General features: G+C 35.2%; 1 pseudogene; it reads left to right on the top strand.

Annotated features, from left to right (window-relative positions):
• Positions 1-66,140: 66,140 nt before the first annotated feature.
• Positions 66,141-66,998, top strand: LOC119545168 (annotated as a pseudogene).
• Positions 66,999-72,089: the final 5,091 nt, after the last annotated feature.

The raw sequence follows: 72,089 nt of genomic DNA, 5'->3' as shown, positions 1-72,089 counted from the left end.
TAATAATGTGAGAAAATTGACTATATAAAGTTGTATGTAGTATAATAGCAATCAAATAGATAACTATATACATACAAAAAAACAAATAAATATGTGTATTAACACTGATTCTCTCCAGACTGTGGGAATGCAAGTCATTTATTGTTTATTTTAACCAATTTTCTAATTTCTGCACTTTTAAAATAATATGTAAAGTAAATGAACAGGAATGAATGAATAAAAATAACATTAAGGAAGAAAAACTTTTTCTAAAAGAGACTAGAGCAGAAATTGCAGCATTTTGAGAGGGATGTTTATAGCAAAAAATTTTTAATTAAAATATATATTATATATAGAGAAAGGGAATTTTGGGCATTTTATTTTAAAAAATTCAGAAAATCTCTCATCCATTTATTTTCTTGGAAAAATTATTTACAGGCAAACATTTTCTAGCCAACTAAATGATATATACTGAAATTATTTTCTATTGAAGAAGATCTGTTTAAAGGTGTTTGACAGGAAACACTACAATCTGTTAAACAGAGAGTTAATTTCCAAGTAATTAATATAAATTTGGTTACAAATTTTAATACAAATACCAAAAATATTCCATAAAAAGTGTTAACTCAAAAATAGTCATGTAATTTTAATCATTAGAGTTATACCCACAGATATCAGAGATGGTGTGTTTGTTGACACTAGTCTGTGGTAAATATCACCAACTGGTACAGCCATAGCTTTTGAATTAGTCTGATAGTCTTCCTATCAACATCTTCTCAAAAAAACAGTTCAGAAATATACTACTAATCAATCAGAGTTTTCATGTAATACCTTTTTATCAAAACAATGATATATTATACATCCAACTCCATTTTAGGAGCACAGTGTAGTATGAGAGATTTTGAGCAAGAGGAAATTGCAATCATTTGGCAAAGCCATTCTGCCAGTATACGGTTTCCACAAGTTTGATAGGGGCCATTGGTCAGAGAGTATGAAAGAGATTTGAGAAGTAAAAGTATGTTAAACCCATAGTGAAAAGATACCACCACAAAGCAGAGTATTCCAAATTGCTCCTGGGTGTTAGGATTCCAGTATGCAGAATTTTAAAGGCCCTTGTATCAAAGTCTTGTATCCATGCATTCGTCTAAGACCTGGGGCTTCCGTGGCTCAGGACTGCTGTTGTAAAATTGGGGTTGAATGAAGGCAGTGACCCTCCTTAGTCTAGAATAGGCTGCTCCCAAGCTCCACTAAAATTGCTTGCACTGGTCCCATGAAGGGGTCAAGAAAGAGGAAGTTCTAAAGAACAAAGGAGAAGCTCCAACTAAGCCTTTGAGGCTTAGTATTTTAGAATCAAAACAAATGTGAGCTTAAAAAATGAAAGGAAAAAAAAAAGCAACACAAAATTATAACAGAATTAAAATAAAAAATGAATTTAAGCCGAAAACAAAACAAAACACTTAGCTCAGTGATTTAAACAAAGTAAGGAATAAATTAGTGGCAATTTACTTGCTTTTATTAAAATCAACAGGACATGTTACTTGATTTCTTACTAAAATCTTAAAAAATATACATATATTAGAAAAATAAATGATCTTATATGTCTCTGTTTCTGTCTCATTTATTATCTATGATATCTTATTTAAATTGTTTCCTACTTAAAATTTCAAAGGGGAAGATAGGTTTTAAAATTATTTAAATATAGCATAAAAGTCTATATTTAAAAATTAACCACATTAACCATATTATCATTTAAAAAAACTATAATTTAAACCGATAAGATATTGTAAAAATCCATAATACTGATAAAACTAACCATTTGAATTTGATTGGGATACTTTTTTTTAATTGAGAATTGGATTTTAATAAATATACTATAAATAAAATATCCATAAAATGTCTACTTTTTCATTTACATAGAAATAAGTTCTCTACTTTAATATTTCCCATTTAATTATACCATGCTTGCAAAAAGTAAACTTTTATATTTGAAAGGAAATCATTTTAATATATGTGGATTTGAAACTAAGTATATTTACATTTATGCATTTCAAATTGCATTCTTTTAATATAAAATGGAATAAATTATCAGGCATGTTTGCACTAGCAGTAGGTTTGTATAGGTATCTTCTTCGATTGTAAATCATTTGTTCTTCCAGATGACCAATTTATTTTGAGCAGGTGTTGGCAAACCAAAGCCTGTAGTCCAAATCAGGAATGCCTGTCTTGTGTTTTGTTTTGCTGTTTTATTATGTTTTCGCTGTTTTGGGGCATTGTACACTATAACCGTCTTTGTCTCCTGTTTTCATTCTTCACCTGTTTTTAGAAAAGAAGTTTTGCTGATGCACAGTCACATTCACTTGTCTATGTATTTCTCTGGCTGCTTTCACACTACTACAGAGACTTTGAATAGTTGGAACAGAGACTAGAGGGGCTGCAAAAATGAAAATATTTACTCTCTAGCCCTTTACAGAAAAGCTTGCTGACACCTGATTTGCCAAGAAAGTTCAACCAACTGTAATATTTTCAATGTATACTTATTTTATTTTATTTTTGGTATGCCCTGAAAGTTGTTACAGTGTGGAGAATTGTTACTTTCCCTTTTTAAAAATTTTACTATGCTTTCTCAGTTTATTTGCACTCCCCTTTTACTCCACCTTTTCTTTGCTTCTCCCTACTTTTTTCTCCTATATCTTGCTCCATTTTAGGGACACAGAATGAGATGAGAATATTAGCAAACACAGATGGTAATCAATCAGCAAAATTATTGTGCCAATGTATCTCTTTCCATGGTTCCAAAAGAGGCCCTGAGCCAGCATGAGTGGCTATGAACAGCGTGGAGCCAGAAAGCATATACCTGCCTCTAGCATTTCTGTCTTAAGTTTCAACTATTCCCTCTCTTTGTATTATAGTAATAGTATCTCTTCACTGTTTGAAGTCAGTAAGAATAAGGACTATAGAAATTCAGCATAAACGGTCTTTGTTCTCTGCATCTACTGATTTTATTTACTTAACTCTTCTTCATTTGAAGAATATTGAGCTAGGAAATACTGCTGTTTTCCTCTTCATTTGCCTAGGTCTTGGGCATGTATTTTGTATATCATACAAAGATAATCAATGTACAGGCTAATATTTTATAGATTTGAATTGCATATCCACTTATTAACTACTTATGCTCCTGGACCTCAGTTTTCTTATATGTAAAATGAAGATATTAATAGTACCTATCACAATTGTTGTGAGGATTGAAAGACAGAGTCCTGCTGGGATGTCACAGACATGCTTAGAGCCATCTCCCAGCCCTCACCTATCCTTCCTCCTTTTCTGTTGGGTGAAGATGTTTCAAAGTTTCTATTCTGCAGACTGGAGTAGAAGCTAGGCATAATGTTAGGGCCTAATCTTCGTTGAACAGAACTGGAACAAGTGGTTACAAATGCTTATCAGGGTGGGAACTCCTAGTGGCAGGGCCCCCTCCCCCTGGGGTATATAAATTCTCAGCTCTCAGGCAGCACAGACATCTCTCATCTCCTTCATGAAGCAGGGCATGCAGATCTGCCATCCAAGGATCCCGACACAAGCAGTTGGTCTCTCAGGGGACTGGCCATGATAGGCTCTCTTCCCCTCTCATTTGGACCCTTTGTGCTGTGTAAGTAATAAAGCAGTCACTTGCTGAAAGTCTGCTTTGCCTGAGCCTCTGTTCCCTTGATGTACCATGTAGCAACTCACTCCATAAGTACTATAAATGAGACATAAAGCATTATAAACGTGCTTAGAACAGAGTTGGGCACATGTAAAGCACTCAGTGCATGTTGACTATTGTTAAATGAGGAAATGAAACCACCCCCTTAATTGAGTCTTCCTTTTCTAGAATTAATTGAGGATTTCTTAAGAAGCCAAACAAAGCAGCAACCCCCCAAACTTTTTAGACAATAATAAACATTATTCCCTGCATTTATACAATTTGATTGTATAAATCAGGACCCATTTCAAGGTTTCAGATATTACGAGTATCCTAAATATGAGAAAATGTCTCAGACTTGGATCCACAATTGTTCCTGTCTTTCAGACAATAGAACCATTAGCCATGATGGTCTAACCGCTGATTGCATATTTTCCATTGGAAAAATCTTTGTAGAGACAGTATTTCACAGAAAAGCCTGGAAATTGCTTGAACTGGAAGGATTTTTGGAAGAAATAAGTAATTCAAAGGATTATAATGGTGAACATGTCCTGTGGTTAGGCAGCAGAGATAAAAGGATCTCCTTTGACCCCATGACAATGGTTATTGATTATCTTGTGATGAAAATGAACAAACTCTATTTCCTAGATGCTTTAAATACATGTTTCCAAGTTATATTTGGCTTTAATAGGTGTCTGTGTGTGTATGTATGTGTACATGTCAATTTTATAAGTCCAATAACACCATAGCAATTATATCCTCTGAATTTTTCAATTTTTTGTTGCAGTTCGGCAATGAATTAGTTTATAAAATACTAGCAATATCAGCAGCAAAATTTTTTAGCTGGCTGATATGATATTAGATTATATCCAATTCATTCAATATTTTAATATTTGGACATAATTTGGGCATAATCAGCTTCCCAAAAGACTGTACTTTACACTTAGTCATGTTTTTAATCAACTACACCAACAATACTCTCTTTATACTCCTTCAAGCTTGTATGATCATGTGACAATTTCCAATAATTCCAGAAACAGCTTATATTTTCTTCCAAAGGTACAAGTGATCTTCAAATCTTCTAGTTTAAATAACTCTCTATTTTAGATTAATAGAATGATTGATAATGCTGGAATGGAGTGTATGTACATCTGAGAGGAATGACTGTTTTGTTGTCATGGTTTCAAACAAAATGATAGGACAGATGACACTTCAGGCACTTTGATGAAGTATTTCTGGAAATTATTAAACCTTTAATTTAGGGCCTTTAGTTTCCTATGGATAAAAAGATATCTGCAATAATCAGGAAGAAAGATTGTAGTCTTTCTATAACTCAAAAAGCAAAAGATATAATGAACATAACTCTGTGGTTTATGAATCAAATTTATATTTATATGTGCTGCTCATATGAGAATCCGTAGCTATTTATGAATTAAGAACTGCAGAAATGAATTGGAAATATTGCTACTGAATTAATAATAAATGGATATATTACCATTATCCATACACTCATTCAACAAATATGCATTAAGAGACATATATGTGTGTATATGTATGTATGTAAGTGTATACATATATATTACACACACACACATAGAAACACAAAGAACCTAAAAGCCAACTTTTTCCTATAGGACCGTCATTGTATTCTATAGGGCTGTACAAAATGGCACATGTATTTACTGATGAATCAATTCAATAGGATAACAATCCTCAATAACCTATGTTCTATAAAGGCAGAAATTAATGAACAAGAAAATAAATATAAAATTACCAAGATTAACAGGTGTTATGTACCTCGAAAGTGATAATATGAGAAACATTGTCAGGAAAGATTAAATTATAAAAGTTATCAAAGGAAAGCTTTACTACAACAGCAAGGCCTGAGTTTGAGAAAGAATCAGCCAAATGAAGAGCCTGGGGATTAAGCATTAAAAGTAGAGGGAAGCATAGGTTAAGAGAACACTGAATCAGAAAAAAGTTTAACATTGAAATTATCAAAGACCAGCACAGACAGAGAAGAGAGAAGGGAAAAAGACCTCAAAATAAGATTGCTGATGTATCTAGTGACTGGGTCATACAGGACTTTGGAAGGTATATTTAGCAGTTTTGATTTTATTTTTAATGCAATGCGGAGTCACTGGTAACTTTTAAACAAAAGCATGGTGGCTTAAATAATTGACTCTGGGTATTGTGTAATGAGAGCTTGAAGCAGAATAAGAATAAAGAAAAAGTGGGAATAACAGTTAAGAAACTATGGAACCAATCCACAGGAGGGAAGACAGTGGCTTTGCTGTGATAATGGCAATAGAACTAGAAATAGACATACTCAAGTAAAATTTAAGGACAAAAAATGACAGGAGTTAATGAAGGATTAGATGGATTGTGATAAACAATTTTTTGATATGACATAATACAGAATAGCTATGTCTTAACAAAAACATTTTATAGAAAACAATGTATTATGGGTCTGATTAAAAATGAATTTTGTTAAGAGCTAAAGAAATCACATTTTATTCAAGGGTGTAAAACACAGATGTCTAGTCTGGGATGGTAATGTGAATCTGACTAATAATTTTTATTTTTAAGATTTCAGAATAGTTCAGAATTCATGCCTTTTATTTGATGAGGCAATTTCAAATATTTTGTCTATGAGTGGATGTTTAAGGCTTGGAATGGAAAGACTAATTAACCATGCAAATAATTGTTTTTATTGTCTCTATATGATTTCTAATGATAAGAAACCAATTGCTTTTGTAAATAATGATTAATATTTGTATAATATATGTATATATTAGTAAGCAATTGCATGATTATTATAAAAATGGAATATATGTACAAAGAGTTGAAGAATAAAATCAAAGCATTTAAAATTCTATCATTCAGAGATAGCCATTGCTGATATTCTATGTAACTTCCAAGTATTTTTCTATGCATACACACATGGGGAAAGCACATGAACACATTGAAAGCAGAGTGGCTACATGGAAAACAAGGGTAACAGTAAGGCAAAACTGAATATGAGTAACAGTTTAGCCACTTTTCAGTTGTATGTCCCTGAGATTGTTACTTAAACAACCTGACTCTCCTCTAAAATTAATGAAATAATATAATATCAGAATGGCATGATTATTATATGACCTCATATATATAAATAAACCTCACATGCAATGCCTGACCTTTTGGTGATCAATAAGAAAGCAATGTATCTCATTTGAAAAAATAATGACTTTCCATTTGCCCTAAAGTGGTAGAACAGATTACCTAAAATATGTTCTTGCTATAAAACAACTAAGTATATTTGTTAATATTAAAATAAATCATTTAAAAATGGCACTGCTGAGTTTTTCAAGATAGTGAGAGATTCAAACTCCAGTAAATAAAAAGCATTTGTTTTCATAACAGTGAAGCAAGGTCTTCCCCAGTGTAAAGTGCGAAGCTGAAACTGATACCACCACATAAATACAGCATCGTAAAAAAGATACACCTTTTGTAACTATGGTAAATAGAAAAAGGAAAAAAGTTTAATCCTTTCATTGGCACAGAAATACACAGAACCTTGCCTCCATTAGCTTAGACTCTGGGGAAAACAAACAAACAAAGAACAACAACAGAATGAAACTAAAGTAATCTAAACTAAAACAAAGGAAAAGATGAAAAATCCCCTTAATAACCTAAAAGCATCAATCTGTTTTCATACCTATACGTGGAGGTTCACATGGAAAAGCCTTTAGATTTCCAAGAATGGGTAGGCAGAAAAGTGAAGCCAGAAAACCATGAGTGCTGAAGAGAAGGTATAAATTCTAGAAACAGCGAAGATCTGAAAACTCGGTATAACCACCACATTCTGTAGTCCTTGAAGTATGCATGCATAGAGCAAAGTCAAAGCTATTCAACTAAAGACAAAAGAAAAGAAGTATGACCAGAGTTTCAGCCAAAGAAACCTAGAATTTTTGTTGATGAGAAGCCAAAATAAATGTACTGCTTAAAACAAAGGGGAAAAAATACTCATCAGAGAAAAAGAAAAAATCCAGAATCTCCACAGCTTACCACATATAATGTGCAGGATGCAATCAAAAATACCATTGTTTTAGATTCCTGGCTGCTAAAACGAATACAATAAAATGGGAATTTATTGGTTCAAGATTTCAGAGGCTAGAAAAGCATGCTTCCTCACAGGGTCATTATCTTCTGGCTGACCAACAATCTTGGCAGTTCCTTAGCTTTCCCATCCCATGGCAATGTACGTTGTGGCATCTGCTCTCTCTTCCAAGTTCTGGTAACTTCCAGTTTGTGGCTGTTCACCATGGCTTCTCTCTCTGTGTCCAATTTCCTTTGCTCAAGAGGACTTCCACCATATTGGATTAAGGCCACCCTCATTCAGTTTGGGCACACCTTAACTAATAACATCTTCAAAGATTCTATTTACCAATGGATTCACACACACAGAAACAGGGGTTGGGTCCTTAACATGCTTTCCATGTTTTGAAACATGGAACATGATTCAATCTCCAACAACCTGGTATTAAAAAACTAGGAAATTGTAATAGAGTTTTAATAGAAAAGAAAACAAATTGAGTCTGATCCCAAAATGTAGCACATGTGGGAGTTAGGAACAAGGATTTCAAAGTGGGTATTCTACCTAACTTCAATGAAGTAATGAATAACGCTTTTTAAATGAATTAAAAAATCTATAATAATGGTAAATTTCAGCAGAGAAATAGCAACAATAAAAAGAACCAAAGGGAAATTCTATAACTTAAAGAATGCAATTTCTAAAACATTTATCAAATGGACATAACAGCTGAATGTACATGGCAGAGGGAAGAGTAAGGAAACTTAAAGATTGTGCCAATATAAATATATATACAAGGTAATGAACAGAAAATAAAATTAATAGAGCCTCAGGAACCTAGGAGATGACTTCAAATAGTCAAACATACATTAATTTGGAAAACTGCAAGAAAATAGACAAGAGTAAAAAATAATTGAAGAAATAAAACTCCCAAATTTCCCAAATTTAAGTAAAAACAGAAATGTTCAGCTACAAGAAAGTAAAAGTCACCAAAAGGAATAAATGCAAAGAAGTCCGTGACAAAGTGCATCATAGTCAAACTGTTGAAAGCCAACTCTGATGAACAAATTTTGAAAAAGCAAGAGAAAAACTATAAATTGTATTCAGGGGAACCATGGAGGCTAGAAGAGACACTTCAAAGCAATTGGGAGATGAAGGGTGGGATACTGTCTAACCAGAATTTCTATCAAGCAAAAGCATCATTCAAGAATAAAAGAAAATTAAAAATATTTTCAGGTAAAATATACAACTCAGAGAGTTTTTTTCTTTATTCTTTTAATTTTTTATAAAACGTATAATTTGTCTAAAGGGAAATATTGTATTTTAGAGTTAATAATGTATTTAAATATGAACCTACGCACTTGCAAAATTTCTATATCTTAAAGTTACACATCATTAATTATAAGTGAACTGTGAAAAGTTAAGATATATATCTTGAACACTAGGGAAGTCACTAAAAAAATACTGAAAAGAAGCATTGCTTAAAAGATAAGAGAAATTTCTAGTCAACAAAGATGGCAGGGTAAATCATTCCAGGGCACTGTTCCCTGACATAATCATTGAACAATCAGCAAAAACTAGTGGAACCATCTTCCTCTAAACTCTGAAAACAGTTTAAGGGTTGCAATGACAAGGCCAATGTCAAGTGAAGAAAATATAGCTTTAAAAAAGTGAGAGAAGCTCCATGGGTCCCTTGATGTCTCTTCCCCCAAACTCTCCTTGTGTGTTGTGGAGCCAGCCTGCACTCCAATTGTTAGTCCCTGACTCAGTTATGGAGGGAGCAGAGTAACACCCAAGTTTATACTTGGGACTTAAGGAAATCTCTGTCATATTATGAGCAGGATACAAACTTAAGGAACAGACAGCTCAGGGACTAAATCCCAGACTTTAACAATTTGAAGTATTAAAATGTACAATGTGCAACAAAAGATTAAAAGAAAAACAAAGAAACAGGAAATGATGGCCCATTCAAAGGAGGATGAAAAATTCAGAAACTATCAATGAAGATTACTACAATTTGGACATATTGGACAAACACTTTTAAGAAAATTATCTTCAATAACTCAAAGAGATAAAGGAAAATACAGAGAAAGAACTAAAGGATGTCAGGAAAGTGATGAATGAAAAATATGATAATCTCAATAAAGAGAAATTTTTTAAAGGAAGCAGTCAGGAATACTGGAGTTGAAGACCATGATAATTAAAATGAAATGATTCTCTACAACTTTTCAACAGCAGATTGGAGATGGCAGAAGAAAGAATTAATGAACGTGAAGATAAGACAATTGAAATGATTCAGGCTGAGAAACTGAAAGAAAATAATGAAAAGTGAACAGAGCCTAAGAGACCCGTGGGACAACCCAAGCATACCAATATACATTTGATATAAAAAAAAATATATTATTTGAGTCCCAGAAGAAAAGAAAGTGAGAAAAGGGCAGAAGGAATATCCAAAGAAATAATGTCAGAAAACTTCTCAAATTTAATGAAACACATTGTACACTTTCAAGAACCCCTCCCCCATGCAAACACACACACACACACACACACACACACACACACACACACACACAAACAAACAAACAAGATAAATTCAAAGAAAACCATGACTAATGTAAAGGAATCAAAATATTGGATGCCAAGGACCAGGAAAGACTTCTGAAAGCCACAACTGAAAAGCAATACTTAATGTACAAGGGAACCCCAATAAGATTAAGCACCACTTCCTCATCAAAAATCATGGTGGCAAGAAGGCATTGGGATGACATATTTAAAGTGCTGGAAGAAAACAATTGCCAAGGCAAAATTTTATATCCAATGAGACTTTCTTTCAACAATAAGGAAGAGATAAAGAATTCCCAGACAAAGAAAAGCTGAGGGAATTTTTCACCACTAGAACTGCCCTACAAGCAATGCTAAAGGGAGTTCTTCAGACTGAAAGGAAAGGACTTAGAACAGTATATCAAAGTGGCAAAATAGCCTCCGGTAAGGGTAACCAGATAGATAATTATAAATGCTAATTGCAGTTTTGGGTATGAAACTCCACTTTTTACTTGACTGCTTACTTACAGGTTCTAAAATACAAATGCACAAAAATAGTGATAAATCTATGGTTTTGGACATAAAATGTATAAAGACATTTGTAAGTACAACAAAAAGTGTATGGGGGGAGGCAGGATGGAGAGGTATAGGAACAGTGTTTCTGTATGCTATTGAAGTTAAGTTGATATCAACTTAAACATGATTTTTATAGCTTCAGGATGTTAAGTCCCATGGTAATCACAAAAAAGTCTGATAAATATATACCAAAGGGAATGATAAAGGACTTAAAATGATATACTACAAAAAAAAAACACAAAGAAATATGAAAGTAAGCATTAACTGAAGAATTTGTAGAAAAAAGCACAAGAATTACAAAGATCAAAACAGCAAACTAAAAGAAGAAAGTGGTGCATTATCAGTCATTACTTTAAATGTAAATGCATGAAATTACCCAATGAACAGGCAGAGATTGGCAGAATGAATTAAAAACAGAAACATGAGCCTCTAAAATGCTGTTCACAAGATACTTACCTTAAAATGAGACACAAGTAGGTTGAAAGTGGAAGGATGGAAAAAATACATACATACATATATATATATATATATACATATATATGTATGGAAAAAATACATATATATATATATATATATATGTATATTTATATATATATATACATATACATATATCAGGCAAAAGTAACCAAAAGAGCAAAAGAGCTAGGGTAGCTATACTAATTTCAGACAAGACTTAAACTCAAAAACTCTTATGAGGAATAAAGAGGTCACTATATAATGATAAAGTGTTCAATTAAACAAGAAGACATAAAAATTCTAAATATGTATGCACCTAACAGCAGAGCCCAGAAATATATAAAGCAAATATTGACAAATTAAAGGAAGATATAGATGGTTCTACATTAATAGTGGGAGAACCCAATACACTTTCATTGATGATTAGAAAATCTAGATAGAAGATCAGTAAGGAAATAGAAGACTTGATCAAAACTAGACCTAACATACATACATAAAACACTCACCCCAAAGCAGCAGAATACACATTCTTCTCTAGTGCACATGGAACATTCTTCAGTACAGATGATCTATGAGGTAACAAAAAAGTCCCAAAAATTTTTAAAATATTGAATTCATACAATGTATCTTATCCAACCATATTGGAGTGAAGCTAGAAATCAATAACCAAAGGAGCACTGGAAAATTCACAAATATGCAGAAATTAAACAATACACTGTTAGCTATTGAGTCAAAGAAGAAATTACAAGGGATATTAGGAAATATCTTGAGGTGAACAAAAACTAAAACATAACCTACCAAAACTAATGAGATGCAGAAAAGAACTGCTGTGTAAGAAATTTAAAGCTCCAAATACTTATATTAAAAAAGTAAAGATTTCAAATCAGAGACAGAACCTCAAAACTGGAGGATCTAAAGAAAGAATAGAAAACTAAACACACAGCAGGGAGAAGGGAGGAGTGGAGACAAATGTAATAGAGAAATTAAAAAATCAACAGAGTCAATGAAACCAAAAGTTTGTTCTTTGAAAAGATCAATAAAATTGACAAATCTTTAGCCAGATTGAAAAGAAAGACAGACGATGCAAAAAACTAACATGAAAAATGAAGAGGCGACATTACTACTGATTCCATAGAAATAAGAAGGATTTTAATAGGATTCTATGGACAACTGTACACCAAAAAATTAGATAATCTAGATGAAATGAACAAATTCCAAGAAATTCACTAACTACCTACACTGACTTAGGAAGAAACAGACCAAACACAATAACAAGTAAAGGGATGGAACCAGAAGTCAAAAACGTTCCTATGAAGAAAATCAGTGACCAGATGAGTCACTTGTGAATTTTCCAAAATATTCCAAGAAGAATTACTACCAATCCAGCTCAATCTTTTCCAAAAATTGAAGAGGAGGGAACATTTCCTAACTCATTCTATGATGACAAAATCTTCCAAATACTAAAACCAGAAAAAGACCCACAAAAAATGAAAATTACAGGTCAATATCCCTTATGAATATAGATGTTAAAATCCTCAGCAAAATACTAGCAAACTTAATCCAGCAGCATAATGCAAGAATTATAAATTAGTAACAAATAGGGTAAGGTAAGGAGTCTAAAATTGCCAAAACCAATTTGAAAAAGAGGAACAAAGTTGGAGTATTCACACTTCCTGGTTTAAAACTTAAGGCAAAGTTACAGTATCAAAACAGTCAGGTACTGGTACAAGGACATACATATAACCCAATGGACTTGACTTGAGAGTTCATAAATATTCTCTTACATCTACGGCCAATTGTTTTTTGGCAAGGGTGCAAAGCCCACACAACGAGGATAAAATAGTCTCTTCAACAAATGTTGTTGGGAAAACTGGGCATCCATATGCAAAAAAGGTGGATTTCTACCTCATGACATACACAAAAATTAATTCAAAATTGAAAAAAATTTAAGTATAAGAACCAAAATTATAAAACTCCTAAAAGAAAACATAGGGAAGCATTATTAGGACCTTGTGTTAGGCAGTGATTTCTTAAACTTTACATCGAAAGCACAAGCAACAAAAAATAAATAGATACATTGAACTTTATCCAAATAAATTTTCAAATGTTAAAGAGATGCAAATAAAAACCACAGTGAGATTACCATTTCATGTCTACTAGAATGGCTATTATCAATAATATGGAGAACAACATGTTAGAGAAATAGGAATACTCATTCATTGTTGATGGGAATATAAAATAGTGAAGCCACTGTGGAAAACAGCTTGGAAGTTCCTCAGAACATTAAGTATAGAATTACCATATGATCTGGCAAACTCACTTTTAGATACATACCTCAAAGAATTGAAAGCAGAGACTTAAAAAGATATTTGCACACCAATGTTCATAGCATCATTATTCACCTTTGAAAACTGATAGATGCAACCCAAGTGTTTATCAAAAGATGAATTGAAATATAATGTGGGCTATAAATACAATAGAATATTAGCCCTAAAAAGGAAGTAGAAGATCATTAACTTTACTGCTACAGAATTTTCATTGCCTGAGGGGTAATCATTTTGAAGCTTAGATTTTAAGGGTGGGAAGAGAAGCTAACATTTTTGGATATCAAATCTTAAATGAATAAACTCATGGAATTTGAACCTTTAATTTTTTGCAATAAGTTCTTTTGCTGGTTTGGATGTATTATGTCCCCGAAAATGCCATTATCTGTGATGCAATCTTGTGCGGGCAGGAAACGTATTGGTGTTGATTGGTTTGGAGACTTTTGATTGGATGTTTCCGTGGACATGTGATCACTCAACTGTGGGTGAGATCTTTCACTGGATAATTTCCATGGAGGTGTGGCCCCGCCCATTCAGCATGGGCCTTGATTAGTTTACTGGAGCACTATATAAGCTCAGACAGAAGGAGCAAACTTGCTACAGCCAAGAGGGACACTTTGAAGAATGCACAGAAGCTGAGAAGAGTTGCTGCAGATTAGAGATATTTTGAAGACAACCATACAAAGCAGACTCTTGCTCCAGAGAAGCTAAGAGAGGGCAAATGCTCCAAGAGCAACTGAGATTGACATTTTGAAGAGGAGCTGTGGCCTAGAGAGGAACGCCCTGGGAGAAAGCCATTTTGAAACCAGAACTCTGGAGCAGAAGCCAGCCACGTGCCTTCCCAGCTAAACAGAGGTTTTCTGGATGCCAATGCCCATCCTCCAGTGAAGGTACCTGATTGTTGATGCATTACCTTGGACACTTTATGGCCTTAAGACTGTAACTGTGTAACCAAATAAACCCCCTTTTATAAAAGCCAATCCATTTCTGGTGTTTTGCATCCCGGCAGCATTAGCAAACCAGAACAGATCTCCATTCAAATATCCATTATTTACTATTATATAATCATCACTGATGCCAGAATTGACCTATCAGACTTAGTTTAAGTAAAAACTGGTCATCTGTATGGGGTGATTTTTTAGGATACTGTTAAAATACATTGTCCCAATAATGTCTGATATCACCATTAAAGACTTATTTCTCCGAAAAATGTTTAGTCAGTCAGAATATCATTTTTTAAAAAATAATACACATTTTCCATTATGCAGATACAAGTTAGTTTAATAGACTGAAAAAGTCAGCATAGCCCTTGGTCAGTGGAGAAAGGAAATATAGTAGAGAAATGACTGGGAAAAAATAACTTAATGAAAAAATCTACTTCAAAAATGTAATTTTTTTTTAGGCCCAGTTGCCTATTAAAGGCAATCACAAACATTGGATGCCAATACTTTCACATACTGAAAACGGAAATAAATTAAGTGTTCTGAGCCAGAGAATCAAAACACATTCATCAGAATTTTAGAAATGTGGAAGAAACCCCATAAATATAGTTCAATTTCCTTATTTACAAATTAAGAAGCTGAAATTCAGGGAGTATGGTTAGACTTGGTTATAGTGATAAAAAGTAGCAAAAAGCTAAAATATAGGACTTCTTGAATTAACTCTTTAAATTAATCTGTAAGCACTAATTTTATCTCCTAGAATTCACATATCAAAGCAAATATGGGGACATTTATCAGAACAAGGATAAAAAACACAAAACCTTGTAGTACAAGGGAAATATTTTTAAAGAGGAAAGCATTTTAATAATTGGATGATGGGGAACAGTTATAGCATGAAATTTCTCAAACCAACTGTTGCAGTTCAAATTGCAACTCTACAATTTCATTTACTATATTAGATGAAAATTTCATTTTTATTTATTTATTTTGTTTACTGTGGTATAATTTTCATATAATAAAAGTCACCTTTTTTAGGAGTGCAGTTCTATGAATACTGACAAACTTATTGTCAGGTAATCACCACCATAATTTTTTCCCATACATTTTTGTATTCAATTCCCTTTCCTCATTCCCAGCCCCTGGCCACTATTGACCTGAATATTTTCTGTCATTATAGTTTTGTCTTTTCCAAAAAGTAACCTACATATAATCATATAGTATATAGCCTTTTGAAGCTAGCTTCTTTCACACAGCAAATCCATTTGTTTTAGAATGTATAGGTAATTCATTCTTTTTGCTGAGTAGTATTCCTTTATATTGATATACCACAATTTATCCATTCACCAACTGATGGACATTTGGGTTGCCATGTACAGGCTTTTGGGTAGAAGAGGTGTCTTTATTTTTCCTGGTTAAATATTTAGGAGAGAGTTTGATGGTTTATATGGTAAGTGTAAGTTCAACTTTGTAGGAAGCTGACAAACTGGTTAACAAAGTGGCTGTACCATTTATATTCTCAAACAGCAGTATATGAAAGTTTTGGTCACTCTGTATTCTCACCAGCATTTGAAATTGTTGAAATCCTGTAAAATGGTGCCAATAATACCTAAGTTTCAGTTGTTTGGAAAGATTTTTGAGATAAAAACTGTAAAGGGTCTATTGGCTTCCCAGCTGGAGAGTAGTTGAGTTTGGCCCTTTCAAATTCCCTTATGTTTTCGTAAAACTTATAGTCTACCCATGATGAAGGTAATCCATGAATATCTCATAATTTGTTAGAAATTCAAGAATATTTTACTGGTTACCTGGAAAATTGCAGCTAGTAAATGTAAAACTGTATGGATGAGATTAGTCAGCTGCTGGGTTAACTTCAACTGAAAGATTTGTGATGAAGATAGAATAGAGGTCTTTGAAAAAGCAGAGCTGGGTTTAAGATATACAGTTACTTAATCATGGGGAAATTTACCCTTTTTGAAACTCAATTTCCAAACAAATAAAATGGGCATAAAAATAATACCCACTTTAAATGTCCACTTCAAGGATCAAAGGAGTTCATGGAAGGGTCTTTCTAAAATGCAAAGGATTCATTCTCAACTTATAGCTTTATAAATTGTTTTTGTTTTTTGCTTTCCAAAAAAGATATTCTTTGGTTATTAAAGATAAGCTGTTTTATAATGTGATATTAATAGAATTATGCTGTTTCTAGAATCTCAGTCAATATACTAATGAAAAATTACAAATAAATGTAATTATTCATTTAAAAATTTGAATCCACTGTCATTTCATTCATTCAAAAATATTTATTGGGTACCTACTGTGTGCCAAGTACTGGGGACAGAACCTTAAATAAAGCAGATAAGACACATTGTCTCTGAGAGCATTCATTCAATTCAATTTATTCACAAAATGAATAAATAAATTACTATCCTGGAATATGATAAGTTATAATGAGGAAAGGAAAGCAGAGGGAGAATATGGAGCATGAGGGAGGGGTGATGGATTATGACTTTTAGGATAGTCAAGGAAGACCTCCATCTGAATGTGCTATAACTGGAAGTAGTTGAGGAAATGAATCATACAAACAGCAAGGCAGAAGATCTGTTTATACAGTCCATATAGACAATGCAAAGCCCCAATTCAAAGGGGGTCCAGCACGCACAAGAGACAATTAAGAGAGCAATAGGCAGAAGGGAAAGAAAGTGGAGTTGAAGATGATGTCAGAGGTGTAATGATGCAATGGCATGAGCACATCAGCCCTTACAAGACATCATGATAAGGATTTTTACTCTTTGAATTACAGAGAATAAGCATTGGAAAGTTTTGAAGATAGCATTGACATTTTTGAATTTTCTCTGTGTCTTCTATTACTGCTGTAGCAAATTACTGCCAACATAGAGGCTTAAAACAACACAAATTTATTATCTTTCATCTCTGGAGGCCAGAAATCCAAAATAGGATAGAGCATTCCTTCTGGATGCTCTAGAGGGGAATCTGCTTCCTTGTCTTTTCCAGCTTCCAGATGTTCTCTGCATTCCTTGACTGGTGGCCCCTTACTCCACCTCTAAAGCCAGGAATGTAGCAACTTCAATCTCTCTCTGACTCTCACCCTTCTTCCTTCCTTTTGTTATTAATTGGGTTCAAACAGATAGTCCAGGATAATCTCTCACCTCAGAATGCTTAACCTTTATCACAACTGCAAAGTCACTTTTACCATGTAACATATTCACACTTTTTGGAATTTGGCTGTGGACATTTTGGGAATCCATTATTCTGCCTACTACAATCTGTCAAGAGGAAATGCTGCTTTTTGTGTCTACTAAAGAACTTTAGGACAATGAGATATTGGATGGAAAGAATGTAGCAGAATTTATCCAAAAACTAACACTATAGGGTGAAAAGAGTATTCTGGATCTAGATATGATATATTCATATTTGTGTTCTAATAGTCCTCTTCAATAAAAAGATAAAGCTAGATGCCCCAGATTAATAATGGATTTTTAAAACTTAACTCTTCAAAGTGTACTTCTGAGTTCACTGGGATGCTTTCTGATCTATGTATTGTTCTCACAGGCCACTTCATTTACAAGGTGTGTATGCCCTCAATAAATGACAAATGTTAGTGATCTTTCTACTTACCTCTAATTTTAAGTTACTTAGACATTTTGTTATTTAAATCGATGCTTTTTAAGATCAATTAATTGTGGCTGGCTTATAGAGTTTAAATCTTATTTTAGAGAGCAAAAAAAGAAAAACAATTTAGAAAGCTATAAGTTGAGAATAAACCATAATGACCCCAAGGTTTAGTAATGAACTATAGGAGTCTACTGGGTAGCAAATCATCTGGTGTCCAGGCAGCTGATATTCACTCAGTTGTAGGGTCTCTCTAATCAATCACAGCAACAATAATATGTATTGTGCATTTAAGTGTCAGAGTAGTGTCAAATGTTCATTACAATCTTTTTAAATTCAATTTTATTGAATTATATGCACAAACCATCCAGTCATCCACAGTGAACAATCAATTGTTCATAGTAGCATTTTATAGTTGTGCATTCATCACTACAATCAATTTTTGAACATTTTCATTACCACACAAAAAAAGAATAAGAATAAAAATTGAAGTGAAAAAGAGCAGCCAAAACATTCCATACCCCCATCCCTCCCTATTATTCATTTGCTTTTTGTCTTCATTTTTCTACTCATCTGTCCATACACTGGATAAAGGAAGTGGAAGCCACAAGGTTTTCACAATCACACAGTCCCATGGTGTAAACTATGTAGTTATACAATCATCTTTGAGAATAAAGACTACTGAGTTGCAGTTCAACAGCTGCAGGTATTTCATTCTAGCTATCCAAATACACTACAAAATAAAAAGGGGTATCTATATAATGTATAAGAATAACCTCTAGAATGATTGCTCGACTCTATTTGAAATCTCTCAGACACTGAAACTCTATTTTGTTTCATTTCTCTTCCCCCTTTTGGTCCAAGAAGGCTTTCTCAATCCCACAATTCCAGAGTGAAGCTCATCCCCAGGAGACATGTCCCGTGTTGACAGGGAGATTTACACCCCTGGGAGTCATGTGCAACGTAGGGGGAAGGGCAGTGAGTTTACCTGTCAAGTTGGCTTAGAGATAGGAGTCACATACGAGCAATGAAAAAGGTTGTCTGGGGGTGACTCTTAGGCACAATTTTAAGTAGGCTTAGCCTCTCCTTTGTAGTAATAAAGTTCATAAGGGCAAGCCCCAAGATCATGGGATTGGCCTTCTAAATTGATAGTCCCCAATGCTTGTGAGAATATCGTTAATTCCCCAAGTGGGGAAGTTTAATATTTCCACATTTTCCCTCAGTAGCTCAAGGGGGCTTTGCAGATACATTTTTTTTTCTCTGCCCAAATTACTCCGAGATGTATCAGAGCTTCCTACTAACCTATACAAACTACCAGATTCACTCCCTATTAAAGGTCCGTGTAATTTTGGTGTCTGAATAAACTGGCCATACAAATTAAATTGTTTAGTGTGTTAACAAAAATACAGATTTTGCACTTAATAAACATCTCTTCATTTGGTCTCACACAGAAGTTGAAATTTTAAAACTTCAACTTCTGTCAATATCACCCTTTACCCTTTAGTCTGATTTACCTTAGCCCTAACCAAGTTCATTTCATTCATATCTCTAATTGAAGTCTGATCTCTTTATTTTCAGACTCTTTAACATTTGCTGATATTCATAGCTGCCAGGATCTGGTTCTGAATCTCAGGTGTCGCATATGTACCCAAAGTTCCAGGGACCAAACAGGTTATACACAAAGAGCTCAGCATCTCAGAATTTAGAAATAGCCATTAACAACTCAGGAATAGATGTAACTGCTATAAGAGCTTACAATATAGGAACCTTTGCAATAATAACCTTACCCTGATAACCTATGCTCTCAGATTCAATTATCAGCATTTTCACATTATAGTTAGTTCCATATTAGTGAAGCATTATAATGTTTTTCTTTTCAGTTCTTGTTTATTTAACTCAATCACTGTCCTCAAGGTCCATTCACCTAGTTGAATACATCACAACTTCATTCCTTCTTGTCACTGCTCAATATTCCATTGTATGTATACACCATAGTTCACCATTCCATTCATCTGTCAGTGTACTCTTAGGCCACCTCCCTCCACTGTGAATTGTGAATACTGCTACCATAAATCCCACTGTTCAAATGTCCATTCATGTCCCTATTTTCAGTTCTTCCAAGTATATACCCAGTAACAGGGTTGCAGGATCATATGGCACCCACATGCTTAGCTTCCTGTGGAACCACCACACTGCCTTCCAGATGGGCTGCACCATTCTACTTCCCCACGAACAGTGATTAGGTACATCCTTTCTCCACATTTTCTCCAGCAATTGTATCCCTCTGTGTATTTTTTAGATGGTTTTATTCACACACTATACATTCCATCCTAAATAAATAATCAGTGGTTCCCTGTATAATCACATAGTCATGCATTCACCATCACTATCTATATGAGGACATTTCCACTTCTTCCACAAAGATAAAGGAAGAAGCAAAAAAGAAGAAAAGAGAAAAAAAGAAAAAGAATTAACAAAAATGTCAATTAAAAATCAACAAAAGAAAAAATAAAATTTAAAGAACATACAATTAAAAAGCCAGACAACACCACCAATGCCAAGAATCCCATACCCTTCCCTTATATTCACCTCTTATATACATTTAGCTTTGGTATACTACCTTTGTTACAATTAATGGAAGCATATTGCAATTTTACTGTCAACTATAGACTCTAGTTTGCATTGATTGCTTTTCCCCAATACCATCCCATTTTTAACATCTTACAAAGTTGACATTGATTTGTTCTTCCTCATGTAAAAACATTTAATATTTTTACATTTAATCACAATTATTGACCAATCTAGGATTCACTAAGTTGTACCATCCCAGTCTTTATCTTCTATCTTTCCTTCGGATATCCTACATGCCCCTAACCTTCCTCTTTCAACTGTACTCGCAGTTATCTTTGTTCAATGTACCCACAATATTGTGCTACCATCACCCAGTATTGTGCTACCCATTTCTGGATCTATACAATCAATTCTATTGAACATTCTGTGCTCCTTCAGCATCACATGCCCAATCTTTACCCTCTTTCTGTCTCCTGGTATCTTCATTTCTACACTCTTCTCCAAATCTCTCTCCTGTCTTTTCCTATCTGTCTGTAGCACTCCCTTTAGTATTTTGTAGAGGAAGTCTCCTGTTCACAAACTCTCTCAGCATCTGTTTATCTGTAAATATTTTAACTCTCCCTCATTTTTGAAGGACAGCTTTGCCAATATAGGATACTTGGTTGTCAGTTTTTCTCTTTCATTATCTTGAATATATCCTACCACTGCCTTCTCGCCTCCATAGTTTCCACTGAGAAACCCATACTTAGTCTTATTGAGCTTTCATTTGTATGAGATGGATTGCTTTTCTCTTGCTGCTTTCAGAATTCTCTCTTTGTCTTTGACATTTGACAATCTGATTAGTAAGTGTCTTGGAGTAGGTCTATTTGGATCAATTGTTTGGGCTGTGCTGTGCTTCTTGGACCTGTAATTTTATGACTTTCATAAGAGTTGGGAAATTTTCATTGATTATTTCCTCTACTATTCTTTCTGCCCCCTTTCCCTTCTCTTCTCCTTCTGGACATCTATAACAGGTATATTCATGTGCTTCATGTTGTCATTCAGTTACCTGAAATGCTGCTCACATTTTTCAATTCTTTTCCCTATCTGTTCTTGTGTGTGTCCTGTACTCTAGTTCAGTAATCCTTTCTTCTGCCTTTCCAAGTCTGTTGTTGTATGTCTCCATTGTGTTTTCCATCTCTTTGATTGTGCCTTTCATTCCCATAAATTCTGTCATTTGTTTTTTCATGCTTACAAATTCTTCCTTATGGTCACTCAGTGTCTTCTTTATATCCTTCATCTTGTTTGTCACATTTTATTTCAACATTCTGATTTTATTTATAGGAATTGTTGCACATCTTTAGTTGTTTCAACTCTTGAATATCATTGTAGGTTTTAGTTTGTTCCTTTGACTGGGCCACATCTTCACATTTCCTGGTGTGGCTCATGATTTTTTTGCTGTCTAGGCATCTCATTTTTTTGAGTAGCTTTTTCCTGGAGGTTGTTTTCTCTCTTTTGCCTTGGGCTTTCTTGTTAATTTTCTCTGACCTCTATATTTCTTTCTTTCTCTTGCTGGCCAGTTGTCAGATTGGCTCAGCCCCCTAGTCTTCTCCCAAAATCAGGCACCCACAACGGCCTACTACAGAGATGAAAGGTAGGCACTGGGCAGCACAGCAAGTTCACTGTGTGTGGTAATATAGATTTCCTGGCTTCCAGTGGTATTCTGTTTTCCAGAGGTCAGTAAGACCTGGGTTTGTTTTAGAGCCCTGGTTTGACAGTTGCACTGTCTATTTCTCAGCCAAAACCAGTCTGAGTTTCTGTGCATGATGTATAAACCAGCTCCTGTGTTCCTAATAAAGGGTCTGAAGCATCTTTTTAAAAGGGTTTTTATTCCCTTACACTCTCTGGACTGTCCAGCAGATGGTACTCTTAGGTAAATTAATTGTCCTCAGAGGCTGCTTTGCCAATAAGCACAGGCTGCAGCTACACACATGAACTAATACTGCAGGATTCCTATGCACTCACATTTCCAACCAAAATCTGGCTCAATGTGGGGCTACCCCCTTGGCAGAGTATTCCCTCAGCTGACCCAGTATATCAGCTCTCTCCAAGGCAAGGAAATAGCCACTGGCTGCTGCTTCTTTCAATGGTGGGGAAAGGGTTTTCAGACCTAGGGCTGGAAAAACAGTCTCTGTCCGTATTTCCTCAGTCTCTTTGTCTCCCACTAACCTGGGCCTTGAAATGTCCTCCCCTTTCCCCTGGGTCTTCAAACAGTGGGGGTATGTCTCACTGCTGTGAGAGATTTTGAAATCTTTATCCCTGGTTAGAGGGTTCCTGTCTGCTGGTTCTGTGCCTCTCTTGCTCTGAGCCTGAGTGAGGGGGAGGGGAGAGGACTGGCTGGTCTGGGACAGAAAATTCATACCTGATATTTCTTCTCTTTCATCAGTTTGGCATCTGCACAGTCCTTCTCCAGTCTCTATCCTCCTCCAGCATTTCAAACAATTCAGAATTGTCCTTTTTTTCTTCATATCTCTGGAGAGGAGTTTTCAGCTGCTGTTTATGTCACCATGTTGATGACATCACCCCCATTGCAATCTTTTCATGTGGTTAATCATAATAGCCTATTTTACACACAAAGAATCTGAAACTGAGTTTAAGTAACTTCACCCAGCTGGCAGAGTTTACATTTTATTACAGTGGTAGATGTGGTGGATTGAATGTGTACCCAAATTTGTATATGTTCTTGGTCTTTTTCCACTTTCTGGTTGGTGTGGACCTAGTCTAAGTAGGGTCTCCTGAAGATATTACTTCAGTTATGATATTACTTCACTGTGGTTCAATGAATCAGATTGGGCTTTAATATAGATTACTGGAGTCCTTCATAAACAGAATGAAATTCAGATATATAGAAAGGAAGCCACAGTAAGAAGCTAACAGACAGAAGTCAATAGAACCTGGAAGAAGAAGGAGGGGACATCGCTACCTGACCGAAAAGTCAAGGAACCCCAAAGAATCTTACATTTTTTCAGGAAGAAAGCAGTGTCTTGCTGACACCTTAGTTTTGGGCTTCTAGTCTCAAAATACTGAGCCAATAAATTTCTGTTGTTTAAGCCAACTCATTGCATGGTGTTCGTTTTAGCAGATGGGAAACTAAGACAGTAGGAAAGTAAACCATGTCTCTGAGAAGAAGAAAGACATTTTAATATATAAAAATATACAGCACACAAAAATACTCTCTATGTTTTACTAGCAAAGATAATATAATTAAAATTCACATTACTCCATTTTGACTGGAGTTTTATACTAACAGCTTGTATTAGAAATATATATCTATATATAGTTAAACTTGAGTATGAAAACACACGCAGAGTAGAATAACTGAGTTAATGAAAAATACCATTTGAGACTAAATGAAAAGCCTACTTTGAGACCAGTTTTTTTTGTATGAAACCTATTGGAATTAAGTTTAAAAATATTTTTCTTCCATTTATCCCAAAATGAAAGGAGCAGAACAGTACATAGCAACCATGTACTTTCTTTCTTTCAATATTTAAAGAAAATAGAAGACTAGTGTCTGTTTTATTACCATGGAAAAAAGCTCCATGTTAGCATCCTAATATGGCTATTTATGTTACATTTGTGGAACTAACTGCAGAGAAGCAGTTTGTACTAAAGACTTGATTTCTGTAAAAAAGATGCAATCAACAAAAGTTCTCACCACTTTTCTTTTATTCCTTTCAGTGATTACCAGTTAAGAGAACATATTTTTTATATTTAGAACCAGTGGGTGAGTGGATGATATTAGCTCTTTACAACATCTTAATTCATTTAAACCACTTTTGTGCAATTTACAACATGTTCAATGATTATAGGAAACAAGAATACAGACCATAATATCATTCTGGAAGCAATTAGGGTATCTGAGCTCAGTATTTCTCTGATATTTCAGAGACACAAACATGATAAGTCAAATGAGGCAAACTTCCCATTGCTGTAGGTGATGAAACTCACAGCAACCCAGAACCAGGGGATTCAGCTGCTGATACACAAACACACCAAGCAACAATCATCCCAAAGGAAAACTTTAATTCTTAACACTGAATGCTTATCCATGGTGATTTAACTTGTGACCTTGCGTATCAGAGGCACAGTTATGGAGTAAATGGTGAACTTTCTGTTATAGGGTGTGTTCTCCAATCAACCATGACTCATGAGCCATATTCGATAATGTCTGCCTTTGGAACATGTTACAAGTTCTGTGAATAATATGTACCTCATTAAAGTAAAAGAGAAAAAAGCACTGAATTCAATGACAGCATTGTAGAACATTGACCTCACATTTATCATGTGGCTTTGTTGCCTCTCTAATGGATATCTTTGACATTTTCATTTGAAATGATTGTGTTCTCTGATATTTTTGTCTCTGTCATTGAAATCATAGGAGCTAGCAGAAATTGTTTGCATTTACATGGCATTCTAATCATGTTCAGGTAAAGAAGCATAAAAGTATATTTTAATACAAAATGATCAGGGATGTTCCTCTGAATACCCAGATTGCATGTTTGTTTTTGCAAGTGATCCACTGGTTTATCTGATTTCATGAGCTTGCAAAATGTTACAAATGTGACTTGGATTGCACATGCTTTTAAGTCTGAATATATATTTTTTCAAATCCAAATTGACTTGAATGTTCATATTCCCAATGTTTTGTGAAGATTTGTTTTTATAGGTTAATTCAGTTATGTAATTCCATTTTGAGTTTTAATATAACATGGAGAATATAACCTTAAATTCAATTATGTGAATTCATTTATATATTTACTTATAGCTTGTTTTTTGAATCTATGATTTGAGATTGATAACCAAAGTATGTAAAACAAAGGAGAGAACAAATAACTGAGAAAATTGGAATTAAAAATAGGCGAGAAAAGAGTAAAGGCAAAGGCAAGATTATCACGTTACGTGGCGCTTATATATATATTGAATATTGACGGCCTGCTAATTTGATTTTGAGGTTCATAGAAGGCAAAGTACAAAGGCAAAATGAATAGTTACAAGATTAAGAACATCCATGAACTAAGACCACACAAGTTGGATAAGGGAAGTACAACTTTTCCTTGAAATGAGAACGGTAACATGGCCTTTATAAATGTCTTTGACATTGCTATTTTTTTTCCATAATAACAAACGCTTTGCACCATAGTGGGTAAGAAGGAATGCATGAAATCATATTTAGTGTTGAATCTAGACTCCACCACTTCAGAACTACTTAACTAGGAGCCCATTGCTTCATCTGTAAAATGGGGAAAAATAGCATCTCCTTCACAAAATTATTGGGAGGATAAAATGGAGTAAGTTTTGTGAAATAAATAGTTCAGTGCCTGATTATTTGAATATTGACTTTAGCAGCTCCAACATCCTCCAGGGTAGGTGATAATAATGCAGACCTGTAATTTAGAAAAAGCATTTTTATATGGTCTTAAAATTAATGGAGTCCTGGAATTATTTTCTAATTTAATCCAAGGGTATAATTAAGAGCAACTCTTTCCAGAACACTAGTGTCATAAGACATTCCACACAAATTGGGTTTCATAGGTAAATTCAATTTGTGAAACTTGGCATTTTAAATCCATTCTTTTGGAGCTGCAGAGTGCATATTACCATATTTTGGTCTCAAAAATACTCTTCTTTGAGCAATCTGCATAACTGTTTAACATGACATTTCATTAGTTTTTGTTTTGTTTTGTTTCACAACAGAACCATCTTTGCATCTATTTTTAATAGAATCATATATTAGTATATGAAGTTATTAGTGGTCAGTCATATATGATTTAGGAAGCAGTGCTAGAGAGGAATGGATGACTGCCTGGCACTCAGGTCATTTTCCACAATGCCATATCTTACAGCTTGGTGTTGGAGAAGAAATCGACGGCAAATATGTCAAAGTTGTATTTCTTGAGAGATGTCGTGAATATACTTTGTATTGCTGAGAAGGATCTTGAGCATGTGGTTTGGTGAGAGACCAGCAGTAAAAATTAAGGGACTTCAACTGAAAACATGCCTGAAGGGATGACCACTATAGCCCTAAATTTGTATGAGCCAAGAAAGGACCAATTAGCTGGGTCAAATTCTTTTACTGAAGGTATCAGTTCTGGACCTACTTCAACATGGTGATACAACTGAATCCTCATGGAAATTAGCATGTTATGTTTATGCTAGAACATTTCAAAATCAGCTTCTTACCACAGAGTCAACTATTAAAAGGTGAATTAGCTCTCTATTTTACCACTTAGGGAATTTAATAGATTACCTATTGCACAAATGCATGTGATATATGTATCCTATATGGAATTTTGGTTTATACCTGTCAAAAACACCTTTTCTATGTAATAATTTTTAAACCATCTCTTTTTCTGGCAATAATTGACAGGATTAATGATTTCTTACAACTAATCTTAGCAGTTGATAATAAAATCATACTTTCAGAGAAAAATACTCACCTTTGCTTTCAAAATTTTACCTAGTTCATTCAAAAATAGCATAAAATCATTAAATCACAAGCTAAATATAAGGAAGAAAGGACCAAAACAAATCCCTACTTTATACTGCTTGAAATTATGCTACTTGTTATGCCATGAAATTTCTACCAACTTTGCTTCTAGTGGTAATATTAAAGAAGAAATCAAGATTTTACCTTTTCAATTTACCTTTCAATTTGCCTTATGGTAAATTAGAATAAGCTGGTTAACGGTAGAGTCCTTGATTCATTTATCTTTATATGCCCACTGTGTGGTGAAATGCCAGGCACATGGTAGAGACTTAAAAATATTTGGATAAAATAATATATGCATGACCACAAGCTTAGAATCTCAAAAGCAGGATAATTACAGGGATACAATAGCTGTTTATGAATAGGCACAAGTAAAATGTTCTCACGCTTACACTATACTTCTAGAATTGATATGTTGACTTACAAATTATTCCTTTAACCAAAAATTGAAATAAGAGTTATAGATGTGGTTGACAATGTTTTGACTGAGAATGAAGACAACTGAACCTGGGCCAAACTCCCTTTAGGGACAAATTTGTTTAACTCAAAAGGGATCCACAGCTGTTTAACAAATGCATTTTGAATTTTGCCAGACATAAGTGGGAAAAATTTGAGAATTGTCTCATTAGTTGAGTTAAATTGTTAAAATATTTGTATTTCAGGTATGGGGATCAGGTTACAATATTCTAACACTGATAGCTCTAAGAATTATGTAATTCCTTGATTATAGGAATTAAAATATGGACTTATTTTTATAAATAAAAAATGCACACTCATATAACAAATTTGATCATAACTGTATGTGGTCATGAAGGAAAATGCATGAAGAAATTTCCTAGCCCTTTTCTCCTTGAGTTGACAAATGGTTACAGAAATTAATTTAATAGTTTTAGAGCTGAGAAAAGATTTGCCCCATTGCTTATATAACATCATACTCCTTTTTGCATTGGTTTCTGAAATATAAAGGCAATCCTTGACATATGCAAAAGATATGTTCTTAGAAAAAAAGAAAAAAGAAACATAAGCAGCTTAAGGGTTCATGTCAGTTGATAGAGTAAATGGTCAAGGTGAATTTCTCTTAGGTTTTTCCTTCTTTGCTGTAGAGGAATTAAAGGTATTGTATATATACCATGTACTATTTTTTTCAGTAAATCTCAGTATGGTAGTTAAAATGAGATGGTGCAAAATATAAGCAAACTTTAGAGTGAAAGCATGCTGGAAGAGGCTACACCAATTACTTGAGTAAAGCAGGAAAGCTGCATGCCAAGAGTCTACCTGATTCTCCTCTACCTGGTCTCACCACTAGTGTCCTGCCATGGCTGTTTATTGGTGTGCTGTTGTAGAGTGATTTTAATAAAAGTTTAAGAGGAACACACTTTTTTAGTCCCAAAGAGGTTGAGACAGAAACAGGAAGCCCCAAATTTCTCTCTCTCTCTCTCATTCCACTCTTTGCTTGTACATGAGTATTTATGAATCAATGGACAATGCACACATTGGATACTTCATATATAAGAATGAAGTGATTTCCCAAATCAGCTTCATACTCTGCTGCTTTAGAGAGTCTTTAACCCCATTTCTCATGCCTAGATGCCAGTAGATTCCAGGTTACTGGTATTTAGCTCCCTAAATTTCAGGGTAAACATAAAGCCTCTCTCACTGACAGTGAGGATAAAGCAAATCAGACATGTATCTTCTATGGAAAAAGTGAGCCTATCAGAACACAGATAGACCACTCTCTGTCTCTAAAATGCCTCCCTTTATTTTTTTTTTTTTATTTTTATTTTGAAATAAATTCAAACTTACAGTAACAGTTGAAAAAATAATACAAACCCCATATACGGAACTCCAGTATACCCAAAACCCCTCCACCAATACCATGATCTACCAACTTTAATGTTTTGTCACTTTACCATTTCTTTCTTTCCCTCCCTCCCTCTCTGTCTATCATCCATCATATATTGCTCTGTCTTCTGAACATATGAGAGCAGGTTGCACACATCCTTGAGCAAGTAATATAATTCACATATACATTTCCTATGAACAAGAATATTCATTTATGTAATCACCTTAAGTATAGTTAAGAAGTTCAAGAAATTTAACATTGATGTAAAGCTTACATTCTATATTTCATTTTTTTCTTATGTCCCAATTGTGTCCTTTTGAGCCTTTTCTCCTCTATTCTTAGATCTCATCCAGGATCATCTATGGCATTTAATTGTCATTATCTATTTAGACTGTCTTTTTTTTTTCCATTGAGGAAACATATATACAGCATAAATCTTCCCATTCCAAACCCTCCCAAGCATTCCATTTACTGGGATTAATCACATTCACAATGTTGCAAAGCCATCACCTTCTCACCATCCATTACTAGAAATTACCCTTCACCCCAAACAGAAAGCCTACACTCATTTCTTATTAACTCCCCATTGCCCCTTCCCCCACTTCTCATAACCCATACTCTATTTTTCATCTCTATGATCATATTCTCTGATACTTTCTTTGTGTTTACCATGGGGCTTGAATTTGACATTTTAAGTCTATAACAATCTTGTTTTCTTTGATACCAACTTAACTTCAATAGGACACATAAACTATGTTCCTATACTCCTCCATTCCCCCACCTGTATGTAGTTTTTGTCAAAAATTACATATTTTACATTGAGTACAAAACCACTGATTTATCATTACACTTTATGTATTTTAGATCCTGTAGGAAATAAGTAGTGGAGTTACAAATCAAAATTACAGTAGTATTGTTATTTATATTTACTATGTGATCTTTACTTGAAATCTTTATTTCCTCATGTGGTTTCAGTCAATTGTTTAGTTATCCCTTCCTTTCAGCCTGCACAATTCCCTTTAGCATTTCTTATAGGACTGATCTACTGGTGATGAAGTCCCTCAGCTTTTGATTATCCAGGAATGTTTTCAACTCCCCCTCATTTTTACCCTCCAGGTGTTTGTGAATTTTCTAAGCCTCTGATGGTTATTGACTTCTAATTGTATTCCATTGTGGTCAGAGAATGTGCTTTGAATAATTTCAATTTTTTTTAAATTTATTGAGGCTTGTTTTATGTCCTAGCCTATGGTCTATTCTGGAGAAAGTTCTGTGATCACTAGAGAAGAATGTGTATCCTGGTGATTTGGGATATAATGTTCTATATATGTCTGTTAAATTTCTCTATCTCTCTCTCTCCTTTCTTTGTTTCTCTGATGGTAGGGCTCCTTTTAGTATCTGAAGTAGGGAAGGTCTTTTATTAGCAAAATCTCTCAGCATTTGTTTGTCTGTGAAGAATTTAAGCTCTCCCTCAAATGTGAAGGAGAGTTTTGCTATGTAAAATATTCTTGGTTGGAAATTTTTCTCTCTCAGAATTTTAAATATGTCATGTCACTGCCTTCTCACCACCATGGTGGCCACTGAGTAGTCACTACTTAGTCTTCTGTTGTTTCCTTTGTATGTGGTGAATTGCTTTTCTCTTGCTGCTTTCAGAACTTGCTCCTTCTCTTCAGTATTTGACAGTCTGATCAGAATATATCTTGGAGTGCATTTATTTGGATTTATTCTATTTGGAGTTCGCTGGGCATTTATGCTTTGTGTATTTATATTGTGTAGAAGGTTTGGGAAGTTTTCCCCAACAATTTCTTTGAATACTCTTTCTAGACCTTTACCCTTCTCTTTCCCTTCTGGGACACCAACAAGTCTTATATTTGGAAGTTTTATTTTATCTGTCAGATCCCTGAGATACATTTCAATTTTTTCAATTTTTTCCTCCATTCTTTCTTTTGTTCTTTCATTTTCTGTTCTGTGGTTCTCAAGGTCACTGAGGCATTGTTCAGCTTCCTCTAGTCTTGTACTATGAGTATCCAGAATCTTTTTAAGTTGGTCAACAGTTTCTTTTATTTCCATAGGATCATCTTTTTTTAATTTATTCTTGCAGTTTCTTCTTTATGCTCTTCTAGGGTCTTCTTCATGTCTGTTATATCCTGTGCCATGCTCTTCTTCATGTCCTTTATATCCTGTGCCATGCTTTCATTGTTTGTCTTTAGTTCTTTGATTAATTGCTCCAAGTACTGTGTCTCCTCTGATCTTTTGATCTGGGTGTTTGGGTTTGGGTTATCCATATCATCCGGTTTTATCATATGCTTTAAAATTTTCTGTTGTTTTTGCCTCTAGCCATTTGCTTTACTTGATAGGGTTCTTTTAAGATATGAAGGATTATTCAGACAACAATCTCTAATTTGTCAGATCTACAGCTTGGTGGCATACACTTTCTCTAACTAACCAGCAGATGACATCCGTGAGTCACCTATTCCCCTCAAGTCAGTTCTCCCCAACTTTGTCTTTGTGGTGTGTGGGGTTCTGGTTCTTGTGGGGTTCAATTTGTGCACCAAGTTTGGGTGTGTTGTTGGTACTGTCCATCCTGAATGTGGGGCATGTGTCTGAGCAGTTAGGGAGGCAGGGCAGCTGTAATAATCAAACCTCCCAGATGTCCCTGGAGATTTAAGGCTGTTGCAAGAGTCTAAACCTTCATTTCAGTCTCACCACAGATTGTCTCTGTCACTGACCCACAAGTCCTTGGTATTGGCATAGGGTCCCTGGGATTTCTGGGTGGGTTCTTCTTCCCAGCTGTGCCCTTCTAGGGCTCTGCTGAGGGGAGGCTGTGCTACTTCACAAGTGTACACTGTCCCTCAAGGGAAGCCCTGGGCCACCGGGCCAAGCAGGGCCTTCCCAGCCTGCTGTAAAGTTGGCTGAATGGGGTGTGTTAATTTCCTGTTTTCACACAGCTCCACCTTCCCAGCTCCGGGACAATTAGCTGTGAGTTTGCAAAAGGCCATTGTCCATGCCCAATATTGTGGCATGTGTGCGGTGTTGCTGGAAAGACTACCTGTCACACTGGGTTCCTTGGCACAGCTCTGGGCTGTGGCTCAGGCACCAGGCAGGAGTTTTCCCAGCCTGCCAGGAAGATGGCTGCAAGGGGTGTGGTTTTTTCCCCTTTTGGCTCAACTCTGCCCTCCTTGCTCCAAGACAACTAGCAGTGGGTGCATGAAAGGCTATCTTCCACACCAGATATTGAAGCGTTCACACAGCTCTTTCCTGCCATGCTTCACTGTGTGGTTCTCGCTGCCATATCTGCAGCTTCTTCTGGGTTATTTTTAAAGAAGAACTAGTCTGCCTCCAAATGCCAACCCATGGTTTCCCCATGCCACAGTGTGGCTGATGGACATTCAGTGGCTTACTCACTCATTCTGAACACAGACTCCCAGTTTCACCAAGTGCATGGTCCCTGTGGATTTAGCAGACCTTGTCCAGCTGGTGCATCGCTGGAACTGATGTTCTGGGTCACTTTCTGGCTTTTATCTAGTATTTTTCATGGAGGTGTTTTTTTGCCCTGTCTCTCCTAGCCACCATTTTAGGTTCTCCTTTCCCTTGAATTTTTAATCTCCCTACTGGCCTTTCCAACTTCTTTTAATAGACTGTACATGGATATTCAACTAACGGTTCAATGCAAACTTGGTTCCTTAACACCTGTTTTGAGAATGTTCATGTGCACTGTCACGTCACTCCATGATGGGAGTAGTTGTCATTTACTGTCTTAAACACTCAGTTGAAGCTGAAGTATAAAGAATACCATTTCAACATCTTGTTACAGAGGTCAGTTTTGAATTTGTCCATTTTGAATGTTTTGTGTGACATGTACTAGGCTTATTTTCCCATTAATACTTGGTTAGACCTTTATAATATCATGAAATGATGTCAAATGAATGCCGTATGATCTGCCATCCTCCCAAGGGACAGGCACCCCTCTGTAAGGCATTTCTTTACACCTTTCCCTTATTGCTCCATTACTCTGCATGTTAGGACCACATAGCATCCTTCATTGATACTTCAGCTCGTAGAAAATTGCCATGAGCTTTTAATAACACCCTTTTCTCAAGAATAAAAGTTTTTTTTTTTTTTATTGTTAGTGCCTTTTAAATAAAGGAAAATATGCATTACTTAAAATTATGGTTTTGGATTTGCAGACAGTGTTCTTTCACAGAATACAGATACTCATAAGGTTTGAAATAATTTCTAAACACTCAATGAATGAATGTGAACAACAACTTCACAAAGCTTAGGAAGTTTTGGAGTGCTTTTCTCTTTCCTCTTGAATGGCCTGAATTAAGTGCCAATGGTCAAAAGACCAAAGCAAGTTTGGCACATATTTGCAAAGCTTGTTGGTGAACATAAGAAACCATCAGCACATAACACAGGATACTTAGGACACTAAATAGTTTTTACTGCTTCAGAACCATTCTGACTTGAACTCAGAAACAGAATGCCAGCACAGCTTGTCAAAAGTGTCAGTCTGTTTTAGGCAAGTCTGATCCATCAAACCACAGGGAACAAGATATGTTCTTCGAAACAGGCACATTCAGAAATAGAATGAGGTAAAAGTCAGGAGTTCCTCAACCTAGCTGATCCAAACATAAATGAAAATAGCTGACACATTTTATGGGAATCATAAAAGTCACTATCAAATTTAAATAAAAACCATGTGGCAAAATCACAAATTGGCCAATGGTGGCAGTACTTTGTAGAGTATATCCATGGGAAATGTTTTGGTGTTCATGAAGCTGCATTTCCATGTCTTTCATTGACATTGCCTCTTTTCTTCATCACCTTCATCCTCTTATAGCAGTAAGCTATATTCATACTTTTGAGGGGATACTTAGGAGATTTCCTCTTCTAAAAATATCTCATGGGATGATCAGAGTCTTCCCTTTTCATAAGCAAGTAAAGGAGAAAAGAAGGTAGTAAGGAAAGTATGATGACCTCAGTCTGACTTCAAAGTCCAAAGTTGGCTGAGGAATCCAGAAGAAATTAATTTACTGACCACAATATAGAGGTCCTTCTTTTTCACACTGAAAAGTCAGAAGACATAAAAAGAGGAGAAGGATGACAGCTTAGCTACACGTTGTTTTCAGTTATCCTTGTATTTTTGTCTAAAGTTAGATCATGTAGAAATCACCTAAATGTGTGTTTATGACTGGCTTGATAAAATACAAAGCAAAAAGAAAGCTGGCTATATTAGAAAGCACAGATATCAGAAAGAAATGTGCTGCAATGCTAAACTTGAAATACAACACTCAGAACAATTCTAGTCACTGCTTAATTTTATTCAACTAGTCTTGGTGTACTGTGGTACAAATTTAAAATACTGAATATAATGTTGAATTGAATATTGACTTGAAAATCACTAAGGTGCATTGTGATATTTAATTTTATGATGCCATTTATTGTGTAATAAGATGATTTTCAGTATCATCTTTACTCTGGGTTTTGGAAAACAGAATGGAACATTAGAAGTGCCTTTGCCCCACCTACATATAAGGAAAGCTGTTTCTTTTTGTGTTTCTCTTTAAAAGTCTACCACCCAAAAATATGTAAAATATCTTGCTATTTATAATATATTCTTAACCAGCAAGATATAAAGAGAGAAATACAGAGAAAAGTTTTTTTTGGTTAAACTATGGAATAATTTTCTCTCAGAAGCATTCTTATCTTCCCAAGAATGACAATAATATTGACAGTTCTTGTCAATGGAAATAATAAACATCAGAAAAAAATACTATATTTTTAAAATCTGGAGAAAGAAAGACTGTCTAAGAATTCTATACCCACTGAAAATATACTTCAAATATTAAGGTACAATAAGGAAATCTTCAGGTCCTCCCCATAGTAAAACAGAAAAATCATTGCTGAAAACCCATATTAAAAGGAGCCTGTAAGACCACAGGATCCTAGAAATATGCATGAAAATACAAAAGGATTGAAGAGAAATGGAAATAGTAAATATATAGGCAAATACACATATAGACTGGCAATACAAAACAAAATAAAAATTTCTTAGTGTTTAAAATATATGATGAAATAGCATGCATGGAAACATTAAGAGAGAGAAAATTGGGCAACTGTAATTGAAGGTAATTGGAGATAACAGGGGTAATTGCATTTTTTTCAGAAAGTGATGAATGAACTCATTTATATTAGACTCTACTAAATCAAAGCTTTGTAATCTTTATAGTATCCTTCTAAAAAAAGCAAAAGTTGGTACAGTTAATAAGTATCAGGGGAGAAATCATACACAAAAAAATAGAAAATATTAAACACATGTACAGTGTATATAGGTATCTGTTACTTTACTGTTCCCCAGTTAATTACTCCTGATATTCATTTCCTTATGCCAATTTCTACCCTTGAGACTGGTCCAGGCCTGTGACCTACTTGAAATTATTCAAAAAAACTAGGCAAAAAAGAAAAAAGAAAGGAATATGGAACAGAGGGAAGAAAAAAAATCTAAGATTGCAGATTGAAATGTAAAGATACCAATACTAGTACTAAATGTAAATGGACTAAATGCACCAATTAAAAGACCAAAGATGTTAAACTGGTTAAAAAAGGAAAACTCATTTTATGTTGCTTACAAGAGATGCATCAAACCTATTTAAAGATACAGAACAGTTAAAAAAAAAAAGGTTATGAAAAAGATATACCACACAAATAATAACAAAAAAGGCAGTGGTGGGTAATCTCATATCAGATAACTAGAATTTTAGGCAGTAACAATTACTAGAAGTGAGATATTTTGAAATGATTAACCATCCCCCTCAACCATGCTCCAAGATGTAACACTTGTAAATTTCAGTATATCTGTAAAGTCTCCAAATATATAAAAGAATTGCAAGGAGAGGCAGACAAATCTAGATATATGTTTGCAGTTTTCAACACACCTCTTTCAATAACAATTAGGATAAGCAGACAAAATATTGATGGTGATACAGAAAATTTGAATAACAAGATTAAAACAATAACGGGCATATAAACATTATGGTGTCCAATAAATGACATGCAGAGTTTTGTTTTTTTTTTCAAGTGCACATGGAACATTTGCCAAAATTGACTGTATGTTGATCCATAAAGCATTTCTTAATAAAACACAAAGAAAAAATCTTACAGAGCATGGAATTAATTAATCTATAAATCAGTGAAAATCACCAAAATTATTTTGTCTATATATTACATATACGTATATATATATATATATACATATTTATAAGCCAAAAAGAAATCATAAAATATATTAGAAAAAAATGAACAAATGTAAAAATAATAAAAATGAACAGAACATACATTCAAAACTTGTGAAATCTATCTAATATGAATGTGTTAGTTTGGGGACTTCCAAAGAACCACCCCTGGTTTGATGACCTGGTGATTTCCCTATCCTGGGTAGACATGTGTCTTGCTTTAACCAAATGAATGAGACAGAAGTGATGTGCCAGCTTGTTACCTAAGTCGAAACAGGCTAGTTACTCTGTCCTTTTGGAATCCTTGGTCTGCCATGCAAGAATATTGAATATGCTCCTAGAAAGACCACATGGAAATGTGGTGAAACCATATGGAAAGATCTCTGGAGAGGGAGAAGCCATAAGACTACTTGGAGAGAGAGAAAGAGAGAGACACTTCATCACAGCATCCCAGGTGAGCCTAGTCTTCCTGGCCAAAGCACCAGAAATGCAAGTGAGCCATTTCTGATGTCCAGATGGATCTCATGGAGCAACAGATCTATCCAACTAAATTCACTCAGTTGTTTAAAGCTGTACACTTTGGATGGTTTTCAATGCAGGAAATATGAAGTAGAGGAAACCAACAAATAAGCTATAATGGAAAGCAAAATTCCAAGTTACTTTTCTAAATAAATAAATAAAATCGGTAAACTTTATAAGACTGATAAGAAATGAAAGAAAGAAGCATAAATTTCAATATCAAGAATGAAAAAGGGGGAAGAAGGAAGAAAATGATGGCATAGAGAGGAGTGGAAGCTAGTTAGTTCCCCTGGAACAACTAATAAACAACCAGGATCAACTAGTAAATAATCTGGAACAACTGCTAGGGGATAAACATGACTGTCCACACATCATATACCAACCTGGATTGGGAGGAATGCCCAGGATCGCAGCATAAAATCTGTAAGTAAAAAATCCCCCATTGCACCTGAACTGCAAAGCCTTGCTGTGATAGAGAGCAGCACTCTCTGAACAAGTGAATATACCTCAGCCCAGCTCCAACTGAGGAATTAATTAACAAATGTTGACTGCTCAACACAAGCTACAAATCCCCAACAAGCAGACAGAGGCCTTTCATGATGACTGACCTTGGAGAGTTGGAGGACCTCTCTGGGTGAGAGGGGATGCACAGAGGAGCAGGTGCTATTTGTGGCTGATGAGTGAAACTGAGGGGGGGGGCATGGACTGGCCCTGAAGGTGGCTTTCTATACCCTTTTCAGCTCAGTGGAGAAAGCCTCAGCCATTTTCAGTTCTCAGTGCTCTGACCCAGACAAGGGTGGAAATAGAAGAATCAGAGAGACTATTCAAATGCAAATCATGTCTCCCTAGGGTTTGTATCTTCCCAAAGAGGAAAGAGGTAGTGCCAAGCTCTACTACCCACCTTCCATTCAGAAACAGACCCGAGAGCCTGGGGAGAAACAGTCACGGGGCACATCTCCTTACACCAGTCTGGAGTGACAGGCTGACAGGTGCCACCTGCTGGGCAGAAAAGCACAATGGCTTGAGGCCTCACAGGGTGTATCAATCTTCTAAGACCTGATACTATTGCCTCCTTCTGAGACCTGAGCCCATTCTGGTCTGGGAAAACCTGATTGGGGTAACCAAGGAAACCAGATGCCTAGACAACAGAAAACTACAACCTACACTAAGAAAAATGAAGTTATGGGCCCAGTCAAAGGAGCAAACTTACACTTCAACTGAGATACAGGAATTGAAACAACTAATGCTAAATAAATTCAAAAAGTATAGGGAAGATACAGCAAAAGATATGAAGCATATAATGAAAACACTGATACATAAGGTAAAAATGAAAAGTTCAAAAAAACAACTGGCAGAATCTATGGAAATGAAAGGCACAACACAAGAGATAAAGACACAAAGGAGACATACAACAGCAGATCTCAAGAGGCAGAAGAAAACACTCAGAAACTGGAGAACAAGGAAACCAAAAACCTACACATAAAAAACAGATAGAGAAAAGAACGGAAAAATATGACCAACGTCTCTGGGAATTGAATGACAACATGAAATTCAGGAATGTACATGTCATGGGTGTCCCAGAAGGAGAAGAGAAGGGAAAAGGGGCAGAAGCAATAATAGAGGAAATAATCAATGAAAAGTTCCCATCTCTTATGAAAGACATAAAATTATGGCTCTAAGAAGCGCAGCATATCCCAAACAGAATAGATCTGAATAGGCCTTCAACAAGACACTTAATCATCAGATTATCAAACGTTAAAGATAATGAGAAAATCCTGAAAGCAGCAAGCAAAAAGTAAGCTTGATAAGACTATGTGCAGATTTCTCAACAGAAACCATGGAGACAATAAGGAAGTGGGATGATATATTTAAGATACAGAAAGAGAAAATACATCAACCAAGAATCCTATATCTGGCAAAACTGTCCTTCAAATATGAGGGAAAACTTAAAATATTCTCTGACAAACAGACAATGACAGAGTTAGTGAACAAGATACCTACTCTACAGGAAACACTAAAAGGAGCACTACAGACAGAAAGGAAAAGATGGGAGTGAGAGGTTTGGAACACAATTTTGGGAGATAGTAGCACAGCAATGTAAGTACACTGAACAATGATGACTGTGAGTATGGTTGAAGGAGGAAGTTTAGGAGCATGTGGGACACCAGAAGGAAAGAGGAAAGATAAAGACTGGGACTGTATAACTCAGTGAAACTTATGGTGCTCAAGGATTGTGATAAAAGGTACAAATATGGTTTTACATGAGGGAGAGCAAATGAATGTCAACATTGCAAGGCATTAAAAATAGGGTGGGATTGGGGAAAAATACAATCAATGCAAGCTAGAGATTACAATTAACAGAAACATTGTACTATGCTTCCTTTAATATAACAAAGGCAATATACCAAAGCTAAATGCATAGTGGGGGAGGGGGGCATAGGAGAAGAGCATGGGATTCCTGGCATTGGTGATGTTGTCTGACTCTTTATTCTACTTTAGTTTAATGCCATCTTTCCTTTTACTGCTTCCTAGCTGTCATGTTTTGTTTTGTTGTTTTTCTCTTTCTTTTTTTTCTTTTTTTTTTGTCTCTACCTTCTTTGACTCCTTCCTTCTTTGTGGAAGAAATGGAGATGCCCTTATATAGATAGTGGCAATGGTGGTGAATACATAAATACATGACTACACAGGGAACCATCAAATGTTTACTTAGGACGGAATGTATGGTGTGTGAACAAAACCATCTTAAAAAAGACAGGTTGATGAAGAAAACTTGAGAGCACTATATTGAGTGAAATAAGACAGACACATAAGGACAAATATTGCAGGGTCTCACTAATATGAACTAATTATAATATGTAAACTCATAGACATGAAATATAAGTTACCAGGATAAAGAATGAGCTAAAGAATGGGGAGCGGTTGCTTATTATGAGCAGAATGTTCAACTAGGGTGAACTTAAGCACTTAGAAATGGACAGAGGGATGGTAGCACATTGTGAGAATAACTAACAGTGCTAAATTGTGTGTGAATGCAGTGGAAAAGTTAAGCTCAGGGTCACATATGTCACCAGAAGGAAAGTTGGAGTTTAAAAGATGGGAATGTATAAAACAGTGAATCTTGTGGTGGACAATGTCTGTGATTAACTGTACAAATATTAGAAATCTCTCTCATGAACTAGAACAAATGTATGACACTATAACTAGAAGTTAATAATAGAGGGGCATACAGAAAAAAATATACCTGTTGCAAACTATATACTGCAGTTAGTAGTATTTTAACATTCTTTCATCAACAGTAACAAATGTAGTATACCAATACTATGAGTCAATAATGGAGGCAGGTTGGTTAAGGGTATGGGAAGATCTGAGTTTCCTTTTTTTTTTGTCTTATTTCTTTTCTGGAGTAATGAAAATGTTCTAAAAATTGAAAAAAAAAGTTTATTGGGGAGATGATCCCAAAAATAAAACAGGGAAAGGAATGAATATAGTGTATATTGTCACCAAGGCTATCAGTGTGGGCAAATGTGACATAATTCCACTGCAGATTTCTAGAAGACAATGTAGAACATATTTTAGAGTTATTCCAACTGAGGGGTAAGAAGATGGGAGTATTTATCCACCAACTCCCCAGCTGTTGAAATCTGAGGGTTACATCCAGTAGCTTTAACTCTGGAGTTTCTGGCTAATCCTTTTCATGGGATGACTTCCCAGGGCTATTATAAGGCATCAGAGAGTAGCAGAAATTTCATTAAGCAGACTTTGGTGTGTAGAGTTGAGAGCTAAGGGAATACGGCAGGTCCCCACAGCTATTGCTATGCACACGAAAAGGATCCTTGAAAATAAAAAGAGAACTTAAACAATATATGTTCAGCAATTAGATTCAATAAATTCTTATAAAACTTAATGAGTTATCATGAACATAATATGAAATTAAAAAGGCCAAGGACAAAAAATTTTTTAGTGTAGTGGATCACTAAATGAACAGTTATTTGTAATGCCTATAATGCTACAAAATAAGAGAAAACTAATGCATCTATAGATCATGAGATCTGAGTGTCAACACAGAAATCATGCAATCTAGAATTTTTTTCTTTAAACGGAACTTGTTGCAGTTGTTTGCCTGAAGTCTAAGCAACTTTCTGCTCCATCACTCATTGACACATCATACTCAAGATTAATACTCTGTATTATTATGTTGTAGTTAAAATATGTTCCACTTTAAAGCCCCCTTTATGGCCTTAACACTCTCTTCACCTGTTCCGCTTAACAAAATGTTCCCCTTAACTTTCCCCAGTAGTAGCTGCTCATTGTCCTTCACCAAGTTTACCATGAGATCAGGAAATAGCAGTTGGTGTTCTCCCTCTCCTCGCAATTCTATCCCCCCTCCCTCTTCTTCCAGACCATACTCTTCCCCTTTTTGGAAAAGCCAATCCTCCTCTGTGGTTTAACTCAAACTCTTATCCTAGCATTTAATTCTTAGCCCACTCCTTTTCTCATTTCCTGAGATATCTCTCTGGTTCAAGGCCTTTGCTCCTGCACTGCCATCATGTTATTCTCCTTAATTACATTGATAATGATTATTATTATTATAAAAATCAACATTTCTTTAAATGGCCCTCCAAGTTTTAGTAATTTATATTTATTTTCTCATTTAATGCTCATGATGACTTAATTTATTCTGAGTTTACAGATGAAGAAACAGATGTGGTAATGTTGAGATCAAACAGCTAGATAGCCTTGAGACAGTGTAAAATCCAAGCTGCCTGACTCTGGAGTTTGCTCTCTTACCCAGAGTTCTTCACTGCCTCCACAAGCATTTTATTTAGTTCTATCCCTATTGATTATCTATTGATCTTCTTGCAAGATGCTAAACTTTATAAGAGAAGGGATCAAATATTTGTTGTTCATCATTATGATCCAGGATCTAGACCCATAGTTGGCATAAAATTGGTGTCAGATTTACATTTATTGAATAGAGAAATGGATAAACCAGTCAATACCCAATCCTGGATTGCAACATAACTGAAAGGGATGGCTGAATTGTTGGTGATGGTTCAGTAGTTTTGTTTTCCTATGATAAAATAAAGCATATTGATTAAAACAGAATCAAAAAAATAAACTATTTAGTATTAATCCATTTCACATGCTGCTTTCATATTTTTCTTTTTGAAAATTTTATTTTCATTTGCTTGTAAACTTTTCAGTTCCAACTGGTTGGAAGAAGGCAGATTTAATTAATGAAATATCCTTAAAGGAATAAAATTTAATTGCTCAAAAAAATGAGAACATCATATTTTTTATTTGTGTGCCTCTCTGTATTTTTACTGAAATTCAATAGAAAGTGAACTAAAGTTAAACCAATTAATTCCTTGTTCAAGTGGATTTCTATGATCTACACAATTCATTTTAAATAATAATCAGATATTATTTTAGTATCATGATTGAAGTTATGTTAAAATTTTCTCTTCTGTCAAAGTCAGAAAATTTCAAAGCATTTCACCTCTAAAAGATGTTTTCCTCTATGCTTCAGTTGGGCTTATCTAGGATACACAACTGATTTCCCTGAGAATTCAGTTTTAAGCACATTCTTAAGTATGCTATTCATACCTAAGACAGTTGTCAAGGAGCCAAACCCTGTGTCCCTGAATTTGTTCTTCACATCATTGTCTGAATAATGGTTGATACTAAAGGAAAAGCAAGAATCCTTTCTCATCTTGGTCTTAAAATTAAAATATATATTGGCTATTCAGACTCTTATTAGGTGAGAACTAGAAAGAATCACATATTTCTATTGAGTTTCCATTTGTATGCATTTTTCTTTTCTTCTACAGTTCTCAGAGCTACCTTTATGAATACTTCTTCCACAACAGATAGCTCTGTTAGAGAAACAACATTGTCTATCAATGTAATTGGGCCAGGGAAATCTATTTTTTCAACTCAAACTGGCAAAACTGAGGGGCTGGGGACTGGCTCTGGAAAGAGAATTTCTCTCTTTTTCCCTTTTTTTCCCTCCCATTCCAAGTAGCTAATTAGAGAAAGCCTCAGGCATTTTCAATTGTTAGCACTGATCCAGGCAAGGGTGGAGTTAAGAGAATCAGAGAGACAAAGAAGGAATTTAAGTGTATGAGATAACTCCCTAAAGGGTTTATCTTCCCTAAGAAAAGAGGGGCAGGGCCCAACTCTAGTGGCTGACCTCCCTCAGAGAATTCAAACCCCAGGGCCTAGAGATGGGAGTGGGGAACCAGAAACAACTTAAGCTTGGCTTCTGACACTCTTGGCCCTTGGCCAGGACAGAGCCTGCTGAGAATTAAAGGGGCCACACTCTTTACACCAGTGGGGATGTGCGGACTGACAAGCACCACCTGTGGGGCAGGAAAGGAAAAGTACAGAGGTATCACAAGGAAAGTTTGACAACCTGCTGGATCTCACCCTCAGGGAAACTTGATACTGAATTCAACCTCCTCCTGAGACCTGGGCCCATCTGGTCTGGGAAAATCAGACTGGGGTAGCCAAGGAAACCAAATGCCTAGATAACAAAAAATTATGAGTCACATTAGGAAAAACGAAGATATGACCCAATTAAAGGAACAAACTTACACTTCAACCAAGATACATGAATTGAAACAACTAATTATAAATCAAGCAAATCTCCTAAATAAATTCAAATATCAAATCAATGAGTTGAGGGGCAATATGACAAAGGAGATGAAGGATATAAAGAAGACATTGGACAAACATGAGAAAGAATTTGAAAGTTTGAAAAAACAACTAGCAGAACTTATGGGAATGAAAGGTACAATAGAAGAGATGAAAAACCCAATGGAGACATACAACAGAAGATTTAAAGAAGCAGAAGAAGGGATTCATGAACTGGAGGACAGAACAGCTGAAATCCTACACACAAAAGAACAGATAGGGAAAAGAATGGAAAAATATGAGCAGGGTCTCATGGAACTGAATGACAAAATGAAGTGCAAGAATATACATGTGATGGGTGTCCCAGAAGGAGAAGAGTAGGTAAAAGGGGCAGAAAGAATAATGGAGGAAATAATCGCTGAAAATTTCCCATCTCTTAAGAAAGACATAAAATTACAGATCCAAGAAGTGTAGCACACCCCAAACATAATAGATCTGAGTAGACCAACTCGAAGACACTTAATAATCAGATCATCAAATGTCAAAGACAAAGAGAAACTTCTGAAGGAAGCAAGAGAAAAGTGATCTATCACATACAAAGGAAGCTCAATGACTAAATGCAGATTTCTTAGTAGAAACCATGGAGATGAGAAGGCAGTGGTATGATGTATTTAAGACACTGAAAGAGAAAAACTGCCAACCAAAAATTCTATATCTGGCAAAACTGTCCTTCAAAAATGAGAGAGAGTTTAAAATATTTTCTGACAAGCAGATACTGACAGAGTTTGTGAAAAGATACCTGCTCTGCAAGAAATACTATAGGGAGCACTACAGGCAGATAGGAGAAGACAGGAGCAAGAGGTTTGGAGAAGAGTGTAGAAATGAAGACTATCAGTAATGGTAAAAAAAAGAGATAAATGAAAAAATAAAAATAAAATAAGATATGACATACGAAGTCCAAAAGACAAAATGGTAGACAGTAGACATTATACTGAGTGAAATTAGCCAGCAACAAACGGGCAGAAACTGTATGATCTCACTAATATGGAGCAATATTGATGAGTGAAATTTGAGACTTGAGAACACAGGTTATCAGGAGATAGAGGCTGGAGACTGGGTATTTGATGCTGAAGTTGTACAGAAGGTTCAACAGGATTGATCATATAGATCCAGAAATGGAATGGAGAGCATAATAGTGTGTGATGGTAACACAATATTGTAAGTACTCTGAACAAATATGAGTGTGAATATGGTTGAAAGAGGAAGGCTAAGGGCAGGTACGAAACCAGATGGAAAGACAGAAGATGAAGACTGGGATTGTATAACTTAGCAAAACCTAGCAAGGTCAATGATGGTGATTAAATGTACAAGTATAGGAATGTTTTTTAAATGAGGGAGAACAAATGAACATCAACATTGCAAGGTGTTGAAAATTGGATGGTATGGGGAAAAAAGACAATCAATGCAAATTAGAGTCTATAGTTAACATTGCAAGATGCTTCCATTAATTGTAACAATGCTAAATGTCTATAAGAGGGGGATATAAGGGAGTGATATGGGATTCTTGGTGGTGGCTATGTCTGACCTTTTCATTGTGTTGTATTTTTATTTTTCTTCTATCTTTTGTATTTTTAGTCTTCATTTTTTCCTCCTTTTCCTCTTTCTTTGGGGAGGAGACAGAAATTTCCTCATATATATTATGGTGGTGAATGCATAATTATGTGATTATACTGGGAATCATTGATTGTTTACTTAGGGTGGATTGTATGGTGTGTGAATAAAACTGTTAAAAAATGAACAGAGGGATACAAGTGCTGGAGGAAAATGTAGAGAGAGAGATGTACCTATTCCCTGTTGATAGGGAAGTAAAATGGCACATCCCAGCTGGAGGGCAGTGTGATGGTTCCACGGGAAGCTAATGCTGGGGTTGCAATATGGTTCTGCAACCCCTTTATTGGGTATATACTTGAATGAACTGAGAGCAGGGACATGAGTGGACATAGCACACTGGTGTCTAGGACAGCCATATTCATAGTTTGCAATGGACAGAGGTGGCCTAAAGGTATACCTGATTGATAAACAGAATGGTGAACTCTGTTATATACATACAGTGGAATACTGAGTGGCGGCAAGAAGAAATGAAGTCATGAGGTATGCACTGGGTGAATGGACATTGGGGATAGCATGTTGAATGAAATAAGTTAGAACTGAAAAGATAAACATTACAACACCTCACTAATATGGACTAACTATAATGTGCAAACCCTCAGAATTGAATCTGAGAGCATAGGCTATCAGGGGAAGGCTTATGGTAAAGGTTCCTGGATTGTAAGCTCTTACAGCAGTCACATCTATTCATGAGTTGTAATGGTTATCTCTAAATTCTGAGATGCTGTGCTGGTCAGTTCCTATAAATTCGAGTATCTGTGTGACGCTTGAGACTCAGAGCCACAGTTATGGCAGTTATGAATGTTTGCATTACCCGATACAGCGAATGCTAAAGAAACTGAAAGAGATCAGACTTCAATTAAAGATATGAACGAACTAGACTTGACGCTTGAGACTCAGAGCCACAGTTATGGCAGTTATGAATGTTTGCATTACCCGATACAGCGAATGCTAAAGAAACTGAAAGAGATCAGACTTCAATTAAAGATATGAACGAACTAGACTTGATTAGAACTAAGGTAAACCAGGCTAAAGAGAAAAGGATGATATTGACTGTTTTAAAACCTCAGCTTCTGTGTGAGACCAAAGGAAGAGATGTTCATTTGGTGCAAAATCTATACTTTCTGTCACATGCTAAATAATTTTACTTGTATGGTCAGTTTATTCAAACACGATAATTACATGGAACCTTGAATAAGGGGTGAGATGTGGTTGTTTGCATAGGTTAGCATGAAGCCTTGATACATGCCAGAGTAATTTGGACAAAGAATAAAAAATATTTGCAAAGCCCCCTTGAGGTCCTGGGGAAAAATGTGGAAACATTAAACTTCCCCTCCTGAGGAATTCCTGATATTCTCACCAGCATTGGGGACTATTATTGTAGTAGGCCAAGTTCTCGATCTTGGGGCTTGCCCTTGTGAAGCTTGTTACTGCAAAGGAGAGACTAAGCCTACTTAAAATGGTGCCTAAGTATCACCCCCTGAGAACCTCTTTTGTTGCTGAGATGTGGCCTGTCTCTCTCTAAGCCCACTCAGCTGGTAAACTCACTGCCCTCCCCGCTACGTGGGACATGACTCCCAGGATGAGTCTGGACCTGGCATCATGGGATTGAGAAAAACTTCCTAACCAAAAGGGGGAAGAGAAATTAAACAAAATAAAGTTTCAGTGGCTGAAAGATCTCAAATGGGGTCGAGAGGTTATTCTGGAGGCTATTCTAATGTGTTATATGGAGATCCCTTTTTAGTTTTTAGTGTATTAAAATAGCTAAAAGGATATACCTGAAACTGTTGAACTGCAATCCAGTATTCTTGATTCTTGAAGATGATTGTATAACTATATAGCTTATACAGTCTGGCTGTGTTATTGTGAAAACCTTGTGGCTCATACTCCCTTTATCCAGTGTACAGACAAATGAGTAGAAAAAAGGGGACAAAAAGTAAATGAATGATGGGGGCGGGGGGAATGAGATGTTTGGGGCATTTTTTTTTTTTTTTTTTACTTTTAATTTTTATTCTTATTATTTTTTGGAGTAATGAAAATGTTCAAAAAATTGATTGTGGTCATGAATGCACAACTAAGTGAAGATACTGTGAACAAGTGATTGTACACTGGATGATTGTATGGTATATGAATATATCTCAATAAAATTGCATTAAAAAAAGTCTATCATCTCTAAACAAAAAACAGGAGAAAAGGGTACAAATATGAAATGAGTGGTGGGGACTCAGAAGGAATAGTTGCTGTGATGATCTAGGTAAGATATTTTTAACACACTCTCAAGGTTATGCACTGATGATTAAACTTTTATTATATGTAAATTTTGAATTTAACTTTAAATTCTTGAATTTAATTTTGAGAGATCTGATGACTATCAAGAAGTTTCATTCTACAAAATTCCGTTTGAAAAATTACACACAAAGAACAACAAAAAATATGGTTGCATTTCTATTTATTTCTTGTACAGAGATGGAGCAGCTAAGTCTTTCCTCTTAACCCTTTGCCTACTTATTTCTAACATAATTATTAACACCCAAAATGATGGATGAATCTTGTAGGCGTAATGTTGAGGGAATCAAGTCATATGAGTATATGATACCATTTGCACAAAGTACAAGAATAGAAAGAACTAATATCTGCTGTTAGAAGTCAGAGTAGTAGTTACCTAGGGAGGGACAGTGACTGAAGGGGGCGGGCAGGAAGGTGCTAAAGATGTTTGCTTTCTCGATATGGGTATCAGTTACACAGATGGGCTTAGTGCATGTAAATTCATCAAGCTGAACATTAAAAATGGTTCGGCTTTTTTATCTTTATAATTTACTTCATTTAAAAGTTTAAGTCATACATGAATGTGAATAAAGGCACACACATACACATACCATGAAACTTCATTTTAAAAATTCTATGAGGCACATGCTTTTATTATAGCCATTTTTACAAATGAGGATATTGATGCACAAAGAAGTTAGGTAATCTCCCTAATCACAGATTCAAGGCATTATGCACCCACAATTTGGGGCCATAGCCCCCGAGAGAGTTACTACAATTGCTCTCAGAAGAGAAATACACATACTATTAGTGTTTGAATATATTTAGATGCTTTAAAAATTAATAAAATACAAGATAATTTTATTGTATTTCTTATATTGTAGTGGCTTTAGGCTTGGATTTTCTCAATGCAAAAATTTCAGAGATATATGTTTAGTACATGAATGAGAAGTTAAAAGGGGTCATCTTATTGGAAAAAACTGGGATCCAATGTCTTAGAAGATAAACAGGAAAAATCAATGAAATCTATTTTTCATGAACAGCCTTTCAGGGCTTGGCTTCTGAAGTCCTCTTACAGACTGTTGATTACACTGAGGAACAGCGTTATGTCTGTGGATGACTGAAGTACTGACTGATGTTACCGAGTACTTATTAATACCTCATCCTGTGAGGTAGTACTGTAGGAAAATCATCTTTCTGAAGCTAATTTAAAGAAATGTTTGTCTCAACATGCAACAAATGTTGCACAACTGCCAAAATGAAGGGTTCTATTGAATAATGCAACAAATTATTTAGACATATTAGCCTCTGCTATAAGACAATTAGCAATTAGCAATCTACTACAGATGATTTCATTTACTGCGCATTTCTATAGTATAAATGCAATTTATAATTATGCATTTATTTGAGCATTATTGTTTTGTTGTTTCTTCATATCTGAGGATTTACATAGATGCTTACTTCATGAGGTAGGGACCCTGTGTGTTTCCCATTGTCTGTGTGTCACTAGTAGCCAACATGGAGGCTAAATAATAATAGACGTTGAAATGAATGAATGAATAAATGGATGGATGGATGAGTCAGACATATCTAAAATACAGGTATGTTATATCAATTGCCTGACCCTGGTCATGTTATTCAACTTCTTTGAGTCTTAATTTCCTAATCTGTAAAATATTCAGATGGAGCAAGGGTGATGCTTTAAGTCCCAAGAGCATCATAGCATCAGGATAAATTGCTTGATATGAATAAAAATCTTTAATACAAATATTTATAATGTAGAGGATGGAGTTTTATTCTCTCTTTACACGTAATATTGTATATTCAGGATTCAGGTTTCCTCAGTACACTGTGTCAAAACATCAGGTGTAGAAGACAAAAGGTATCTTTTCAGCATTTATATATACTAGTTTAAGATATGGCTTATTGTATTACTCCATGATTTTAGAGCTACTAACCCAGTTTTCACCTTTTAATTGTAGAAAAAAGTATCACATTTATAAAAAAAGTGCAGGATGGTTCAACATATGAATATTTACATTAATAGAAATAAGAAAAAATTACATCATCTCAATTGATGAAGAAAAAACATTTGACAAAATCCAACACCCTTTATGGTAAAAATAATCAATAATTAGAAACAGAAGAAATGCCCTCTAAATGATAAAGGGCATTTATGAAAAACCAACAGTTTTATAAACCAACAAATATTTATAAAAAACATTATCATACTTAGTAATAAGGGACAGAAAGCTTTCCCCCAAAGATCAGGAATGGGAGAAGCTATTTCAAATCATATATCTGACAAGGAATTTGAATCTAGAATATATAAAAACTCTTACAATTCAACAACAAAAAGCCAAAATACCAAATTAAAAATGGGCAGAAAAGTTGAACAGACATTTCCCCAAAGAAGATATGCATATAACCACAAAAAGATGAACACGAAAAGATGATCAACATCATTAAGTCATTAGGGAAATGCAAATTAAAACCACAATGAGATATCACTTTATAGTCACTAGGGAAGCCAGATTAAAAATGAAAAAAAATGAAGAGTTTTTGGTGAGGAGTTGTAGAAATTGGAACCTTCGTGGATTGCTGGTCAGATAATAAAATGGTACAGCCACTGTAGAAAGAATTTTTGGCTGTTTGGAAAAGTTAAACATAGAGTTTGTATATGACCCAGAAATTCCATTCCTAGAATACACCAAATACTTGAATATAGGTGTTCAAACAAATACTTGTACGCAAATGTTTATAGCCACACTATTAACAATAGCCCAAAGGTGGAAACAACCCAAATGTCTATTAACTAATGAATGGATAAATAAATTGTGGTATGTCCGTATAACTGAATATCATTTTGTCATAAAAAGGAATGAAGTATTGATACATGCTACAACATGGATAAACCTCTGAACCATTATGATACGTGAGAGAATCCAGACACAAAAGGTCATGTATTGCATGATCCCATTTTTATGAAAAATACAGAAAAGGTAAATCCATACAGATGGAAAGTAGATTACTGGTGGCCAGGGGCTGGGCCATTTAATGAGTATGGGGTCTCCTTTGGGGGTTATGAAAATGTTTTGGAAGTAGATAGTTTTGATGGTTTCACTACATTGTGAATAAACTAAATACCACTCAATTGCACATTTAAGAATAGTTAATTTTATGTTACGTTAATTACACCTCAATAAAAAATGCATTTTACAAGTGCATAAAATATTACTGTGTAGTCTAACAAATTGTTATAGAGAGCATACCTGTATAAAAACTATTCAACTGATTAATGACTTTTTTCTAGTACTTTATGAGTTAGTTCACCATAAGCCACATTGCAATGATAACTCTCTCCCTTCCCGTTAACCTCTATCCTGATTTCTATGGTAATGAATTTCTTGGGTTTCTTTATAGTTTTACCACCCAAAACTGGTTCCCTAAATAATTGACTGTTTTAAACTTTGTAGAACTAGAATCATACAGTATGTTTTAATTTTAGGGTGTTAAGTCTTTTACTAAAGAAAAAGATAGACAATTAGACTACATTAAAATAATCAAAGAATAACCAATAAAAGATAAAAATCCAAGCCAAGTGTTGTGAAAAGAGAGAGAGAGGGAGAGGGAGGAGGGAAGGAGAGAGGGAGGGAGAAAGATGGAGATAGAGACAGAGACAGAGATAGAGATAGAGATAGAGAATGAGAGAGAGGAAGGGAGGGAGAAAGGGAGAGAGTGAGAGAAAACACTGCAGGCTGATCCCACCTTCTTGGGATCACAGCTCTACCAATTAGAGCAGAGGTGCTCCTCTCTTGATTTGGACTCTTCCGTGCTCCTGTTACTGCTGCCATCAGTGATACTGTGGGGTTACCTGGGACATGAGAGAGTAAAGGGGAAAATGGGGGAAAAGGTGGGGGATTGCTCATGCTCTCAGCAATATTCATTTAAGGTTCTTCCATGTCTTTTTGTGCACTATGTATAGCTCACTTCTGTTTATCACCAAATAATATTCCATTGTATGGATGTACTACAGTTTATCCATAAATTCACCTAGTGAAGGACACCACGGTTGCTTCCATTTTTGGCAATCATGAACAAAGCTTCAGTAAACATTTGTGTGCAGGTTTTTGTGTGGACATCAGATTTCAAGTCATTTGGGTAAATACCTAAGATGGGATTGCTGGATTGTACAGTAAGCCTATGTTTTATTTTACTTTGTAAGAAACTGCCAAGCTGTCAGTTTGGCTGCATTCCTCACAAGCAATGAATGATAGTTTGTGATGCCCCACATCATCTCCAATAAATAGTACTATCAGTTGTTTTGTATTTAGTGGAACCATTCTGGCAAACCATTTGTCACAATTTACCAAGTGTAAACATACTGAATATTTACCCAACAAATCCACTCCTAGGTATATATTCCCAGTAGAATGCAAATATATATTCACAAAAATACTTTACTATGATATTTATGCTAGCATTATGCATGGTAATCAAAAACTAGAAATTAGTCAATTGCCAATAAATAGCTGAAAAGATAAATACATTTTTGGTTATATTCAGCTTATGGCATACTATATAAAGTAATGAGGATTAACAAACTTCAACTGCACATAGAATTATGGATAAATCTCAAAAAAAAATGATACTGAAAAAGAAGCCAGACACAAGAGTACATATTTTATGTTAGCATTAATAGAAATTTCAAAGATCATAACAAATATATGACACTAATACAAGGTGTTAATAATAGTGAAAAATATGGAAAAAATACACTTAATGTAAACTAAGGATGATAGTTAATAGTTCTCTTTAAATAATTTTTCATCAATTGTAACAGAGGTAATTATAGTTAAAAAAAATAGTACAATTACAGAAAACTGCTATCATCAATTGTAACAAATGTTCCACACTAATGCAAGGTGGTGTTGGTGGGGTGGTATATGGGAATCCAGTATTTCATACGTGATTGGTCTGTAAACCTATGACATCTCTAATAAAATATAGAAAACAGGCAAACTAATATATAATGCTAAAACTCAGAATTTTGGCTATTTGTGAATTAGAAAATGGCATGTAAGGAATTTTTCTGCTGTTGTGGTAATAACTGTATCTTGAATTGGCTGCTAGTTACTCATGTGTGTCCAGTTTGCAAAAATTAATTGAACTGTACATTTGTAATTTGTACAAGTTTCTGCACATTTGTATAACATCACTAAGATTTTTACATAAATAATTGATGTTTTTCTGATTTTTAAAATGCAAATTTCAGTGGCTTGAAACTACCTATGCAAAAATGTCTTTCTCATTCATTTGCATTGAATATGAATGTAAGAGCAAAAGTAGAGCATTAATCAATAGACTGGTAATTATGAATAGTGTACAGTCTCTCTTCTGTGTGCCAAAACCCTGTTCTATGTTTAACAAGAGTATTGGGTCACTCATACAGATATTTTTGTTACATAGATCACAGTTGAAAAAAAAATGGTCAGAAGCTCTACTTTATAAAACCAAACACGGCAACACATTTTCTACCCAGCCATTGTTTTTTGTTAATCTAATGATAAGTGCAATTACACCTACTAGGTAGAACTGTGCTCAGTAAATGTCAGCTCTTGTCAGACTATTAAAGAGCTAATAATATTTGAGAGGTGGAGCAGAGAAATGGTTATTCTGGTTTTATATTCATACGTAAAATTATAGAGATTATGCTCATTGCTGAAAAATTAATGTATCAGCAATTTTACAAAGATATGCATGGAGAATTAAAGTATGGTATGCATTCATGGTGAGATAGATTGATGTATTTATATCTTTCTATCTATCTAATCATTTACCTTCCTGTCAGTCAACTTAAAACCTTTGTTTTGGGTGTACTGTTTTTATTGATCATTCTTTTCCTAAGATATTTCTGGCATTCTTTATTTGTCACATCTCTCATTATAATTTAAATATTTTATTTGTATAACTCAAAATGGAATGACAACATGCATTGATGAAATACAACAGGCAAGTTTTCCTCTTTGAATTTTACCAACATTCCTAAAGCAATTTCTTTAAAGATGATAAAGTAAGTTATGTAAATATTTTGTAAAGTAAAAATCTATCAGATCACTTACTTATGTTACCAGATGATTCGACTTGGTGAATTTGGCTTTTTTCCATTTTAAATAGGAATATTTTCTAATTTTTGTTTGAATAATTAAAATATCTATAGACAAAAGCATGCATACAAACAGAAAAACACATGCCTTCATACACATATGCATGCATATATATACATACACACATATGTATAAGTAAATTGCAGTAATAAGATGATTGAGTAGAGGAAAAATAAGAAATAAAAATAATTTTAGAAATAAAGACTAAATTATCAGGAACAATAGAACAGATAAATAGATAACATCTTATAAGTAATGGAAAGTGAAAAGGAAAGCAATTTATTGATTAAAAAGATTGAAAAAAATTAAGAAAGTGGAAAATATAAAAGCTATACAAAGTAAATAGAGTATACATGTAATAGACATCACCAAAGAGGAAAATTGAGGCAATAAAGCAGAACAAAGCTAAAAATAATAATTCAAGAAAACTACCCTGACTTATTAAAATATCCAAAGCTACATATGGAATAAGCACACAACAAATCTGGCAAAATAAATCCAGAATAACCAATGAAGAGATATTCTAGATATTCTATTTATATGTAGAAGGGGAAAAAAAAGCAAACACTGTATCATTTATGATATAAAGAAACTCAGATTGTCTTTATGCTTCTTTATAGGAACACTTTATGCCAGAAAGCAATGAAATAACATATTAAGATACACAAGGGAAAATATGAGCCAGGACTTATAAATCCAGCCAAAATGACTTTCAGGGATAAATGCTATAATCAAGCTATTATAAACATCTAGGAACTCAGGGACCATCATGAGCTCATCCAAAACAATTAATCAGAGAACAAGTTTCAGACAACCAAAATGACTAAAGAGATGTTACGTAAGAACAGGTTGATAAGAAATAAATATATATTTATAGTAAGAATAATAATAAATAATGGTTATAAGAGACAGAATATAATAAAATGCCTGTGTACTTTTAGCACATCTAACTGCAATAGTTTTTTAAAAAATAAAATTTATTAAAATTATCTACAGTTAAGATAAAAAGTTTAGCCAAGAAATTACAATAAAAGAAATAAACACATACTAAAAGAACTTCCCATCATGTTCTCCCCTCATCCCTCATACACACACTAGCCTTGTATCCAGATTATGTCAGCCTGAAATTCTACCAAACCTTTAAAGTCAAATAATTTCTATTATGCCTAACTTATTTTAGAGCATATAAAGGGAAATAAACCTTCGTAAGTCATTTTAAGAAGCACATGAAACACAATCCCCCGAATCTGGCAAATAGTGCATCAAAGACAAAAACTAAAGACAAGTCTCACGTGTGAATGACAAAGCAATAAATTTTAAGAAACATTACATAGTTTCTAATGGAAATAATAGAAAATAACCAAATGCAAATTATAGTTAAAAGTACAATATTTGGAAGTAAATATATATATATATATGATGGGATAAACAGCAGATTGGTGATGGCAAAAGAAATGTCTTTCAACTTAAAGATGGGTCAATAGCTATTACTCAGTTTGAAAGCTGGATAAAAGAGGAGTTGAAGAAAAATGAATGGACTTATGGGACAATAGCAAGCAATTTGATATACTATGTAAATGGAGTCACAGAAAGGGAGGAAAGTTTTATTGGTGAAGAAAAAAATATTTGACAAACTAATGGCTGAAAATGTCTCAAATCTGATTTAAAATACTGCTTATAAATCAAAGAAGTTTAGTGAAACCCCAGAATAAATATAGAGAGAACCAATACCAAACACATCATAACCAAACTGCTGAAAGCCAAAGATAAAGTGAAAACCTTGAACAGAACCAGAAGAAAAAGATGCATTTTGTCCAGGGGGTTGAGGGAAAAGGATAAATAGGAACTCTGACTTAACATAGGAAACAATTTGGAACAGACGTTCATGGAATATCTTTCCAATGCTTAGAGAAAAAAATAAAATTCTATATCAAATTAAAAATAAATGAATGATTTCTTGCTAATAGTCCTGTACTACAGTAAATACTAAAGGAAGTTCTTCCTATAGAAGGAAAATGATTCTTGATAGAAACTTGGAATAAATATCATAGGGAATGATTATTTTAGTTATCTATTGTTGTGAAGCAAATTACCTCTAAACATTTACTATCTCACAAAGTTCTGTGGATCAGGAATCCAGGAGCAGGTTAACTGGATGGTTCTGGCTCAGGGTCTCTCACGAGATTGCACTTAAGATGTCAGCAACAGCTTAAATCCACTTCCAAAGTGGCTATCTCATATGGCTAGCAAGTTGCTGGCAGGAGGCTTCAGTTCCTCACCGTACTGATTCCTCCATGGGCTGTTAAGAAACAGCTATTGATATGGCAGCTGGCTTCCCCAGAGTGATTGGCCCAAGAGAAAGAACAAGGAGAAAGTTGCACTGCCTTTTTATGCCCCAGCCTCACACTGCAATTTATTCACTAGAAGTAAGTGACTATGTCTAGCTCGTATTCAAGAGGGGATGAGTTAAGTGCCATTCCTTGAAGAAAAGAGTAATAAATAATTTGTGGACAAATTTTAAAACTATTCAATGATAAATGAGCAAATGTAAAACAATGATTTTTTTTCCCTCTTGTAATTTGCTTTAGACAAGGGACTGTTCAAAGCAAAAATAGCATCATTGACAGGTGGAGTCCATACTGTTTGTAGATTACCAATTGCACAAAAGAAAGGCGGCTGAAAGGCAAGAGTAAATGGAACCATAGCTCTCCCAGATTATTACTTTCCGGAAGTGAGAGTTGTAAAATGTGAAGAAGGAAGAATGAAAATAGAAGTGTCACTTCTGAGTTGAGATGGGGTAAGAGTGTAGTAGTAAGTGTGAAGTATAAGTGTGACATGTAAAAGGAATAATCTTGGCCCTAAATTACCTATGAATGGATCTTGTTAGCTTCAGTGCAACAATTTCAAAAGATGAAAACAGTTATGGTAAAATGTTAATCTATGAAATTAAATGTAATGCAAAATATTTGTATTAATCCAAAAGAAGTCAGAAAATTAGCAGCAGAAAGAGAAAAGAGATGGAGAAAAAGGAAAACAAACCCTTTGTGTTTGTATGTTCATTTCTGCAAAAAGAAACAAAGAAAAGTTGAGTCAGAAACAAATGAAGAAGGTGATGTTTAGGATATGGGCTTCAGTGCTGGCTCTGATAATGTTGATAGTTCATTTCACCTTTTAGATGTACATCGAAATTTACTGTATTCCCTATTTCCCAGATATTCTGTAGTTATGGGCTATTGATTGTTTCATTTGCTTTCCTTGAAGTTTCTTTGGTTTTCAGAGGCTGGGTGATAAATTTTGAATTTAGGTCACTTCCATTCTCCTGCCAGAAAATGGAGGTCCTCTATAGGCACACTTTAAAGACATTCTAGCAAATAAATGAAACTTGAATGTGTACAATGTGAAAAGCTATGTCTTCTTGACCAAAAGAGGAAAAAAAATGAAATCAAATAAAGTTTCAGTGGCTAAGAGACATCAAATAGAGTTGAAAGGTCCTTCTGGATGTTATTCTTATCCATTACATAGATACTCCTTTTTAGTTTTGGGTGTATTAGAGTAGCTAAAGGAAATACCTGAAACTGTTGAACTGTAACCAAGTAGACTGGATTGTTGATGATGACTGATGATGACAATGATAGCTTATATGGTGTGACTATGTGATTGTGAAAACCTTGTGAATGACACTCCCTTTATCCAATGTATGGGGAGGTGAGTAATAAAATAAAGACAAAAATAAATAAATAATGGGGGAGGGATAAGGCGTATGGGATGTTTTGGGTGTTCTTTTTTATTTTTATTTTTATTTTTTTTTCAGTTCTAAAATTGAGTGTGGTGATGAAAGAACAATTATATGATGATACTGTGAGCCATTAATTGTATACTTTGGATGGACTATTTGGTGTGTGAATATATCCCAATAAAACTGCATTAAAAAGTTAAAAACAAAGGCATTTCACTAAGAGAGTAATGCCAAGAATTCTAGACCATATCTAGGTCAGAAAATTTTTATAGGGCTGTTTATGCCTTATATTTAGTTTTAGGCTGAAAACAATAAATGAAGAAATCTTCTCTGTGTCAAATTTACTACAACAGAAATGACCTGATCTTAGAATTTTCTCTCTTCAAATTAAGCATAATTATATTGTTTCATAAAACATTAATTGCAGCACTTTTTTTCTTCACAGTGAAAATCTTGCTTTTCCCTGCATTTGAGCTGACAGACCAGAGAACTATCAAGGCTACAAAATTCTATATTCATGTCTAATCAGAGTTAAAATTGTAATCAACCCAAGGACCAATGATCAACCTTATCTAGAATTATAAAATCTGAGTTTCAGATGGAAAAAAAGTGAAAATTACTAGCTTTATATTATATCTCTGTTACTATAAATCACCAAGTATTTATTCATTATTAAGACTGTGCTTAATCCTTCCTCAGGCAGCCCAGAGAGTAATAAGAAAATATCAGAAACAGTACCTTCTATAATGGAGATAATAATTCAACTGAAAAGAGAGTTTTGGTAAAGATCTTTTTGTAATCTCAAACAAAAGGATTATCTGTCAAACTGACATATCAAATTATAATCCAGTGTAGGAAGCTAGTGACAAATATACATTTATCACTTAGGATACCTATGGAATTGTTAGGCTGTTAAGTGTATATTGGGATTACCTAAAACACAAAATTGACAGAAAATTGATCATATTCCACTTTGATGACTCTGAGGGTCTCTGCCAAAAATTAAGAATAATGAATATGGTAACTTGATTTTCTTCAAAATTAAAAAAAAATCTTAAAATTAAAAATGAGATTCTTCTTTGGCTATCACAAATTCAAAACATTTTTTTTTCAAAAATTCCCAAATATTTTATCACAGTAATAGAGTTTGTAATAGGTAATGGAAGTTATAATACTATTTATGAGGATGAACATGATGGGAATAAAAAGAGTAATTTCTAGGTGTTGAGAGTATGTGTACAAGTCCATACATGTAGAAAGTTCTGGAACCAAAATTTTAATACAATTTTATCTAAAGCCAAATTCATAATATTTCTCTCACCCCACTTTCTCTTCCATCCAGTTCTGTCAAATTGTATAAAATTGCTTTTGCATTTAATACACAGTGATGTGAAATCATTACCTATTACGTCAGTCAATGTCCCATGCCATTGAAAGCATTCAACAATTTATACCAGGTAAAAGTATATCCCCAGAGCCAAAAAGTATACCTTTTCTATCAGATGAGATTTATGCTTCCTTCTGAATTTCCCTTTTTGATAGGACATACATGGCCAAATATAAGATTTATTATTATCAATCTTAAAAATTTCATTTCTCTTCCTTTGTGTTTATATCATTTATTTGAAGTTACTTGAAATTCTTGTTCAGAAGATTTGTGGTTGAATTAAAACTGACTTGAGGTTAAATTAAAATTAGATGTGACAAGCTTTGAGCAACTCCTATTGGTAAGTATAGATGAAGTTTCCACAAATACAAGCCAGATAAAGTGAAAAGGTTTATTGAGGCCAGATAACCATGCATAAGACAAAACATCTGCAGATGTTTCAACTCCATTACACTACTGTTTATGAGTGTGAACAAAATATAGTTTTGTTTCCTGCTGGCAGCAATGGAGGAAAAAAAAATACTGACTTTCACAATCCAAAGAATAATAGAGCTTACAGGGCTCTCTTAAGATGAAGTATTTTCTTTCACATCTGTGCAGCATCTTTTAAACTATTCCAGACAGACAGATATCAAACTTCTCAAATATCTCCATGGATATCTATCTCCTGCCATCATTTGCCTTCAACTCTTCTGTGTTTCCTCAGTGGTTTTCCCACTGAGACACTCTCCATGAAGCCGTCTGATTTCTTCATCTTGCCAATTTCCTCTCCTAGACTTCTGTCCAAGCAGACTGTGTTTTCCAAGATCAGTACTGATTCAGCCTGTTACTTCTGCTTTATGTTTCTGAGCACCAAGGACTATGATTTTAGCACATAGTGTATTAGTGTTCTAAACACCACTGAGAAGAAAATAAGACCCCAAATGGTGAAGGCATTAATGAAAACAACAAACATTTTAGCAAGAATCCCAGGACATTCAAGTCTAGTGTCCCAGAATGATATATAATTTTGCCACTTGTAGCAAGCATTTCAAGGATTGATTAGCTCTGAAAAGTAAATACAGGTACAATTTCCATTCGTGCACAATTCTTTAGAAAGAAAAATATGGGAATGTTTTTTACTCATTTATATGGTAAAGGAAGAAGAGGCAAAAGACTATAATCATTGCCATGTTCATCTCTACAACAGAAGATCCTCTGTTTGGGCAACAGTGCTGTGGATATAGCCAAGAGACTGTTTTGGCACAAAAATGAACATAGCATTACCAGTGCCAGTTACATTCTGCTGCCTTCAGTTTCCTGGCTGAGGATATTTGTGTGTTTGGGGGAGGGAAAATGGCAAGAGGGAGATGGGATCTGGCAGCCATTTCTCTCATCTCTGCAATGTCCTTTTTGGTATCTAAATAAGAATATGTTCATATTTCAATATATAGTTATTGTTTTGCGCTTCTTAATATTGGAACTACCACATTGAAATAGCTACTACCATATTGCTGAACACAGCTATTACTTTGCTTAACTAAAGTCAAGGAAAGACAAAATTGGATTTAATGAGATTTTGACCACTCTGATGTTTAATTTATACTTGAAGTTCTAGTAATCTATTGCTGTGTAATAACCTCAAAATAGAGCAGTTTAAAAATTAATTTATTTTGCATGATTCTGCTCACCTGCATAGGTCTGTCATGCACTTGAAATCAGATGTCAGCTAGTGCTGTAGTCATTTGATGGCTAAAATGAATTGAAAGCCCAGCATGTCTTCCTTATATGACTAGTGGTTGATGCTGACTGTTGGCTAGGCTCTCATCTGGGCTGATTACTGGAGCACCCATATATGGTCTTTCCCTGTGTCTGGGAACTCTTTCAGCATAGCTGGATTAGGGTCCTAAGCATGAAGTAGAAGCTGGCAGTCTCTGAAGGTGTGGGCTGAAAAACTGGCCCAGCATTTCTGTGGAATTCAATTTTCAGAGCAGTCACAAAGTCTTCCCAGAATCAAGAGAAGATGGAGGTGCCTAGACCACATCTCTTGACGGGCAGTACCTCAGAGAATTTGAGGCCATGTTTAATCTGCCACACCTTACTTTAATTATTATCACATTTGGAGAGTCTCATTTTAATAAATGGACAAACATTTTGAAGAGTGGTACTGAACTAAATGATTATATTTATGTCTTACCAATAAGGAAACAAGGTAAACAAAATTAACATGATTTGATTTGTACCCCTATCCTCCTCATTCCTAGAGCTAATTTTTAGAGAGCTATGAGACACCTCAACATAAGGCATTCCCTTATTGGCCCAGAATGAGCAAAGATATCAGGGATATGTGTAGAGGAGGTGGGAATCCATTAAGGATATATAGATATAAGATCTCTGACAGTTACTCTTCATGGCATCGAGGGCAGAAGTAACATTGGTGTTCCATATGAACCCTGATTTATAACAGGCACACAGTTATTTAATGGTAGACTCCGAGTGGTTCATTAATTTAATTCTCAGTGCAAATATTACCTCTATCTCCCCTCACTCTTAAAATGACTATTTAACCCTATAGGAACTCCCTTCCTTAATGTTTCTTCCGTAACTTGAATCACTTCCAGTCTTACCCAGTCTCCTGTATTCTAAGGGGATTTCCTTGACACATCTCCCAGCTTCCATGTTCTGGGATATCCAAAACACTTATGCTCGGCATCAACTCTCATAGACTTATGTTTTCTTGGGGATCCTTTTTACTACAGGAATTCACTCCCTTTTTTTTTTTAAATATTTATAAAATGTAGAATACATTCATGTTGTTTTTTTTTTTGATTGTTATGTCTTCTTTTTTTTTTTCAATTTTATTGAGATTGTTGAGATACCATACAATTATTCAAAGATCCAAAGTGTACAATCACTTGCCCCTGGATACCCTCATACAGCTGTGCATCCATCACACTTAATTTTTGTTCAATTTTTAGAAACTTTTCATTACTCCAGACAAGAAATAAAGTGAAAGATGAAAAAAGAAAAAAAGAAAAGGAAACTCTAATCCTCCCCTATCCCTAACCAACCCCCCTCAATTGTTGACTCCTATTATTGATATAGTACATTTGTTACTGTTTATGAAAAAATGTTGAAATACTACTAACTGTAGTATATAGTTTGTAATAGGTATATAGTTCTTCCCTATATGACCCTCTATTATTAACTTCTAATTGTATTGTCATACATTTGTTCTGGTTCATGGAAGCGATTTCCAGTATTTGTACAGTTGATCATGGACATTGGCCACCATAGGATTCAGTTTTATACATTCCCATCTTTTGACCTCCAACTTTCCTTCTGGTAACATATATGACTCTGAGCTTCCCCTTTCCACCTCATTCACACACCATTCGGCACTGTTAGTTATTCTCACATCTTGCTACCAACACCCCTGTTCATTTCAAAACATTTAAGTTCATCCTAATTGAACATTCTGCTCATACTAAGCAACGACTCCCCATTCTTAAACCTCGTCCTATATCTTGGTACCTTATATTTCATGTCTATGAGTTTACGTATTATAATTAATTCCTATCAGTGAGACCCTGCCATAATTGTCCTTATGTGTCTGGCTTATTTCACTCAGTATATTGCCCTCGAGGTTTTGTCATCAACCCATTTTTTTTTTAATGTGGTTTTGTTCACACACCATACATTCCATCCCAAGTAAATAATCGATGGCTCTCTGCATGGTCATACATTTATGTGTTCACCACCTTCACCACTATCTATATAAGGGCATCTACATTTCTTCCACAAGGCAGGAGGGAGAGTCAAAGAAGGTAGAGAGGCAAAAGAAAGAGGAAAAAAAAAAATGACAGCTAGGAAGCAGCAAAAGGAAAAATAACCTTAAATCAAAGTAGAATAAAGAATCAGACAATACCACCAATGTCAAGTGTCTAACATGCCTCCCCTATCCCCGCCTCTTATCTGCATTTACCTTGGTATATCACCTTTGTTACGTTAAAGGAAGCATGATACAATGATTCTATTAGTCACAGTCTCTAGTTTATGCTGATTGCATTCCTCCCCCAAAGCCTCCCCATTTTTAACACCTTGCAAGGTTGACATTTGTTTGTTCTCCCTCGTAAAACAACATATTTGTACATTTTATCACAATTGTTGAATACTCTAGATTTCACCAAGTTACACAGTTCCAGTCGTTATCTTTCCTCCTTTCTTGTGGTGTCTCACATGCTCCCCACCTTCCTCTCTCTTCCATATTCATAGTTATCTTTGTTCAGTGTACTTACATTTTTGTGCTACCATCTCCCAAAATTGTGTTCCAAACCATGCACTCCTATCACCCTGTAGTGCTCCCTTTAGTATTTCCTGTAGGGCAGGTGTCTTGTTCACAAAGTCTCTCACTGTCTGTTTGTCAGAAAATATTTTGAGCTCTCCCTCATATTTGAAGGACAGCTTTGCTGGATATAGGATTCTTGGTTGGCGGTTTTTCTCTTTCAGTATCTTAAATATATCACACCACTTCCTTCTTGCCTCCATGGTTTCTGCTGAGAGATCCGCACATAGTCTTATTAAGCTTCCTTTGTATGTGATGGATCGCTTTTCTCTTGCTGCTTTCAGGATTCTCTCTTTGTCTTTGACATATGATAATCTGATTATTAAGTGTCTTGGAGTAGGCCTATTCAGATCTCTTCTGTTTGGAGTACGCTGCGCTTCTTGGATCTGTAATTTTATGTCTTTCATAAGAGATGGGAAATTTTCATTAATTATTTCCTCTATTATTGCTTCTGCCCCCTTTCCCTTCTCTTCTCCTTCTGGGACACCAATGATATGTACATTATTGTACTTTGTTTCATCCTTGAGTTCCAGGAGACGTTGCTCATATTTTTTCATTCTTTTCTCCATCTGCTCCTTTGCGTGTAGGCTTTCAGGTGTTTTGTTCTCCAGTTCCTGAGTGTTTTCTTCTGCCTCTTGAGATCTGCTGTTGTATGTTTTCATTGTGTCTTTCATGTCTTGTGTTGTGCCTTTCATTTCCATAGATTCTACTAGTTGTTTTTTTGAACTTTTGATTTCTGCTGTCTATATGCCCAGTGTTTCCTTTACAGCCTCTATCTCTTTTGCAATATCTTCTCTAAACTTTTGATTTGATTTAGCATTAGTTTAAATTCCTGTATCTCAGTTGAAGTGTACGTTTGTTCCTTTGATTGGGCCATAACTTTGTTTTTCTTAGTGTAGGTTGTAATTTTCTGTTGTCTAGGCATGGTTTCCTTGGTTATCCAAATCAGGTTTTCCCAGACCAGAACAGGCTCAGGTCCCAGAGGGAAGAAATATTCAGTATCTGGTTTCCCTGCAGGTGTGTCTTAGAAAACTGCTCCACCCTTTGATGCCTCAGGTCACTGTGCTTTTCTGCCCAGCAGGTGATGCCTGTTAGCCTGTAATTCTTGACTGGTGTGAGGAGGTATGGCCATGTTCCCCCAGGCTCTGGGGTCTGGTTCTGAATGGAAAGGGCCCCACCTCTTTCCTCCTAGAGAAGACAGAGCCCCCAGGTGGAGGTCATTAGTATTCCAATGGTCTTGCTCTCTGCTTGTGCTGTCTCCACCCTTCCCCAGGTCACAGCCCTGGAAACTGAAAATGACTGGGGCTTTCTCCACTGAGCCGAAAAAGAAACAGATAGTCCCCTTCAGACCCAGTCCAAGGTGACCCTCCGGCTCTCCAAGGTCAGTCGTCACCCAAAGCCTCTGTCTGTTTTCTGGGGATTTGTACCTGTAGTGAGCAGTTCACACTCACTACTTAAAACCCCAGTTGGAGCTCAGCTGAGCTATATTCGCTTGCTGGGAGAGAGCTTCTCTCTGGCACCATGAGGCTTTGCAGCTCGGGCTATGGGGGAGGGGGTCTCACGACTTGGATCCACAGGTTTTACTTACAGATTTTATGCTGTGTTCTTGGGCATTCCTCCCAATTCAGGTTGGTGTATGATGCGTGGATGGTCTCATTTGTCCCCCCACAGTTATTCTGGATTATTTACTAGTTGTTTCTGGTTTTTTGTAGTTGTTCCAGGGGGACTACTTAGCTTCCACTCCTCTCTATGCCGCCATCTTGCCCCGCCTCCCCCATTCACTCCCTTTTAACTTAGATGACCCCAAATAGAATGAAGTATCTCAGATTGTCTTTATCATGGAAGAAAATAAAACACACAGCGTGTACATCTAATATTGCTCAGGTATTAAACTGTGCTGAGATACAAAATACACTGAATGTCTAAATGTGCCAGAGCATTAGAACAAAGTAATGTAATATCAATATCCACAGTGTTGGATAAATAAGTATTAAACCCTTTCCGCATTACCTACTTTTGGATACACTCTTTGGAGGATGAATTTTTATGGCACCATACATCTTGAGTATGAACTATATTTCCTTAAACCTCTTTATTTACAGGAAACCAGTCATTTGTTTTGTTTTTGTTATGTTTTGTTTTGCTTTGTTTTGTTTTTTACTTCTGGAACTATTTAAGAGTGTTTATTGAATATATGGTTTTCCCATACAGATTTAATTTTTTTTACATTCCATTGAAAGGCTGGCCTTAAATGTGAACCTTAAATGTGAACAAGAACAATAATAGCAAAACAAAAAGAAAACAAATAAATATACCCCAAACAAACAACAACCATAACAAATTCATTAAGAAATAATAACAACAACAAACTTAAGGTAAGCATAGTGGGATGTAATTGTATCTAAACCAGTCCAATATTTCACAGGGTATTTAACAAGATTATTGGTAACTTAATCTCTTGAAATTGAAAATCAAACAAAATTTACATCTGAAGACATATATTATATTCCATTTATTGTCATATTAATTCAATGTCACTTTGTGGGAAGAGCTATTGCTACATTCTGCCTTATTTTCTTTTTTAATTATTACCTTCCATATGCCCAGTAATGACAAATAGATTTCATCTCATGGGATAGCTCTAATCAATTGACAGTGACTGCTTGGGGCATTGTTTAGTGTACAGTTCTGAGGCTATGTCTGGACTCAATAGGGCAAAAAGTTCTTTAGTTCTGCCTCAGGCATGACACAGGAACTTAAGAATTATCAGTCAAGTGAAAGGTATTGGCTATGCCTGTATTGTCTGCTTAGAGCCATTTACACAGCTTTGTCTCTGGTGTTTCTCAAACCTGTTTGTGGGTATACTTGCTGCTGTACTCCTATTGTCTAGCACAAAATTCAGCAAATGAAAATATAAATGAATGAATAAAAATACAGGATTTTAGATTTTGGAAAATATGTATGTACATGGGATTAACAGACAAGGAAAGAGTCTTAGTAGGCTACATCATCAAACATGTCTCTCATCACTTCAGGAAACATTAAAAATAGGTCATATCACACTCCTGATGAATAGAATGCCCCTTGAGACTTCCCAGCCAGACCATTTTATCAGTATGCATGGTTCAAACATGGACTTGGTACCTCAGGATCAAGCCAATTCCTCAATTCGGAGGAAGCATCATGACCATACCTCATTCTTCCACAAATAGCATGAAGTATTGGAGTCTCTATTCAGCCAGACCATGTTTCCAGATAAAAGGATCCAGAAGGAACTTCCTTTAAAACTCAACATAGAGGATTCAAGATTGAAGATTTGGTTCAGGAACTGGCATTTAAAATGGAAGAACCAGCAGCAGCAGAAGCAGGAACAACAGCAATCACTAGAGAAACCAAGACAGATCCTTCCAGCCAAGGAGAAGTTGCCCATCTCACCCAGTGCAAGCACCAATCCTTATTCTTTTCTTCTTGTGGTTTTGCATTTCTACAGCTTCCTTCCACCTCAGCCATCAGGCCCTTCCAGTTGGGCATGGAACTCGGACTTCACTGGGAATCCCACAAGTGGAACCCAAATGCAGGATCCACAGTTGGAAATGCTTATGGCCTAAGTTCCTGTTTTGTACTCTGATGCTTATGACATATCCCAAATCATGGAATTGTACAGTTTTCCTGATGAGAACGAGATATCCAGCTATTCTTTTAGCTGTTTATATCAGTATCTCTCACCCACAAGACCTCAGCCAGGAGGACAGGGTAACATGCTCAGCAACTTTGCTAGTCCAGCTGTAGGTCTATCTCCAGAGTGAACCTGGTCCAGTGGGACAAACCAAGGCTTTGAAGCCTACCGCCTTAGGTACAGCCTGGAATTCCAGAACCCCTCCAGTATGGTGGACTATGGATTTCTATATCAGAGTAATAGCAAATAGTATAGGCCTTATAGAAGTAGGGTCTTCTCACCCCTTGCACTTGCCTCTCTTCACTCCTTTGCCTACTCTTAAACTCATATATCTGGGTCAATGTCACTTTGATTTACATGGAAAGCTTGCAAAAACCAGAGATTTCCAAGTATAGCTCAGTACCACACAATCAGCCCCCACAACTCTCCCTGGGAAAGGCCTTCCTGATTCCTCAAGTGGCCAATGAGACTCCAAAATGTCCTCCTCCCAAAACTATCTTGTAATTTTTAAGAGTGATATAAAGACTGGGGCATTTAAGGGTCATTCACTTTTTTTAAAATAGACTATTTTTTTAGAGCAGTTTTAGGTTTACAGAAAAATTTGTGCAGAAAGAGAACAGTGTTCTATAACTTCTCTATCACCATCCCCTGCACAGTGTGGTACATTGTTACAATTAATGAACCTATATTGATAGAATATTATTACCTAAAGTCCATAGTTTACATTAGGGTTCACTCTTTTTGTTGTACATTTCTATGGGTGTTGACAAATGCATAATGTCATATATCCCTTCCAGTATCATACAGAATAGTTTCATTGTCCTAACGTGACCTGGGCTCCACCTTTTCGTCCCTTCCTCCATATTTGGAACCCCTAGAAACCACTGGTGTTTTTACTGTTTCTATAGTTTTGTCTTTTCCAGAATGTTGTATAGTTGGAACCTTACAGCATGTAGTCTTTCCAGACTGGCTTCTTTCACTTAGAAATATTTATCAAAAGTTTCCCTATGTCTATTCATGGCTTGAGAGGTCATTTCTTTTTATTGCTGAATGATATTCCATTATATGGATGTACCGCAGCTGGTTGATCTATTCACTCACTGAGGACATCTTGGTTGCTTGCAATTTTTGACAATTATAAATAAAGCTGTTATAAATAAAAAAAAAGTAAAAAAATAGATTAAAAGGAGATTTAATAGACACTTTGGGTTGTTTGTTAAATTTTGTCATCATTTTCATTTTACTAAAGTTTCTGTTTTGTTAAGTATCAATTAGCCTCTGTTGGATTTTTACTCCTTAGAAAATCAAGTAATTAGAATGTTATAACTTCATGAGATTCTAAAATTTAAACTTAAAATAGATTGAACTATCTATCAATGTTTGAGTATATGTCTATCCCCTATACCCAAACCCTTACCATTTAGTAGGCTGAGAATCTATGGCAGGACCTGTGTTATATACAACTTCTCTTTCCACACATAGCCATAAACATTTCTCCATAAGTTTATAATTTGAGGGCCATCACCTGCTATCACTTTATCAATATAAAAATCTGTATGACAGACCTCAGGAATTACATGAAAAAATTTCTCTGAAATGTACAAAACTATATGAATACAGCTTATTTTTTAAAGAAATAGTCAAATATTTGGAGTATTTTATACCTACATCATGTTTCATGTTTCATGCTGCTATTAACAGTAACAATAGTATAAATAATAGCAACAAAAATAATGTAAGTATTAATTTAAGAGATTGAAGTTACATATACTTGGTTTACGTTCTGTCATCATCCCTTACTATGTGAATTTGTGTACGTAATTAAACTTGTTATGCCTAGGTTTCCTTATCTGTAAATGGACATAATAATTGTAATTACGTCAAGAGAGTGTACTACAAATGAACTGTTCTTGTTTGCTTTTGTATTTTTCTTTAGTCATGTACAGTAACTGAGAAAAGTTGTTATCATATTTCATTGATACTAATACAAGTGTGAGATGAAAAGTTGGTTTCATTAAGATTGTTAGTATCAGTTAGAAGCATTGCAACTACCACCTAGGAACACTTCCAGTGAGATGGAGGTTCAGCAAACACCCTCTCAAGGAGGGACTATTTTTGCTTGACATTTTCCATGGAAGTGGTAAAACTCAATTCCTGGCTCTGTGTTGAAATACTCACAGATTTTAGGAATGCATTTCTATCCTGATCTTGATCCATTATTTGTTCCACTCTATCCCCATTTTTGGGAAAGTCTTGCTGCCTTTACTTGTTCTATCTCTAATTTTATAACATTTCCTTCTCAGTGTCACACATTAACTCTTTTTTAATACAATTACGTTAACATATAATCATCCAAATTGTACAATCAGCAGTTCATGGTCTCATCATATAGTTGTGCATTCATCACCACAATCGATTTTTTAACATTTTCACTACTCCAAAAAAAAAAGAGTAAAAAGAAAAATAAAAAATAAAACCCAAAACATCCCATATCCCTTATTCCCCCTATTATTTATTTATTTATTGTCTTTGTTTTCTTACTCATCCATCCATACACTGAATAGAGGGAGCGTCAGTCGCAAGGTTTTCACAATCACACAGTTATACCTTAAGAGCTATATAGTTATACAATCATCTTTAAGAATCAAGGCTACTGGATTACAGTTCAACAGTTTCAGGTATTTCCTTCTAGCTATTCCAATACACTAAAAACTACAAAGGGATAGCTATATAATGCGTAAGAATAACCTCCAGAATGAGGTTATTCTCGACTCTATTTGAAATCTCTCAGCCAATAAAACTCTATTTTGTTTCATTTTTCTTTCCCCTTTTGGTCCAAGAAGGCTTTCTTAACCGCATGATGCTAGGACCAGGCTTATCACTAGGAGTCATGTCCCACATTGCCAGGGAGACTTACATCCCTGGGAATCATGTCCCAAGTAGCAGGGAGAGCAGTGAGTTTACCTGCAGAGTTGGTTTAGAGAGAGAGGATGCATCTGAGCAACAAAAGAGGTTATCTGGGGGTGACTCTTAGACATAATTATTAGTAGGCTTAGCTTCTCCTTTGCAAGAAAAAGTTTCATAAGGACAAGACCCAAGATTGAGGGCTTGGCCTATTAAATTGGTAGTCCCCAATGCTTGTGACACTATCAGGAATTCCCCAGGTGGGGAGGTTTAATATTTCCACATTTTCCCCCACTCTTTCAAGGGGGATTTGCAAATACTTTTTTATACTCTGCCCAAATGCCTATGGGATGGATCAGGGCATCACACTAACCTGTACAAACCAAAAAGCTCACTCCCTATTCAAGGTTGAAGCAATTATGGTGTTTGAATAAACTGACCATACAAGTTAAATTAGATAGTGTGCCTCAGAAGATATAAATTTTGCACCAAATAACAATCTCTTCCTTTGATCTCACACAGAAGTTGAAGTTTTGAAACACTGTCAACATCATCCTTTACCCTTTACTCTGATTTGCTTTAATCTTTACCAGATCAGCTTCATTCATATATTTAATTGAAGTCTGTTCTCTTTTGCAGCTTTTTTTAATGTTGCTATATGGGGTAATATTGATTTTCATCGCTGCAGAACTCTAGCTCTGAGTCTCAGGTGTCACACAGATACCCAAACTTCCAGAGTACAACCAGGTTGTACACAAAGAGTCCAGCATCTCAGAATTTAGAAATAACCATAATAACTCAGGAATATATGTGACTGCTGTAAGAGCTTAGGAAACTTTACAATAAGCCTTCCCCTGATTACATATTCAATTCTAAGAGTTTAGTCCATATTAATGAGGCATTTTAATATTAGTCATTTTGTTTCTGGCTTATTTCACTCAACAAACTATCCTCAAGTTCATTTATCTAGTTACATGCCTCACAACTTCATTCCTTCTTGCAGCCACTCAATATTCCATTATACGTGCCTACCTCAGTTCACCCTTCCACTCACCAGTCAATGTATTCTTAGGCCATCTCTATCCATTGCAAATTGTGAGCATTGCTGCCATAAACACCAGTGTGCAAATGTCCATTCTTGTCCCTGTTTTCAGTTCTTCTAATATATACCTAATAATGGGGTTGCCAGATCATATGGCAACCCTATACTTGGCCTCCTGTGGAACCACCACACTGCCCTCAAGATGGGCTGCACCATTCAAATTCCCTGCCAACAGTGAATAGGTACATTCCTCTCTCCACATTTTCTCCAGCCCTTGTATCCTTCTGTTTATTTTGTAACCAGTTTTATTCACACACCAGATAATCCATCCTAAGTAAACAATCAATGTTTATGCAATCACATAGTTATGCATTCACCACCCAATCTATAGGAGGACATTTCCATTTCTTCCACAAAGAAAGAAAGGGGAAAATGGAGAATATAAAATAAAAAAAAGAAAAGAACAAAAGGAGAAAAAACACCACCAGGAATCCCATATCCCTCTCTTATATCCCCCTCTTATTGACATTTAGCTTTTTTATATTGCCTCTGTTCATTTCATGGAAGTATATTACAATGTTATTGATAACTATAGACTAATTTGCATTGATTGCATTTTTCCATTTACCATCCCATTTTTAACACCTTGCAATGTTGACATTCATTTGTTCTCCTTCATGTAAAAGCATTTGTACAATTAATCACCATCATTGTCCACTCTAGGTTTCATTAATTTATACAGTCCCAGTCCTTAACTTCTATCTTTCCTTCTAGTGCCATTCATGACCCTAGCCTTCCACTTCCAACCCTACTCACACTAAGCTTTGTTCAGTGTACTTACAATATTGTGCTACCATCTACCATTTTGTCTTTTGTATTTTATGTTATATCTTATTTTATTTTTATTTTTCCCTCTCTTTTTACCCTTGCTAATAGTCTTCATTTGTATACTCTTCTCCAAACCCCTGTCTCCTGTCCTTTCCTTTCTGCCTTTAGGGGTCTCTCTATTATTTCTTGTAGAGTGGTTATCTTGTTCACAAACTGTCAGTGTCTATTTGTCTGAAAATATTTTAAAGTCTACCTCATTTTTGAAGGACAGTTTCACTGGATACAGAATTCTTGGTTGGCAGTTTTTCTCTTTCAGTGTATTAAATATGTCATACCACTGCCTTCTTGCCTCCATGGTTCCTACTGAGAAATTCGCACATAATCTTATCATTCTTCCCTTGTATGTGATGGATCACTTTTCTCTTGCTGCTTTCAGAATTCTCTCTTTGTCTTTGACATTTGACAATCTTATTAGTAAATGTCTTGGAGTAGTTCTATTCAGGTCTATTCTTTTTGGGGCATGATGTGCTTCTTTGGTCTGTAATTTTATGTCTTTCATAAGAGTTG

The sequence above is a fragment of the Choloepus didactylus genome, chromosome 10 (genome assembly GCF_015220235.1).
Source record: "Choloepus didactylus isolate mChoDid1 chromosome 10, mChoDid1.pri, whole genome shotgun sequence".
NCBI classification, from domain to species: domain Eukaryota; kingdom Metazoa; phylum Chordata; class Mammalia; order Pilosa; family Megalonychidae; genus Choloepus; species Choloepus didactylus.
This window is presented reverse-complemented; position numbering and strand designations above follow the sequence as displayed.